Source organism: Cucurbita pepo, chromosome LG04 (assembly GCF_002806865.2).
Source record: "Cucurbita pepo subsp. pepo cultivar mu-cu-16 chromosome LG04, ASM280686v2, whole genome shotgun sequence".
In the NCBI taxonomy this organism is placed as follows: Eukaryota; Viridiplantae; Streptophyta; class Magnoliopsida; order Cucurbitales; family Cucurbitaceae; genus Cucurbita; species Cucurbita pepo.
In genome coordinates, this window is record NC_036641.1 from 5,348,326 (window position 1) to 5,414,108 (window position 65,783).

A 65,783-nucleotide genomic window follows, 5' to 3' on the forward strand; every position below is an offset into this window, starting at 1 on the left:
AGTGAGAGCTTATATTCAGGAGATAATATCATAGCCCAAAATAAAGTTATGAGAGCTTATATTCAGGGGATAATATCATAGCCCAAAGTAAAGTTATGAGAGCTTATATTCAAGGACAATGTCATAGCCCAAAGTAAAGCCATGAGAGCTTATACTCGACAATATCATACCATCCTGGTGGACAATATCATAGCCCAAAGTAAAGCCACAAGAGCTTATACTCAAAGTGGACAATATCATATCATCGTGTTTATCTAACCGTACTAACTATAACGGTAGAGATGTTTTTTTAAAAATTCAATGGTACTTTTAAAACTCTTAAAAAAAAATTTTATTGTAGAATTTTAATTGTAATTTCAACTTTTTACCAAAAAAAAAAACATCATGAAGTCGATGATACGGATAACAGTGACGTTTTAGTCCCAAATTTATTTTTAATATCATTGCGGTATTATCAAGAAATACCAAATCTATCGTGACAAAATTTAATATACGACTGAGGTCTATTAGAGAGGAATATTAATTTATTAGTGATAAACTTTAGTCGTATATTTAAATTTATCTGTGATATATTGACATTTCTTTAAGAACGGATCAAACGAACAAAAATGTTAACTTACAATCAACAATAAAATACGACTAATAATCGTTGATCGATGCCAACAATCAACGATAAAATACGACTAATAATCGTTGATCGACACCAACAATCAACGATAATCGACTAATAATTGTTGATCGACACTAAAAGTCTAAGAGTGATCGCTGATATACTCGGAAAATTAATGTATCAAATTACTACCATACGATTGTTAGATCGTAGTAGGATTCAATATAGGTATAAAAATGTATAATAATTCCATAATAATTTGGTATTAAATTGGAGATAAATTGTGACCCTCGATCAGTTTTCTCCCTGCGTGTTCGGTCATAGTTCTTTGCGATCGTGTCCCAATCTCTCTCACGTTGCCAACGTTGAGCGGGGCCCTCCTCTTACGAATCTGACAATCTATTTCACTTTCTGTGGTACCTGCTCTCATCCATCGCCCATCGCTCGTCGTTTTTGCTCTTCTATCGCTCTAGGTACGTTGTTCTTGATCCAATTCTCTCGATCTTTCACTGGTTTTTACTCAAAGCAGCCAACGGTTTTGTTTTCTATCCAGGCTTACTTGGATTTGTAAGGGCTTGGATCGCACCGATTGGATCTTCTCCGATTAGATTCAAGGATCGGCAAGATGAATGACGCTGATGTTTCCAAGCAGATCCAGCAGATGGTGAGGTTCATCCGCCAGGAAGCTGAGGAAAAGGCCAACGAGATCTCTGTCTCTGCTGAAGAAGTATGTTTGGTGCTTTGTTTTTACCATTTTCTTTGATTTCTATTCGTTTCCGCTTCTGGATGGCCGGATTTACTAAAGAATTTCTAGGTTTCGTATGTGCTATGTATGTGTTTGTCTGTCTACATAGACTATTGAACAGAATGGATGGATTTTTGTTTTTTTTTTCCTCTTGTAGGAATTCAATATTGAAAAGCTGCAGCTGGTTGAGGCAGAGAAGAAGAAAATCAGGCAAGAGTATGAGAAGAAGGAGAAGCAAGTTGAAATTCGGAAGAAGATGTAATTACTTCGACTTTTTCCTCATAATCTGCTTATTACAGTTCCATTATTCATGTTTCTCAGTGGCTTGGTTTGTTATGGTGCACAATTTTCAATTGCTGGAAAGATCTTTATCCTTATTTATTTCAATCTTCCTTTGTTATAATTTAAAGAGGATGTAGTTGCTGAATTACATCTTCGTGTAATTGATGCTTTGTTTCAGCGAGTACTCCATGCAGCTCAATGCTTCTCGGATCAAAGTTCTGCAAGCACAGGATGATGTAGTGAACTCCATGAAAGAGGCAGCGTCAAAAGAACTTCTTAATGTCAGCGGAAATGAACATGTCTACAAAAATCTGTTGAAGGAACTCATTGTTCAGGTTAGTAAATTCCAAACCTCATCCACATTAAAGAATTACTAACTTATAATTCATAAAGTTTGCTGCGTGTGTGATTATTTGCTGGTTATTGTTCTTTAGAGTTCAATGTGAGAGCTACTCAATGTTGTTTATTTACGAGATTATAAGTTCACCAAAGAGAATTCCACACAAAAGATTTGTGCTTGATCATAAGGAACTTTAAATATCCAGAATAAATCCCTGGTTTGCATTACTCTGGTTGGATAAAATTCTCTATTTGTAAGGCATCAAATTGAATTACAAATCACCCGATAGACGATGATTGAGTTTTCTTTTCTCAATCTTTTTGTTGATGGCTGCTGCTTAGAATGCATTGTGGAGGTTGATCTTCCTGTTAAGATTTTGGGTTTGTATGGTTGCTATGGGATAAATATGCTTACAGATATACTAGTTGTGTTATCCACTGCCTCAAGTCTGTTTTTTATATAGAGCTTGCTTCGACTGAAAGAGCCAGCTGTTTTGTTGCGATGCCGCAAAAGTGACCTCCATTTGGTGGAGTCTGTGCTGAGTTCAGCAGCATATGAATATGCAAATAAAGCGGAAGTTCATGAGCCAGAGATCATCGTTGACCATGTCCATCTTCCACCCGGTCCAAGCCATCACCATCATCACGGTCCCTTTTGGTAATCCTTCCTTTTCATTTTTGTAGGATTTAATTTGTTACAACGTTCCTGCTTCTGAAAACTTTGTCAGTCGTTGGTGTCTTTCTCCGTAAACGGTTATAATTTATTCCAGCATTGGAAAAATTGTGTGTTAGAGATTGCAAATTAACTTTTGCATACTTTGCGTGCCAGGCATCGTATTTTTCAAGGGTGGTAGCTAGTTACTCCTGCCCTGGGGGAGGGCACATACTTTTTTTAGAAGACAGATAACTAATTACTCCTGCATTTTGTTACAATATGCAGATTGTACCCTTCTATTTAGACAATAGTTTTAAACAGCCCATGTTTTTTATTTCCAAGTCTGTGAATTAAACCATTCTGATAAAGTTTACCGTTACTTCGATAGAGATTGTTGTTTCCTATCCAAAAAAAAACTTTGATAGAGATGGTACGCATGACGTTTTCTACTTGCCCATGTTTACTGATTCTATTAAAAACTAGCTGTCTTAATTTATAGATAGATTCAGGTTGTACATTTTGCAAACTACGGGAGTGCTTAATATAACTCAAAATACAAGAATGCAATGTAGGAAATTGAACAGGAATATAATCGACAATGTTCCCTTTGAAATTGTTTGAAGCCTTGTATTGTAAGATTTTTGCCTTTTGGTTCTGTACTCACCAATTTGCTTAGAAAAGTCAAGAAAATATCTGTAAACACTTCTAATATCAAGTTTTGATCGTTCAGTTCTGGAGGTGTAGTAATGGCATCTCGAGATGGGAAGATTGTCTGTGAGAACACCCTTGATGCTAGGTTGGATGTCGTGTTCCGTAAAAAGCTTCCTGAGGTAGTTTCTCTTCTCAACTATACCCTACTATCTATTATTTGATGCTAATTACATTACCAAATGCTTGTGGGTATCTGAAAAACTCAAGGCCATGTATCATTTTTAGAGAGGAAAAAAGATTTAAATTTATAATATATATATATGTATGTATGTATGCATGCATGTATGTATGTATTTATTTTGCTTGATGACAAGGAGTAAACCCAATGTTAACAGGTCATGCACTGTTTGTGATTCTTTACTGACTACTCAAATTTTTCCCTGGATGCATAGTGTTAACTTATGGTTAATTAAGCCTAGCTTGAGAATAAAGAGTTCGCACTGTAACCTTTTACTAACCTAATATATCTACGACACGATTCCTTTACTTCATATTAGCTTTCAAAGGAAAATTCGTTATTCGGGGATGTTAATATTAATTTTTTTAATAAAATTGTACAAATACTGTATTTTGGGCTGTTTGCATTCTATCTTTCTTTTATCACCAGTTCACCAAGTGTAAGTTCCTATATCAGGCCAACAATTCTTGTCAATGATTATTTCGTTTCTCCATTTTGTCATAACGTTCACGTTTAAGAGTACTTACAGCTGCATTTCTTATTGGCAGATCCGAAAAAGCCTTTTCAGTCAAGTTGCTGCATGATGTGGACTGCTTTCGACTCTTTCATGGTGCTTCCTGTGAAATAATTTATGAGTCCAAATTTGGTCTTTTAATGCGAATTATATGTGTCCCAAATGTTGCTTATCAATAAGTATTGCATTCTTTGATTTTCTTTATCTGATAGTTACTATTGTTCTTGGTGTTTGATTCACAGCTCTACGGGGAGTTTGGTGCCCCCTATCGACTCCATAGTATTTCTGGTATCAGTATTATTCCAGCTTCATATTTCCTTTAGTTTTTAAGTCTTTTCTTATGTGCACATCATTCAGACTACTGTCCTTATAATGTAATATGACATTTCTCTTCTAAAGGCTGTTGTTTCAAGTTATGTCTTGATCCTCGTAGGTATAGTTAAGAATAATAGTTTATCCTAATTTGATTTCCCCCATCTTGTCATGCATTTTCTTGAACGATAGTTTTTATAACTAATGAGTCGGAAAATATCCTTACCTTTAGTTTCGGATGGATTAGGTTATACCAGCTTGTTTGAAACGAAAATTATTCTTGGTTGATCTTAAAAAATATTTTTGGCAAAAGAACCAGTTTTTCCTCGATTATTTTCTTCATGGGAGGCCTGTAATTTTAGAAGTTGTTCATCCTTGATAGATAGGGACAGGACTTGATCTGTAATGACCTTGAATCTCATACATATGCATTATTATCCTTCTTGATATCTTACCTATTGTTTATAGTTTATTTTTCATGGTTGTAATTCAACCAGTCCCATAATTTATGAATTTCATTCCTGTCCAAATATAGAATATATGGTTATATAAGTTGAAAGAATCTTACTATCAAGTCTTTTGAAAATTCGAGATATCAACAAGGAGGACGCTTCATGAGGGAATTTCATTGAAGCCTAACGCCAAGGTTATAAGAATTTGTGGTATTTTCCATAAAAGCATCTTATCTTGAGCTCTGATGCTTTGCCTGACCACTTTTGTAGGCTGATCTTCATGTGTAGATGCCCTAAAAAGGTCGANTTTTTTTTTTTTTTTTTTTTTTTTTTTTTCTTCTATACCATTCATGTGACACCCGAGTAAAGGAGTGATACATGAATGAGTTGAGATCACATCCAAATAAGAGAGATCTTGAGGATAGAATGGATAGGATGATTAGGGAGCTTAAAAAAATTGGAAATCACTGCCTATACTAATAAGGTGAACTTTCCTTTTTGGTGGCTCAATCATAAGGATTCCAAAGTTAAGCGTGTTTTGTTTGAAGTAATTCTAGTTGGGTAACCTCTTGGAATTTTTTTTAAGATACATGTGAGTGAGAATAAACCATGTTGAAAGGACTTGGGTTGGTTTGTAGTATTCACTCTTAGAAGCGAGAAGTAAGTAAAGTGACCATGTTGCAGAGGATGTAGGAATGTTGGGGTACATGGGTGCCAAATCTGAATTTTGAATCTTGATATGAATCTTGGGTATGAGGCGTTACAAATGATATTAGAGCGGTACCTCTCCTAATAAGATGTGGGGGACGAATTAAGGTGGAAGTTGGTGAGCATGTAACACCCAAGTAAAAGAGGGGTACATGAATGAATCGAGACCACTTTCGAATGAGAGGGATCCTGAAAATACGATAGTTAAGAAAGATTAACAGAATTGAAAGTCACTATCTATACTAACAAGGTGCACATTCCTTTTTGGTTCGATAGCTCAATCATAGGAACTTCAAAGTTAAGTTCACTTTGCTTGGAACAATTCTATGTTTAGGTGACCTCGTGAGAATTTTCCTAGAATGCATGGGAGTGAGAACAAAACATGCTGAAAGGACTCGTGTTGGTCTATGAGAATAACCTTCACTCTTAGAAGCAATAAGTAAGTAACGTGACTATGTCACATGGAAATGTGGAATGTCGAGACACATAGGTGCCGAAGGAGAATTTTGAATCTTGATCTGAATCCTGGATACGAGTCTTACAATTCGTGTCAAGATGAACATAACAGTTTCTAAGAGAAAAACCTTTGCATCGGCGGTTGCAACAAAGAGAAAGATTATTATTATCTATACGTATATTCATTCCCTTTTGCTATGTAAACTTTCTTCCATATCTTTCACGACTAAACTAATAAAAAATATTCTTGAACAGTACACGTTCGATTTCCAGGTGGTTTCTCATAGTAACATCAAAGATTCTCTCATTATCGAAATGTTATGTTGGTGATACTTTTAGAGAAAAAGTTCAAGATTCTGTAGCCTTAATACTTTATAGAAAGAAACGATGTGGGTGTTATGGGTACAAAGTAATTGAAGAATGTTCCAAGAGAGATTGGAATCGAAGTGCCAAAAGCNATAACCTTATCCATAACACTTAGCTTGACTTGTTCGAAATTAGATGAGTTTTTAATAAAGTGGCAAGTGTGCAATATTCCTTTTCTTTAAACCAACATATAAAAACAAAAAATTTATTCCTCGGGTTAGTATTTGGTTAAGTTAAGCAGTTGAATTTTGTCGAACATCGAAGTCTTAATTTTATGAAATTATAGATGAAAATACATATTTAAAAGGTTTAATACTTATATTATTAATATAATGTTCACATTCGTGTCACTTTTTATTGCTACTTTGTTTATGCTGTAGTAATGTTTTTATAATATAGTGGAAATGTCGTTTTACTATTTAGGGTTTAGGGAAAATATTAGCTATTAAAACATTATCAAGGTGTTGGACGATGCCTAAACTTAGTCTGTCAATAGATTGGTAAATCCTCAAATATCGAACAAAGAACTCCAAAAGAAAAAGAAGCCAAGCTTCCTCGAAGGTAGTAAAAAATGACTAAGACTCCAAAGGAGTTGAGCCTCGATTAAGGGGCGGCGCACTTTGTTCGAGGGGAGGTGTTAGATGATGAAAGTCCCACATCGACTAATTTAGGGAATGATCATGGGTTTATAAGTGAGGAATAGCCTTTTGGAGAACCAAAGCAAAGCTATGAGAGCTTATGCTCAAAGTAGACAATATCATACCACTGTGTTGGTCGGAGTTAAGCCTAATAATAACATAATTGTATTTATATATTTTAATAATAATTTTATAAACAAAATTTATACCTTAGTTATTTTTTAAAATTTAGTTTTCATTGAACTTTAAGGTTAGACAACATAAATGCCAAAATTTGAATAAGTGTTCAAACGATTCGGTAATAAAAAGAAAGGTCGGAGTCTTAATAAATAAAAAAGTTATAGTTATAGTTATTTTATTTTATTTTGCTTGTCATACATTTATTTATACATATATTTACTATAAATTTATTTTATTTTATAATTAATTTGTTATTATTTATTCTCTAACTCTTTAAAAATAAATAATTTCGACTGACTAATATAATATTTTATAATCGTCAAAATAGCCCATTTTGAATTTTATTAGCCCATATAATATGGGCCATAATTGAGGCCCATATAGTAGGACAAGTACAAGCCCAGCCCAGACAGTTGAAGAAACCCGCCCCCCGCGTTTTCTTCCATTGGAGCAAAGAAAGTTTTCGCGCCTTTGTTTGTACTCCAACTTCTCAGAAGAATCTCGATCTTGTTCCATTCATCATCAATCTCTTTTTGAATCGAGTTTTTCACTTCGAAATACTCTGAAGATGGCAATAGCGAACAAGAAGATTTTACCATTAATCATTCACTCGACTTGAACGAGTCGAAGCCTCAACAACTGGGCAATGCTCTCTGTAGCAGGAAGACATCTTCAGATTGGAAGCACTTTCTCGCCGGTTTTTGCAATATTGACGTCTGGATTGCAATCTGAAGAGCATGTAACTCTATTCATCTTTGATTTTCTTCCTCAGAAGATTACCCATTAATTAGTAAAGTTCGGTTTGATTGTAGGAGATAAATATGCGTGTGTGTGTATGTGGTTTTTCAAATTTTTTGGCTAAATGGTAATTGAATTTATATGAAGCCATTAAGAACGAGTTTAGTTCAAAAATCTTGTTCTAAGAAGGTCTCAAAGCTTCAACACCATCCTTCGATGGTGATCATTTTATTGATGCCCATATTGTCAAGACTGGTTTCAATGAAAATATATGCCGCTCTAACTTCCAGGTCAGTGACTTTCTACGGAGAGGAGATCTTTTCTACGCACATCAGGTATTTGATAAAATGCCTTGCAAAAACATGATCTCCTTGATCGTGATGATTTCTGGTTACCTTAAGTTTGGCAACTTATTTTAAGCTAGAGAGTTGTTTGATGGCATGGTGGAACGTAGGGCAGTGTCATGGACAATTCTGATTTGTGGGTGTTTGCAATCTAACCAATCTAAAGAAGCATGTAGGCTTTATGCTGATATGAGAAGGGGAGGGAACGAACCAGATTATGAGATTAGTGACTTTGTTATCAGGTTGTGGTGAATTGGAAACTAAGAATTTTATTATTCAAATCCATGCCCGTGTCATTAAACTCGGACATGAGTACAACCGCTGTTGAGGATTGTTAGGAGTGAGTCCCACATTGAATAATTAAGTGGATGATCATGAGTTTATAACTAAGGAATACGGCTCCAGTCTCCATTGATACGAGACCTTTTGGGGGAAGCCCAAAGCAAATCCATGAGAGTTTATGCTTAAAGTGGACAATATCATACCATTATGGAGAGTTGTGATTCCTAACATCCTCATGGTTTGCAACTCGTTGGTTGATGCTTATTGCAAAACCTGTTGCTTTTATTTAGCTTGCCAGCTCTCCAAGCAAATGATAATTTAACACACCTATCGCGGGTTGGTATTCTTACTTTTCTGATGGATGGTTGACGTTGTTGTTAACATAAATCAGAATTGATCAATCCGTAGGGCTCCATCCACTGAGTGCCAATACCGAAGGCGTAGTGGCATTTCCTTCGGTTACTGCATTATCCTCACGCAGGGCGTGTAAACCCTCAGAAAGGCGTATTATCTGACTTAAGACAGTCATCAGTCTCGCTACATAATTGCTTCTCAAGCACTTGATAACAAACAGATGGAGCCTCGTATAATCGGAATATCTATACTGATAGTCCGGTGACACAAAGGTTCCTCTATTGCTATAAAGTGTTCTTCATTTGGACAATAATCAAACAGCAAGGGCTAGTGAGGAATAAGCTGATTTCGTCAAGCTAGAACCGTACACAAACCCCGACCTTATTACGTCCACAAACACACCATATAAACCAGCTGGATCCTCGTACAATCCGGATATAACACATCCGGGTTGAAAAAGGATTCAGTTTAGTTTTAAGGTAATGACAGATTATTCAAATGAGGGGTTGATGGAAGAAGCAATCAAATTCTGTCTCGTGTAGTGCTTTAATCTCAGCTTATGCTCAAAATATCATTTCAGCAGATGATTCAGTCACTGTGGTTTTGTTGAAGAAGCTCTTTGGCACTTCAATTCCATGACTCAAATTTATGAAGTCACTCTAAAGAGGGAACACTATGCATCGATGGTTGATGTATTGTGTCAAAATAGAGGATTTGATGAAGCTGAGAAGTTGAAGGCCCAAATGCCATTTGAGTCTGATGAGATTATGTGGTTTAACTCATGCAGAAGTCATAAGAATCATAAGTTGACTAAGTAAGCAGCGAATCAGCTTTTTAATATGTAGTTTCGAGATGCTGGTCATTATATCAACCTGTCTAATATTTATGCTGTAGCTGGTCAGTGGGACAATGTTTCAAAGGTCAAGAAGATGATGAGGGACCGAGGGATTAGTAAGGTCCCAGCCTATAGTTGGGTTGAAATCAAACATCAGACTCATGTATTCTCAGCGACTGATAAATCACATCCCCGGATGAAGAAGATTTTGAGGAAGATTGATGCATTGACGATGCAGATGGATAAGAAAGGATATAAACCAGACATAACTTGGGCCCTTCATGACATGGATAAGGATATCAACATTTAGTTTCTTTAATACCGCAGCAGATGCTTATCAATTGCATTTGCTCTACTCGACACACCAGACGGGTCACCAATAGTTTTAATGAAAAATTTGTGAGCGCGAGACTGTCATGCTGCAAATTGCAATCAAGGTGATCTCACAGATTGTTATAAGGGAAATTACTGTTAGAGATTCGAGTAGGATTGATCATTTTAAAGATGGTTATTGTTGACCATAAAGTCTCTAGATGAACAGTCTAGATTGTCGTCAAAACAATCAATTTGTGCAATCATTCTACAGACAAACTTAGAGCTGCTTATCTACGGTAAGTGTTGTTTCCTCATGCTGTGTTATTGAAAAATTCCATTTAATTGGTTGGTTGAAAAAAGTTTGTAAGATGGTACTCTTAACAATTTATCCATCAACTGATTCTTCATGTAAGCTTAAGGTATTGTTTCATTTGATTAGCAATTCTACCGTGCAGAGCAAAATTGGCTGTGTGTGACTCTTTCCTCAAAAGCTTATTCTCCTGCATGTTGTTAAATAGAATTCAGCAAGGTTCACAAGGCATTGTGCATGATATAATTTCTAAATCTAATATTTTTCTTCTTATTATCCATATGATTGTTTTTGGTTGTCACGAACTTGGAAATGATTATCAAAGCTACAATGACCTTCATGCAATGTTTTTATAGACAGGTGAACAGTTTTAGATTTGTTCTACATCTTTGATCTTTAATATGAATATACTAACACAAGGCACATGTGAAATGGAAATGCATCAAGTAAAACCTGATTCTTGTTCCATGAAATAAAAGGGGAATTTCCTTTCTCCATCCATGTCTTCTCTTGTAAGTTGGTTTGCTGTTAAGTATTAACGATCTCTTGGGATTCCATTATCCTTATATTTGTAGTATATAGTGCTTTGAAAAGTTTTATTTGTGCCGTTGAAACATATAAGACATGACAAACTGTTCTTCGCACATTGTGCCTTGAATCAATTTGTTTGATGCATAAAAATTAGCTATGGAAAATAGCTTCTATTCTTCGTAGCATTCCTGAGCGTTTGATTGAAACAACTCAATATGTTTGCAATTTGAGGTATCTCTCTGTTTTATTCTTTTGCTCCACAATTGCGAGGTCATTGATAATAGTGTTCGCAATTCACTTGGTGTAATTGCGTGATGATGCTGCATTTGACAATAGTAGCAACCCTTTCCTTTTACTACATTGCTGTTTCTCTTTTTTATTACTTCTACGTCATGGCTTCTGAACTACTTGTTTTTCTATTGTGAAAGGCCGACATGTACTGTTTTAAGAGCAGAGGGTAGAAAGAGTGCCAAATGAATTACGAAAGGGGAAGAAAGTTTGAATCCTGAAAGGAGACACTTTCGCTTTCGCAATTGGTGCATTCTATCTTCCCACTTGTTACATTTCACTATTTCAGCCTTTAAAGCCCTGTTGATGTGGCTAACATAATTGAGAAGATTGTGGGGGGAATTTCCTTTTGAAGGTCCTTCTATGGAAGGCTGGACACTTCATGTTCTCTTGGTGGGTCTTGGAATTGGTAACGAAATAGTTTCATTGGAAGCTACACCTCAACATAAAATCATTAGAAGTAATGGAGGCTATCGACTGTCATCCCCTCAGGTGGTTCGTGGCCTAATTCAGTATGGAAACTCTAAAAAGCCTGTGGATTAATATAAACTATATACAAAGAGCTGGAGGTGAGGCTGATATTTAAAAGAGGTGACTGTTCCAGGATGAGGTTTCTCTTGAGGATTGTTGGGAGGGAGTCTCAAATTGGCTAATTTAGGAAATGATCATGGGTTTATAAGAAATACATCTCCATTAGTATGAGGCCTTTTGGAGAAGCCCAAAGCAAAGCCACAGAGCTTAAACTTAAAGTGGACAATATCATACCATTGTGGAGATCCGCGATTCCTATCAGTTTTCAGAGTTCTTTGGTGGAGAGGACTCCTTTATAGTGTTTTCCCATCTATCTATGCATTTACTAGAAGTAAAAATCAAAATAATGCGGAGCTAAAGGGAATTCTTTTGGAATTTTGAGTTCAGGAGTTATTTTTGGATTTGAAAGATGAAGTGTAACAACACAAGCCCACTGTTAGCAGATATTGTCCTTTCTAGGCTTCTTCTCAAAGTTTTTAAAACGTCTCTATTTAGGGAGAGACATAAAAAATGTTTTGTTTTCCTCCCCAACCGATGTGAGATCTCACATCAAGATTGGAAAGTCTGCTTGCAAAATATGCGTATGATTTTAAGCCTATTGCTCAGTCATATATGAGATTACCGTGTTATTTATTTTAAAGTTATCTTTTGTGCATTTAGTTTTCCTTGGTTCGCTTCAGGGACTCTATTGATGCTTCAAACTAGAACAAAGTTATCCTGAAGACGTGCGGATTCGCCAAGTTTCTTGTGTCAGCTGCTCTTGCTGGTGCTCCTGCATGAGATTTCAGACGTACTCTTTATGAAAAAAAGTAACCCAAATTGAAGCAAAACTCTCTGTTTGAGAGTCGAGACAAGCTTGGGAGATTTACTGTTGATCACTTCCAAGGATTGCGTAGTGTATCAGCTGCAACATTGACAAACCAATTATTAATTGAATATTGGTTGATGGGGTTAGATCTTCTTTTCCCTATGAACCATTTACTAATTTGAATTCTCTCTTTCATCTTGTTCAAGATTATTGCCTTGAAAGTTGTGGGAAATGCCATTACTTGCTGCTTTAAATAGATATGCATTCACATGGAAAATACCAGAGCCTCGCGTACTTGCTAATGAATTCTTCTGAAATTGACATGACAGGTCCACTTCAGGAGCTTGCGCACCAGAACTTACAGGTTTTATTTCTTTACATCTTCATCTGTCTTCTTCAATGTTGTGGCGTGCAGAATTTTATCATCGTTTTAATAAGATCATCATCTCTTCAAAGATTCTAAAACCTCTGCTGCAAGAAACCAACTTTTGCTTACCCATTCAACTATTTCTCTTTAGACTTCCACTTTACTGTTCTGCTGCTTAGGGAATCTGACGTCGTTTTTGCTTGTCTTTGCCGTAAAAAACATTCAATTTCTTGAAATATTGAAGCACAACAAAATTCGAAAGGGCATAAGGAAATTTCTTTTTTATTCTTTCATTTTTTTAGTTTCTGGATATTTGTGTTTTCTCTGGTCTTCTACTAGTAGACAAAAGGAATCTCATACTCGTAGCTCACCGTGGGGATGCGTTGTGCTGCCCCAAGCTTGGTAGTTCTTCCCTCCCTCCCAATAAAAAACATTATACTTTTATTTTAAAAGAGTACTCAGCCATCTCATTAAGACAGGCGCCATTCTTTAGGAGAAAACACATCCAACCTATATCTAATAATTTAAACTACTACGGCCATTGAAGAAGACGAGGGAATCTCTCTCTTTAAACAATCAATAAAAATCTATAATAACAACAAAGTCTTGGAGATTCGAGGATTTGAGAAGACATTAAATTTAGTCATGGGGCATCGAGTTCATTTGTCAATGGATGCCATTAAGAACAGCCCCACTTGAAGGTTCCCTCTAGCCGGTTCAATTGGATTGAANGAAAAAAAAAAAAAAAAAAAAAAAAAAAAAAGAAAAAAAAAAACACTTTGCTTGCTGTAATGGATGCTAAGTTTGTTTTTGTTATTATTTTACGTTAAGAATCATGGATCTCTATAGTGATACGATATTGTCTACTTTGAGTAAAACTCTAGTGGCTTTACTTTGAGCATCTCTAAAAAACTTCGTGTATTTCTTACTTATAAACTCATGATTATTCCATAAATTAGCCAATATAAGACTTCCTCCCAACAATCCTCAATCATGAGTAAAACTCTAGTGGCTTTACTTTGAGCATTTCTAAAAAACCTGTGTATTTCTTACTTATAAATTCATGATTATTCCATAAATTAGCCAATATAAGACTCCTTCTCAACCATCCTCAATCATGTATGAACTGCAAATTGTCTCATTTTCTCTATAGTTTGGAGTTAGCTTCTAGTTTTTGATATGGAAACACCNAATCTTCAAAAGACCCAAAAAAAAAAAAAAAAAATAAAAAATAAAAAATAAAAAGTTCCCCACTTTCCTCCTCCCTTCCTTCAGCCCCATGATTACTCGGTAGGATTGGATTACAGAAGCATGGCACACAAAAAGTTGAAACTCAAATCGCATTGAAAAGGTGGAAATTAAAAAGACATCTTTCTTTCTTTTGTTTTTTCCCTCTGTGGAAGAGTAGAGTAGTGTAGTAGTAGTAGTTAAATTTGCCATTTTTTCTTCTCTTTTTGACTCAATCTCGTTGCTTAAACAGAGCCCAAAGTAACCCAAAAACGAAACAAATTCAACTTTTTTTCAGCCATTAGAGAGTGGGGAAGCTCTCACAATTCACACCCCTCTCACGTGAGCTTCATAATATGAAGAAGAAAAGCCTAAACCTAAGCCTAAGTCACTACTGCTCTCTTCCTGATCTGTACTTTCCGTACCATTTGAAGAGACTTGAGTGACTCCACTTGAACACGAAGAACAAGGCTGAGAAAATTCCCCACCATTCTCCTCCACCCTCAACAAACCCATTACACTTCCCTGCGCCACTTTCCTTCCCTCTTTCTTTTTAGGCGTTCTTCTCTTCTGAAACAAAGAATACACAGCCCAATCCTCCATTTCCAGCTGCATTTTAGGAACAAAACAAAACAAAACAAAACAAAGTATGAAATGAATCAGTTCTTTTGATGGAAAGAAGGGCAGTGTTGTAATTTGGCACGAGTACGTCCATGGTCAAACTTGTCTGTTACCTGTGTTGAGTTGGGAGTTGTTGTTGCAGAGACAGAGACAGAGCGTGGCAGTCGATATTCATGCATGACCCACCGAGTCGTTGCTGTTCTTTCAGACACTTTTGACTCATAAAAAACCAGAGATTTCCTCAGCCCAACCACCTTGTTAATCCCCTGGTTAACAATCAACTTCTCTTTCCCAGTGGACTTCCATATCCCACACCCAGTATTTCTCCTCAACAAACTCCTCTGTTTGCTAAAAAAGAATCTTTTTTCCTTAAAATCCCCTAAAACCCAACAACAAGAACATCAAGAACAACACGGAATCCAATCAATTCATAGAAATTAAGAAATTAAAACCCAGGAATGAGCTGAATTTGAATTGTTATAGTTGTGTTACCAGGAAAGGCCGATGGATCTGTGAGGAAGACATCAAAGTCAGGAATGACAGAAGCAGGGAGAGGCAAATCAAACGCCTTCCTCTTCAAGTAGTGCTCGACCAGCTCCTCATCTGTGGGGCAAAATCGATACCCAACAGGTAATCTCATCATCCCTCCATTAATGACAAAGTTTGAGGTCTTCTCCATTGCAAAAAAATTAGAGTAAGTATTGCACAACAAACCCTCTGTTCTCTGATGATGAAGATTAGATTTCAAAGAAACTCTGAAATATAAATGCAAAAGAAAGAAGAATCCATGTGGGATTGGTTTGCTCTGGTTTTTATAATAATCTGGACTGCAGGAGAGAGAATAAGAACAAGAGAGAGAATAAGAACAAGAGAGAGAAAGAGATGAAGGGTTGAGATAGAGAGAGAGGGAGTGGTGTGGTGTGAGAAAGACAAGGATCTTTCCTTGTGTTGCGTTTTATGGAACGCAAGAAATTGGAAAAATCCTAGTCCGACTAGAATTCAGAATCAGNTTTTTTTTTTTTTTTTTTTTTTTTTTTTTTTTTTTTGACTTTTTTCGAAACGGAATTCCTTTGTTGTCTATGACGGCGTTGTTGCTTTCACAACCGCGTGACCCCTAAAAGGCAAAAATGCCTCTTTCTAAATTGTTACCAACACGCTACCCTAAGCTAGGTTTTATTTTTTTATTTATTTATTTTTAATTTTATTTCTTACCCATATAATAAAAATATTTAAGAATTCTACATTTTTATCTTTAAATTTTGGAAGGTTAAATTATTAATTTTTCTTTTCAAAATTGGCAGGTTAATAAGTGAAAACAGAAAGAAGGATAAGAATGGTATAAAGTTTACGGTAATAGTACTTCATTGTCGAGATTCACAATTTGACTAATGAAGATAATATTCCTTGTTTATATACTGACTCTTCCTTTTAATTAGCCAATGTAGGACTCCAACAATCCTTGACAAGTTGTTCCTCCATATGGGTCTTCAATGGAGGGGCTTGATTAGAATCCGAGCAAGTATTGGACTATTCAACTTATTCTTCTTTTAAGTTTTGCATTCTCTATTCCTCTAGTTGACCTTGTTGAGTAGGAGGTCGAGGAGGTACAGCTTCTTGCCTTCGATGCATATCTTTTAAGAAAGTTTTTTCTTCTCTATAGACAACGTCAACTATTGTTGCTAAAATTTTGATCGACTCATACTGGACTTTTACGAGACAACGACGAATTAAGAAGAGCTTTGATTTTAGTTGAAATTTGTTGTGTTTGTCGTCTCCAATGAAAGAAGAATGTTTATAACGAAAGATGATCAAATTGGATTGAACCAGAATCATTACTAAACTTCAAATAGAGTAATGCAAAAAATATATATATATATATATCGGTAAGCAGTTGAAATTTCATGAAGTATTTTTGGATCCATAATTATAATTTAAACTACAAATATACTCTTTCGGTTTCCTAAGCATTCTTACTTTGCTCATATTTGAACTATATATTAAATGTTAATTATTGGTGTCTTATCCACTCAGCTATGCTCGAATTTAATTATTGGTGTCTTATCTACTCAGCTATGCTCGAATTGATCATGCACTGTTCGTCTATCGCTCTTCCCTACCCAAGGTTATATATGCTAAACCGTTGTTATCTCTCTCTTGCTTGCTTATATAACGTCTCTTTCGAAAATCTCTCTCTACCCTCGTTTTCTAAAACCTTCTTTTAAAACCGAGGCTAGAGGCTCGATCATACGTCGCTTGGCCGTAGGCGACGCAAGAACAAATTGGCTTAGCTCACTTGTCGTTGGAAAGTGAGTGCCGCACAATTGCTAGTTCGATGCCTTCAAAAGTGCGACAAGTGCTGATCTTCGCTATTAAACAATAAAAAATAAAAAAGACGAAAGTCAAAAGAATAATTATTTTAAAAATTTAAAGCCGAAAAATATAATTCTAAAAAAAAAAAAAGTAAAAAAAAGAACTCAATTGAGATTTTACCTTTTTCTTTTTAATAAACTCCTAAAAGTAACCATTTAACTTTGAAGCCAATCAACTAAATAAAGTTAAGTCGGTTTAAAAATGTTTAATGTGAATTCAAATATTTAACTTTATATAGTAAAATAGTAATATCTTTTGAGTGTTAAAAAAATAATAATAATAATTTTATTTAGGTGTAATTTATTTAATGAAAATGGAGAATGAGAATAATTTTCCTTTCTTTTTCATGTTTTTTTTATTATAAAAAATAAAAAATTAAGAATCTAAAATTGAACAAAATATAAGAACATTTAGTCTCATCCCATTGTTTTTCCATAGAATATATTTGTTTCTTAACCTACTCATATTAAGCAAAGGTGTCTATGATATGAAAAAATAACCTTCAAAATCGAACCAATTTCGCTATTTACAGATTCCCGTCCGCTAATTTTATTCTTATCAGGTACGACGTGTATACAAGATCGACAAGTCTCCAAAGTTATAGATTTCTTTACGGTTCATTGGATGTTGGCTATCGAGATTTGATTATCGTATATTAGATGCTGACGGATTTGATTATCGTATATTAGATGCTGACGATCGTACTTAAATCATTAGGTAAGGTATGAATTATCGTCTCAAAAATCGATAATTTGATCTCGACCCTAGGCTATCGAGATTTGATTATCGTATATTAGATGTTGACTATCGTACTCAGTTCATTAGGTGAGGTACGAATTACTGTCTCAAAGATTGATAGTTCATTCTTGACCTTACAATAGTTAAACTAAGAAGAGAAAAGAAAATAATATGTAATTTTGTTTAGAACCTAAATATTTTCAGCTAGAATAATTCGGTTGAGTTTAAAAAACGTCTCAACCGAACCTAACCCAACCTAAAAACGTCTCAACCGAACCTAACCCAGCCTACAGACACCCCTAGTTTTATCAGCTCAACATAGCATATTTCTTAACGTAGTTAACGAATACGTACTTTTCGATCGCTTAATATTGTCTAATAAACCATACTATAATATTTTTTCTCCATTTACGTCGTTACCTACTTAGAAATTAATTATTAAACAGATCCCGACAACGACAACATTTCTTCTCGGGATTCGTGGAAAAGGAATGTGAACGTAAATATTTGGGAAGCCTCGAAAAGGAAGGAAATTATAAGTAAATGGTATTAGTAATAATAATGATAAATTACTTAATGAACACTCAAATGTTGATTTGTTCATATCATTCACAAACCCTTTTTAGATTACTATCTTAAAACACATTTCTTAATCTCAAAGTTTTTTCTCTTTTAAATAAATAGTTAATTATTTATTATTTGGATTTATCAAATTATTTAGTAATTACAAAAATATTCCATTAATTTAACACTCATAATTGTTTAGTTCTATTGGTATGTATGTATGTGTGGTACGTATGTACGTATGCATGTATGTGTGTATATATATGTGTGTATGTATGTGTGGTACATACGTACGTATGTATGCATGTATGTGTGTATGTATGTGTGTGTATGTGTGGTACATACGTACGTATGTATGTACGTATGCATGCATGTGTGTGTATCTATGTGTGTATGTATGTGTGGTACATACATTCGTACGTATGCATGTATGTGTGTGTATGTATGTGTGGTACATACGCATGTATGTACGTATGCATGTATGCGTGGTACATATATATGTGTGTATGTATGCGTGTCTGTATGCATGTATGGTACGTACGTACGTATGGATGTATGTATGTATTTATGTACGAGAGTGTTCATGAGTTGGGTTAAGATATTTTTTAGATTTAAATAATTTCGAGTCCAATAAAAGTAAAATGTTAATTAATAAAATATCTATTTATTTATTTTCAAACATTTCAGTTTTTCAGGTCATCGAGTGTTTTGAACACCTGTACGTATAAGATTTGGTCTCGTTTTATATTTTATAGGTTGCAAATTACACTTATGTTCTTATACTTAAAAATAAATAAATATTTCCGTACATCAGCATTTAACAACTTTTAAATATTATTTTAATCTACAAACTTTCAAAATGTCTATTTTATTCTTGAATTAAAAAAATCCCAAGTCTTATCATTTAAAATCTCGAGCCTTAGCCGAGTCATGTGCTTCTAGTACATATCTATATCGATATGTTAAAATAAATATTTGAAATGATGTTATCCGTGTTTTGAGAAATAATAACTTTTTTTTTAGATAATAAATTCAACTCAAATAACTTTTATTAAATAATAAATTCAATTCAACCCAACTATAATTCTTCTGGATATTTATTTAAAATTTTGTTTTCTAATAAAAATAAAATAATAATTTGTAAAACATTTATTTATTTATTTTAGAATGGTTCTAATTTTTTTTAAAGATAAAACTTTAAAATAGTATTTTGATATTTAAATTTTAAACTTTATTTTATTTTAGGTTAATTTAAAATACTTTATTGGTATTTTTATTAATTTAACCAAATTTTAAATAAAAAATCATTAAAAATAAATAAATCTATGTGCTGAAGAGTCTACATGGGCCAAAACTATGGGCTTGCTCAAGAAAGAACAATGATAATTAATATGATGTATAAAATACCATTATAAGACAAACTATATTTAAAGCCATACATGAAAGAGTCTAGGTTAAACGAATCTAAAAATATTTTGTTGGAGGACTTGTATGTTGTATTAATGACGTGTGAGCCACAGTTCCGGGATAAATAGGTGATTGAGTGAAGGAGTGAAGTAGTGATTGAGCTTGACCTTTCATCTTTCGTTTCGTGTCATGTACATGTCTTCGGTCTTTCATTTTGATGTTCAGCTCTGTGGCCCCTGTATCATGTTTTATGATTGTTTGACGTGTTCTGTGTTGTGTGATGACTTACGTTATGATACAAGTTATACTAACTTGGGTAAGAAGAATTGACAACTAGTCACATCATTCTATAGTACATTTTGAGACATTTTAGCCTTCGTTGGTGTAGACATGATTTTGGTGACCGATCATACACCCCGTATTTACACAACAATAATGATAAAGACCTATATATCTTTGAGACATTGGTAAGTCATAGATGTGAATCATGAAAAATATGAAGTATTAGATATGTATGTCTTACGGGGCTCTATGTTATGAAAAGAAGGAAAGTATGAGTATCATTAGAAGAGTATGTCATGATTTAAAGCTATGAGAACCTTATGCATTTTGTATGTCACGTGCATCGAGATACTTCCTTGTTACGATTAGTACATATACATACACTATGATATTCTGTACTCTACGATACTATGTGTGCACCTTTCCTTTCATGGCTTTCAGCATCATGCGTGCACGTTGGTCGAAGGGTAAGGCTCTAGGAGTAGGTATACGCACTACTGGGTCTATGTGCGCATATTTGGGTCATGTATAAAAAAGTACTGCACGTCCAATTTCACTCCAACTAAAAAGTAGACCCACCCAGATTGTAGCCAATCTTCCTAACCGCACACAGGTTAGGCTTAGAGCGGGTGAAACTCATCACTACCTCGTAAGGGCATTGAAACCATAGCATGTTATACAAAAGCACCGCTTTCTCTGTAGTCTTGTCACACAAGAGTCCACCTAGAAGTCGCTCTGTAGTGTTGTCACATAAGATAAGCATTAGTCCGCCTCATGGCCGGACAAATATAAGACACACAGGAGAGAGAGAGAGTAAGAAAACAAAGTGTCAAAATTTAAAATTTTTGGAGGTTGACTTCAAAAATTATATACAACAGTAAGAAAAAAGCTGCTTCTTCTTGGTTGTGTAATGAAATATGTAAAGTAATGTTAGAGCTCTATGAGTTCTGGGATGAGCTTCAAAAGAAATGAAAGCTCCCTCTCCGAGAACTGAGGCTTTATGTCCCCTTCAACTTTGACCTTTCCTTCATTTCGCTCACTTCCTTCCTCCTTCCCTTCTTCTCCCGTCCCGATCGCCTTCGTCGGCGGATGCGTTATAAGATCCGCCAACGACTCTGTCATTTCTTGCACAAGATCAACTATCACTCCCTCTATTCCCATCAAATGCTGCATGTAAACTGCTTCTGCCACATTGCTGCATTTTCAACAATCAATTCATGATATGAGCACATTAACCCAAAAGGCTTGTTCAAACCAATTAATGAGCTCTAATGGCGCACATTGATCATCATCCAAAAGGGTTGTTGTTCAATCTATACAAACATTTCAGAAATTTCAACCAATTCATGAGCTCTAATGCCGCACATTGATCATCCAAAAGGGTTGATCAAACCAACAAAACATTTCAGAAATTTCAACCAATTAATGAGTTAATGGTACGTTGATCATCTAAAAGGGTTGTTCGAACTATCCAAACATTTCAGAAACTTCAACCAATTCATGAGCTCCAATGGCACATTGATCATTCAAAAGGGTTGTTCAATCTATCCAAACATTTCAAAAAACTTCAACCAACCCATGATGAACACTAATGGCACATTGATCATCCAAAAGGGTTGTTCAAAGCATAAAACATATTATAAACTACCGTATTCAAGAACACAAATGGCACATTAACTCAAAACATTTCAGAAACTTTCAACCAATTCATGAGCATTAATGGCAGAAGCTTACTTCAGTTTTCCGTAGGTTAAGAGGGAGAGTTCTGACTCTCTGATCTTCTTAACAGTCCCTGGATTTCTAAAAATTCCTCTAACTTCTGATACTATCCCCTGTAATCCACCTTCCAAGCAAAGTTTCAAAGCTTCCTCCAAAGAATTTCTCCTCACATCATGATACAGCTCGCTTCCCCCATTTGTCAAGAAGAAAACCTTCATCACATAGCAACAGATGTGTGATCAAGCTAAATATGTGGTTGATTTCAGTTTTGATTTGAACGTTTCACAATTCTCTTTACAGTTCAACTCAATCTTCTTAATTTGTTCTAAGATGTTGGGAGCAAATTGAAACCAAACCACATATGTTGGAAGCACATTGTGTGTGAATAATTTATTTTGGGTTCGAGAAGAAAATGCAAGAAATTGCTAGATCAGTTCATCCTAAAAGAACTCACAGGGTATGTCGCCTGCAACTTTCGGACGAGCAATGCTGCATCGGGCAGGAAGGTAGAGAAGATGATGGGCCTCTCCTTAGCATTCTCAAAGACCACCTGTCATAGAACAACAACAAAACCAGAGCTAAGTTTCCATGAAAACAATGGCTGAAGCAATAACAGAGAGAGACAAGAACAATCTTTTAGAGATTCCCATTCCCACCTGTAAGATTGCCTGAAGAACACCAGTAAGATAACTATGATCATAAACAATGTGGTCGTCAAATTTCAACTCAATATTAAAGCCTAAAGAAGATTCCACTTTCTGAAAAGCTTCTTCCAGAGTGCAAAGCTTATCGTCTGTTTCAACATTCCAATTTACAATCTTCCCATCATGAGTTTTTCTAAGCAAGCAATTTCCCTCCTGGGAATCATTTTGGGGACCGTAATACAGGAATTCCGGGAGGGATAACTCTGTGATTCTTTTCTCAAAAACAGTGCCCTGAAATCCCAGATCAGAATCAAACATACTGATCTAAACAAAAAAACTAAAGAACACAAGAACACCATAAGAACAAATCTGTACAGAACAAGGATAAAGATGAGCTTACGTTGTTTATAGAGAGAATAAAATCGTCGTGGAATATGACCGGGCAGTTGTCCTTTGTAACCTACAAAAATCACCACAATTTGTTTTCACTTCCCTGATTCCTTAAGCTAAATCAACCTCTCCTTACTTCTATGTCCATTGAACTTAAGAGAATGAAAAGGGGAAAAGGAGAAACAAAAAGCAGGCAGATAATCAGAATCCCTTCGTAATTTGCATATGGAAAGATGAACATGAATCGAATCCATCGATGGAAGAACATGGATGAGAAAAATCAAGGGAATGGAGAGAGAGAAGAGGAATTAGGTTAAATTAAATTGTTCTTTGTCCGTAGAGTAAGATTTTAAAATCGGTTTATGTCACGACAAATTCCCAAAAAGGAAACTAAAAATCGTCAAATCGTGGCCCCGACCCGGCGGAATCGCGCCGCGCACAGACAAGATCAAAAACCTAGCGGCAAACACGTAACGTACAGATTCATGGCAACTAACAGAAATTCTCATCGGATAGAAACTTGGCGATCAAACAACGACGACAACGTAAGAGAATCAACACAAGAATGGATAAAGAAATTCTGAGAAACATCAATAACAGAGAGAATAGATGAAAAGAAAAGATTCAAATAAAGATCGGAACCGAACCTGAACGTCAAATTCAACAAAATCGATGGGAAATTTAGAGGCGGCATTAAACGATAGGATCGAATTCTCTTTAATGGCTCTCATTCTCCTATCTGAAGACTGCAACGTATTCATACCGTTCCCTCTATGCCCTATAACCAAGAACTTCGAGGCTCTAAACGCATTCCCTCCCAATTCCACACCTACAAAACAGAGCCCCCCGAATCAAAATCCATTTAGATCAAGAACAACATTCACCAACACAATAGAAACAAGAAAAAAACAAGAAACTACCTTTGGAGACTCGATTTGGGCAAATGGCCAGTAAGGCATTGTCCGGCACCTGATCGATGTGAGGAACGTCGGAGACATGGACGGCCTTGAGAGCCATTGTATGCAAGATAGATATATAAAAGAGAGAAAGGACGGCCGCGGCGGGAGGAGAAAATGAGTGGTGAGTTTAGAGGCACAAGGCCTTGGGAAAAAGCTTAAACGGATATTGGCTATGGCGGATGGTTATGGCGAGATGAGGTATTTAAGGAGAAAGGTGAGAGAAGGAAGGTGAAACGAAACATACAAAAGGGAATCTTCTTAGCGAATATTCCTTTCCTTTTTTTTCTTTTTTTTTTAAATTTATTAATTATATTCTCTTTGGATAATCTTCTCCTCTAAAATATTTTAATCCTTTTAGATTCCTAATTAATTCTATTTTAAATCTTTTTGAAACAGGTAGATTCACCTATTAGATATGGTTCTCCTTTTGAGCTTCCTTTCAAGACTTTAAAATACTTCTACTAGGTAAGGTTTCCGCGCTATTATAAATGGTGACCTCCGTGTGAGGTCACAATTCACCCCATTTCGGGGCCCAGCGTCCTCGCTGGCACTCTTTGATTTAAAAACGATTTGTTCTCCTCCCCGATCAATGTGGGACATCACAATCTACCCCATTTCGGGGCCAATGTTCTCCTCCCCAATCAATGTGGGACATCACAATCCACCCCTTTCGGGGCCCAGTGTCCTCGTTGGCACTCTTTGCCCCCAAATCCACCCCTCTTTGGGGCTCAGCGTCCTTACTGGCACACCCCCCCCCCNCCCCCCCCCCCCCAGCCAATGTGGGACATCACAATCCACTCCTTTCGGTGCCCAGTGTCCTCGCTGGCACTCTTTCCTTCCTCCAATCAATGTGGGACTCTTTCCTTCCTCCAATCAATGTGGGACTACCCCCAAATCCGCCCCCTTTGGAGCCCAGTGTCCTTACTGGCACACCGCCTCGTGTCTACCCCCCTTCGTGGAACAGCGAGAAGGCTGACCTCCAATCAATGTGGGACATCACAATCCACCCCCTTTGGGGCCCAGTGTCCTTACTGGCACACCGCCTCGTGTCTACCCCCTTCGTGGAACAGCGAGAAGGCTGGCACATCGTCCGGTGTCTGGCTCTGATACCATTTGTAACAACCCAGATCCACCGCTAGCAAATATTGTCCTCTTTCGACTTTCCCTTTTGGGCTTCCCCCTCAGGTTTCCACACCCTTATAAATGGTAGTTTGTTCTCCTCCCAACCAATGTGGGACATGACACTTTTTAACTCATCCAAAATTTAAAATTAGTTGGATTGGGGTCCCGAGTCTCGAGCAACCAAAAAATTCACAACTCTCTAAAGATTCGAGCCATAGAATTTCTCAATTATGACACAAGGTACTTACCCATTATGGGAGTTGTCGGGTTTTTTTAATTAATTAAAAAAAAAATTACTTACTTATAACACAAGTTACATTAATAACTAAAATCTCATCAAACTTAAATATCACAAAATATCATTAAATTCAGTTATAAATATTAATATTCTTAATCTGCATAATATCTTAAAAGTACCATAAAAGGTAGGTTATAACCCTATTTTCGAGTTGGGTCGAGTTGACCTGTCTAAAAAAATGTCAACTCGTGAATCGACTTGAATTTTTCACTTTTCAAAAATTCAACTCAACCCAAACGAAAAAATATATATCAAAATCAATTTTTATAGTTTGAGTCGGGTAGTCTGGGTTCGTCGGGTTATCGAGTCATATAAACACATTTGAATTTACATATTAATTTAATTTTTAAGAAAATAAAAGTATTTCTTAACTCGCCGGCATCAACCAAAATCAAATATCGAACAAATTTCCCATAACTAAAAAAAGTCAACAAAAATGATACTTCATGTTCGTAATAATTAGTAACATTTAAAAAAATAGACATAACTTAACGGTAATTGACATATTTTTGTAGGTAAGTACAAAAGAGGGGTAGATGAGGGGTGAGGTGTTGCCACGTGGGACAAGATGCTATTCAAACTAAAACGTAAATGTGTACAGCAAGGATCCAGCTCCTAATTTTCTTTAATATTATTCTCCTTCTAGAATATATTATCTTTCCACGTCATTAATAACAAAAGCCTACGTGTCCTTACCTTTTATATATATATACAATTGTCACGGTCCTACATTTTTAAAGTGCGGCTTCATAATCTTGACACGCTCACGACCAGTCTTAAGGGGAATTAAGCTCCATATATATTTTTTGTCCTTGTTTTGTGGCTTCGTTGGAGCTTGGCAAGGTTTGTCTTCGTCAATCGAATATTGCTGGTGCGGAATCTAAGTTTGTTCGACCGCACACGCCGCTTGCGCGTGCATGTTCAACGTCTGCGACACAACCAACTTGGCTCTACACTAGGCCAAGTCATTTGGATCGACCTTGCCTCTGTTCGAGGCCAAGGTCTCTCAATGCATCATCGCGTCTCATCTTGTCATCTCGATTTCCATCGACATGGCCCATATGTATTGACGTCATCCTGAGTCTTGGGGTGTCATCGGCCATCACAACTCGTTTGGTCATGCCATCGAGAACGGGCCCGCGTGTCGCTCATCTCATCGGGACTTCTTGAACATCCATCCATCTGGGTTCTATCAAGGCATTGGTCCTCCAGTGTCCATGTCGTGTCATTTACCGATACCGTGCCGGATAGCGGGTGTATGTAGCAACCTCCAACACGCGGACTAGGGCGCAATATCAGCACTCCGTGCCGCTCGATACTGTCCTTGAAAAATCCATTTCAAAGGAAGTCACTTGAGACACTCGCCTCGACACGCTCGCCCACACTGTGACACACGTCTGTGCCACATGTTAGNAAAAAAAAAAAAAAAAAAAAAAAAAAAAATAATGGTTAAGAATATTTTTAAATTAAAAAAATAAGACCGAGTGTAAACTTTTCATTTTGTGTCCAATTAAAAATGCTTTTTAAAATGAGATATTCTATTAAAAAAAATTAAAAGTAATTTTAGAAGAGAAATTTGACTAATTTTCTTTACTTATTTAGTAAGTAATTAATATAACCTTACTTTTTAAAAGGTCAAAAGTATAAATCATCAACTTTTAAAATAATAAACATGTATTTTATCCTTTGAACTATTATTAGACGACAAAAAAAAAACATGTCTTTAGATGTACAAGGGCTGACATACTCAATAGGGTCATTCCACGTTGCAATATTGTAGGTCTAAAGGGTTGACTTTGATTGACTCGTACGAGCTCACCTATTTAAAACATCAATTAATAACTAAGGTTCGAGTACAAAATACAAGATGCTCACGTTTTAGGGAATCCCTAAAAAAGTCAAGGTCAAGACTAGACTAAGAGTAGGTGTAGTTACAACCAATCCAATCGTACTTGTTACGAATAAGTATTTCAAGTCATTCAATTAAGGGCACTAGCTACCCTTTTTTTTTGTAAGGATTTGTGACGGAGGTAGGAACCTCCGTCCATACCACAGCTTGAGACGAGACCCAATAGGCAGCGAGCATAGTTTACGGAGCGGGAGTCATAGTTGCAATAGCAGCAAAGGAATTAGAATGACTACCACAAAGGATACGGAGCATTTAGCCTAATGATACTACTAGTCAACTACACTCGCAAACGATTTATGCACTGAATGAACTTGCTTCAAAGACAAATCTCATCCATTCGCATGCTTCAGGCAAAGCCGGGGTCGAATTCTCTTTCCTTTACAATCTCACATATTCCCCCTAAAGTTGAAGAAGTTTCCTATATGGAGCGAGAATGGAAGGCAGCTAAGTAGAACTAACCATGGTTGTTGGCTTGTCAATTTAAGCATAGTTCAATAGATAAGGCACTGATGTCTATTTGCGAACTCGATGATTTGATCTCCAACAGCAATCGTGAACTCAAAAACACAAATGAATAAGAAGAGAAGCTGCTAATTTAGCACACTAATTTCACAAATGCATTACACAATGGGCTAATTGATTCCACAAATGAGGTAGAAAAATCAGAATTGGAGAAAAAAACTCACTCATACAATTAGAACACACCCAAATCAACATTTACATCTGCCAAATCCAAGTCCCCCTTTCTCACCTTCCTTGCATATTGCATTTGCACATAAACTTTAATGTGGAAGCTGAATCACAAACCCTGAAAAACCTCAACAAATCCCATTTCAAACCCATAAAATTGGACTCTAAAAGTTGGTTTCTCTCCAATCCTTTTTTTTGTTTCATATAACCTCTAAATCTGTTTACAAGTTTATCAATGATCGCGTGTTTCTCGATTGTCCACCATCAAGTTGCCACTGCTGCTGCTCCCTGCAGCATGATTTTCACTACCTCTTGCTGCCAAGGCAACAACTTCAGGCGACATGTCCCAGCTTCCGCTTTTCCTTCCCCAACTCGATCGTCTCGGATGTAATCCACCACGTTCAATAGCTTCGTCAACTGCAGTTCTAATATCTGGAGATACTTCACCAAATTTGCCTTCTTTTACGCTTGACCGCTCGCTGATCTGAGGTTGCCCATCAAATGGATCGGCACCAGAATTCATGTCTCCCCATACTGTTTTCCTGCCCATTTCAATGTCCTCTACCCCTTTGCCTACATTTGGACTCATAAAACCACTGGTTCCGAGTCGGGTTGGAGGTAAAACAGGCTCTTTAGGCACAGTTGCTCTGAAGTTGTTCTTGGAGGCAGGAATGCTGGAGCAAAAGATTTCCTTGAAGTTGTCCAACACTCCTTTGTTGTATGGGTTGGCTCTTCTATCATAACGATATCTAAAATTCTCATAGGTAGTCTGCAAATTAAGCCAGCTCAAATGGGTAAAAAATGCGAAGAATTTGATCAATACTTTTTTCTATCGTTAAGGTGGAGAACTGAACCAAGAATTCTCGTTCTTTATCATTTGATCGATCTCTAGAAAGTTTCGTTTAGAAGTTGCAGAGGATGCTTACCTGATTTGTACTGATGAGATATAAATGGAAAGCAGAAAGGCCACCAACGAACCACATTGAGATGAAAGTATAAACAATCAGCACAATGGAAGCAGGAGTCTTGATCATCGCTTTCCAGATGGATGTTTCCTCTGCTGACATAATCCGTCGGATGTATACCCAGCAGAACGAAAACACGTATATGCAAAGAAGAGTCGTTGAGAAAACGAACATGAAGAAGAATCGATAGTTTCTCTGCAATCACATCGACAAGCGGAGAGAGTTCAAAGAGAAAAAAATAGAAGACCCACAAAACTCCATGTTAGAGAAGAAGACTATAAAAAGCTTTAAAATAGAGAGCTTAACAAGAAACTGACAAGATGAACAGGAATCCAAGGTTTTAATGAAAAGAACTCTTACCAGACCAATACACTGCCCGACCCAAGGACAATGATGATCAAATCTTTCCACACAGTTATTGCAAATTGAACAGTGCGAGCAGCGAGGAGGTCGATAAAGCATGCAAGTGTCACAATACTTGATCTTAACAGTGATTCCATTGACTTCTACTTCCTTTATACGAGGCAATCGTAATGGGGGAGTTTGTCCAGATCCCGTATCAACACCACCCTCATAGGGTTCAGGTTCGGGCGGGTGTGCATTCCGTGGAATTATTCCGGGATCTCTTCCAGAGGTAAGCAGCAGGAGGACTAAAATCTAGAATAAAGCATATAATTAGAATCAAAAAACATCAAGAAACAATGCATTGAGAGCAGAGCACAACAACAATAGTATAAATAATTATGCTTGCTATTCTTTGTTGAACTGTCCAACACTCATCACGTTCATAAATCACTGAATCTCAGTAGCTAAAAAAGCATCCATCTATATCATATATGCAACGCAGTTCTAACATTCATCACATTTCAAATCTAAAGTAGCTTTAAGTTACATTTAAGTGACCAAACTTGTAGGAGAGTTATAGGTCGCTCATATAATCGAGTTTACTACCGACTCCTCACTCAGCAGATGGACATGCAAACACTAGAGCAACAGTCAACAAATAGTCATCCTGTAATAACAATGCCACAGGCAAGTTAACCAAGCTTATTAGGCATTCAATTCAAGCTTGAAAACCACCTTCAACCAATATTGTTTCTTGTCTGCAATGTTAGGATTGAAAGGATAGCTTGGAGAACTTAAAAGCATCAAAACAATTATATGCCATAACGGAGAGTAAAATCATCCATAAGATGGAGACGGACGGCATCGCAACTTATTGTTACTTAAGCTAGCAAATGTAACTTGCATACAAAACATTCCGAACCAAAACCCACATGGAAACGATACGATCCAAATTGATTGAAGAAATTTTATGGAGAAATATGGAGTTAGAAGGATAACACTCACAAAGACTGTAAATACAACAGCAACAACCAATATTGATATTCCCCAATCCCCAGAAAAGTCATCCATCAGTTTCCTGGCAACAAATGCACAGAAAATGGAAACAGGAGCAACAATAAGAAATATTGTCAGCGCCAATGACCGAACATCTGGTCCGAAAATGAACCTTCCTTGGAGGAAGAAAATCTGCAGAAGAATAAACAGAAACAGAATATTAAACAACTCGGCAGTATATAAAAACAATTCCTATTATATTTTATAACCCACACTGATCATTAAAATGTCAAAGAAGATGTGAAAGAGTATCCATAGCCATTGAGCGATCACTAAACTATCGTGGATGATACATGCTTCGTGGTGAAAACAATGAATGCAAGTTATGGAATAGGGAAAATAATACATGTAAATAGAAAATTCAGACCATGAGGCTTCATAACAGGCATACTTTGCAACTTAAATCAAACCATCCACATCTTCAAGATTGAAAAAAACGGTCGTAAAGACGCTATCTAAGCCATCCTACAACTTCACCACATATCCAAAGATCCTATAGAAACGAGCTGATACTCGGCCGACTTCTTACACACATACAACCACCAACAATATTACATTCGCAAGGACAAAAGCCTACAAGGGGAATTTATGCAACTGAGCAGCCTTTCCAGAGCTGGTATTTGTTTATGTACTGTCTTTCTTTTTGCACTAGATTTTTTATTTGTAATCCTCTTGTATTTGCAGTTAAACTTCATCTTCTTCATTGTATTAGTATTGATCATATACAAAACGAGTCGATTAGTAACTTCGTGTGGTTCTGTAAAGCTTCTAAATGTAAAAAAAGGGCGTAAGAAAGGCTCAGTGGTAGACATCCCTCAGAATTTCGCCATAGCAGGTTCTTCACAGTATATACAAGATTCATAAGAAACCAGAACTAAAAGTAATGTTAAATGTGTAAAAAAATTGGTGACGCTAGCAAGGAACCGATTAAGCTAAAACAAAGCACAAAAACGAATTGAAAACAAGAAATTAACGAGTAATCTAAACAAAAACAGATGGAAATCACGACTCACATTGCTTCCTTTCCAAGCTTGGAAAACTCGTAAATCAGTAGAACCGCCAGAGGATCCAGAAAGCGGATCAGATCGTTGTGGTGGAGGAACCACATACATCTCTGTATTAGTCTAGTTAAAATCTTATGAACTCTCTCCTCGAATCCTCAACTCTCGGAGCTTAAACGGGAGATCCTACAAACAAACTAAAACCAAATAAGCCAGACTTAACAAAACAAACCGCAAAAATCAGATCAAAGAAACAAGAAAGGAAAACAAGTACAAAAGGAGCTGGAATACTCCAGCCGAAATTTCCGGCGGCCGGAAGCGGAAGCCGGCAGTTACAGAAGCAAATCTGAAAGGAAAATGAAACTCTTACCCTTATGATTTCCCCGGGAGCTGTGAGAAGGTCAATCGGAGTACAGCGACAAGGAAATGAAGGGTTTGGACATTGAAAAATCAAGGGTTTCTATTTCTCTCTCTAGAATCTCTCTGCTATAGCCTGCTTTTTGGTGAGCGAGAAGAAGAAGAAGAGGAGAGAGAAAGAGGGAAAAAATTGTACGAGTAATTGCTTTACAGTGCGAAATCGCGACGTGTCGGATTCTTATTGGGTAGGGCAAAGTCGGGACGAACCGGGTTGGTCCGGTCGGATGGATTGAACCGGAGATTTGAGCTGAAAATTCCAGTCATGTGGTGGCTTGAATTGAACAAGTCAGTTATTTTATTTATTATTTTCTTTTTTCAAAATATTTATTTTATTTTATTATTATTTTTTTCAAATGCAAGTAATAATAAACTTCCCAGCTGCGCCTTTAGTTGCATTTAATATTTAATTTTCAAAGCACCTTTTTTACAATAATTATTCACACTTTATTTATTTATTTATTTATTTATTATTATCCTTTCAGCTTTAAAATATTTTATTTTATTTTAATTCTTTAACTTTTTAATTCTTTAATAGATATTTGAACGTCTGACCTAAATAATGATGTTTTACTAGTTGAGCTATACTCACATTGTCATAAAATATGTTATAATTTGTATCGTTGTGTTTTTATTGACGGCTCATATATAGACTGAAGGAATGGAGAAAGGGAGAAGATGAGCCGTGTAGTAAAAAAAACAAAACATATAGGTTATCATAAAGAGTTATGTCACTGGTCCACGAACTTAAAGTTACCTTTTGAGACATCATGGGAGAATTTCATCGAGCTACGACACTACTACTTGAACCAAAATGTGTTTTTAAGAGTCATGTCATTGACACAAAGTCCCAGCTGACGTACGACTTTTGTTGTTTATCCGATATATAGCCTTGTGTTTTAGGTCGTCTAAATGAGGAAATGATGACAGAAGAGCATGATGTCTAAGAAATGTTGAGATATGCAGTAGAGAATTTAGGTCGTCAATTTTGTGGTACCTAGGTTGAAGACGGATTATGAGTATTTTTTTTAGGCGAACTTATATAAATAGTCGTTTATTTGATTGTGGTATGTTTTATCGTGTTAAAGAAAAATGAAGCATGTCGGGATTTCGACGTAACTCAACAAATGTGATAATAATGACAATAACAATAATTAATGATAATTATAAAAATAAAACGTCCCATCTATGACTTGATATTAGGTTTTTATTGAATAAAATTTTATTACGTCTCATCTGAGAGTGAAAATTATTTACACAAACCAACACAGAATTGCGTAGGTAAATCACGTTTTAACCATGAAGTATCTATTATTGAGTCTCCGAGAAAGAAGGTGCACCTTGTTAGTATATGCATAACTTTCACTTCCTTAAAATCTTTCTTAGTCATCATACCCTCAAGATAGCTTTTATTCTGACGTGGTATCGGTTCATTCATGTGAGATCCCACATTGATTGAAGAGAAGAACAAGTGCCCGCAGTGGACGTTGGGCTCCAAAAGGGAGTGTATTGGAAGATTCCACATCGATTGGAGAAGGAAACGAGTGTCAGCGACAATGCTGGGCTTCAAAGGGGGGTGGACTGTGAGATCCCACATCGGTTGGTTCGGGAAACGAAACATTCTTTATAAGAGCGTGAAAACTTCTCCCTAACCGGCGCGTTTTAAAAACCTTGAGAGAAAACCCAAAAAGAAAAACCCAAAGAGGACAATCTTGGATAGCACGGGTCAACTGTCAATCTAACCCAATTCAACGTCTATTTTTAAGTTGGGTTAAGTTTGATGGTCGGGTTTTTATTTAATTTAATTATTTAAAAAAATCATTTATCCACGTTACATTAATAACTAAAATCTCATAAAATTCAAATATCAAACATTCAATCACAACACATCACTAACATCAGTTACAAACGTCAAATATTTCTTCAGGGTAGAGTTGGGTTGGGTTGTAACCTTATTTTGTGTTAACCCGACAAAAAACATGTCATCCGTGAACCGACCCAAATTTTGACTTTTCAAACATTTGACCCAACCCAAATCGAAAAAAAAAAAAAACTAACCCAACATAAAATTTATTGTATGGATTAGGTAGTTCAGGTTCGTCGAATGCTCGGTCTAAATTTTATATTTTACCGAGTAGCATTTGACAAAACAATTAAATTGAATAAAAATATAATAAGTATATGATATAGGTAAATTAAGGACTCAATTACTTAGTTAATAATATTGACAAATTCTAAAATAATATTAACATTAATTTACCAAAGTCAAGTCTTATATTAAATTATTATTAAATAACCATAATATTATTGTGTCTAAGTATATTTTAATTTTAATTATTATTAGTTGACTTTATTATTAATTGGTTAATTTTAATATTATTATATATTTCGAGTCGTCATTTTGCTGTCTCAAATAGAAAATACTTAATAATTTAATATCATATTTTATTAATTATAATTTGATAGTGTTTAATGTAATTTGTAACTATTATGTATGACAAAGACTTTAATTTGATATTATACATTTTAATTTGATTTGGGGTACAGTAACTTCCCTATTATTACAATCACCTATTTATTTATTTTCAAATTTTACCTTCCATTAAAAATTACTGTAACGGTCCAGACCCACCGCTAGCCGATGTTGTCCTTTTTAGACTTTTCTTTTCGGACTTTCCCTCAAAGTTTTTAAAACGCTTATGTTAAGGAGAGGTTTTCACACCCTTTTATAAAGGATGTTTCGTTCTCCTCCCGAACTAATTAGGGATCTCACAATCTATTCCCCTTTACGGCCCAACGTTCTCGTTGACACTTGTTCCTTTCTCCAATCGGTGTGGGACCCACGCCAAATCCTCCCACCTTCGAGGTCCAGCGTCCTTACTGGCACACCGCCTCATGTCTACCCCCTTCAGGAAACAACCTCCTCGCTGGCACATTGCCCGGTGTCTTGCTCTTATACTATTTGTAATGGCCCAGGTCCACTGCTAGCAGATATTGTCTTCATTGGGCGATTGGGTGGGGTCTCACATCGGTTGGGGAAGAAAACGAAATACCATTTATAAGGGTGTGGAAACCTCTCCCTAGCAGACCCGTTTAAAAAAACTTTGAGGAAAAACACGAAAGGGAAAGCCTAAAGAGGACAATATCTGCTAGCGGTGTGTCACGGTCCTACATTTTTTACCGTGCGGCGTCATGATCCTGACACACTCACGACCAACCTTAAGGGGAATTAAGCCCCATATATATTTTTTCGCCCCGGCTTTGTGGCTTCGTCAGACCTTAGGCTAGGTTTATCTTCACCTCTTGCGCGTGCATGTTCAATCATCTGCGACACATCCAACTTTCGAGGTTTAGGCCCAGACCCTACCCAATCCTTCAACAAGCCTATCTTTGCCCCTCATGTCTATTTGATGTCTCTATCTTGTTTATGTCTCAACTTGTCTTCAATGCCCACTTCGTGTGGTGTGTTAGATGATGCACCGTTCTTCTCGATCGCATCATGGTACTCGTCTAGGCCCTCGCGTGGTCGGATGGGTGCCACTTGAGGGTCCCCTCTTCTCTTGTTGCAACGTGAGGGTCACAACCTACTCTCTTCATAATTAGGTTGTGACACGGTGGGCCTGAGCCGTTACAATTACTTTTAAGAATATAATCTCAGTCTCCAACCCTATTTAGCTAATTAGAAAAAACTTCTTCCCACTCACTTCCTTATTAACCGTTTAAACGAAGATTCTCCATCCTATTTGAGGCGGGAGCCCCACAGGTTAAATAAACGTCTCTAATGGAACGTGTTTTAAATAGTGATACCCTATCCCGGGATATAGAGAATTTACTTTTGATTGTAGTTCACGAAAGCAAATTTCTTTTTCAAAGTACTCCATATAATACAAGTCAAATCACTCGGTTTGCTTTTGGACTCTAATTTTACACCGTACGTTGTTCATTTGTAGAATTTGGTCAAATATTTCGCCTCACAATCACTTCCATTCGATTTTCACTCATAAATTTAGTCGATAAAATGCGAACATTAGCTTTCGTCATGCTTAAAAAATCGAGGGAGATAGACGTTCAGACGTTTTGTTCGATTCCAACAATTTTTAGCGTTGCAAATTTGGACGCACCAGATTCGTTCGATGTCAGTGAGTTTTCTTTTTCGAGCATGTTTTGGTCCATGTTCTACCCGGTGCGTGACCGTCACTTTTGTTATAAATTTTTAACTAAAATATGCTTTAACTCACCTGACATAAAAAGTTCTCGAGATTATGCAAGCAAATGGTTAAAAAAATACATAGAATTAATATTATTCTAGATTTGACAAAGATTCTTTAAGAGCCGGACACTTGAGTTGAGCTATATGTACATCGGAAGAATTCTCTAGATACCTCTCGAATCGAGCTGGAGCAAGAAAGATAAAAAACTCGTGATAACTTTCTCAATAATTATTTAATATAAGATTATTAACCTTTAGTTTTGTTTAATTCTAAAGTCGATTCCAATTCTTCTACAGCATGAACGAAACGTTCATTCTTCAACATACTGATCAACATATTGATAAAGTATCGATAACGATAAATATTTTTAAACGTTACAATATTACTATTCACCATTCGTAAACGTTTTAATTTACTTTTAGAGTAAAAATCCCGATAGAATATTGAAACAAAAATTAACTCGACGTTAACCTAAAACGACGTGACGATTCCGATAATAACTTTGATCTTTAATACGAACGACGTTCGAAAAGTGTTTGGAATAGCAAATAATACGTCATTTTCTTTCCTTTCTAATCATATCATTAATATTCACATGCAATATACTCATAAATAATGGAAATAACATAGAATTTTTGGGCCCATTTGTTATTAAGGAATAAAGTATTTTGCTTTCGTACAATAATTAATTCATACCGAAAACTTCTCCTTAATAGGCACGTTTTAAATTCGTGAGGCTGACGACGATATATAATAGGCCGTCAAATTCAGTTATAACTCATACGTAATATAATGGGCTTGAGGTGTTACACAATACGTAAACGGGACGAGGTGCAAACCCATGTGCACATTTTTAGAATTGGGTTCAAAAAAATATTTTATGGGTCTTATATGACTATATAAGTACTCGAACTAGTTCACGAACTTCTCAAACTAATTTAACGAGAGTTTGGTATAAGAAAACTTGTAACTATGAATACGGAAACTCGGTTAACATTGAAGGCAAAATGGTAGTCAAAGAAAACAAATTAGCCGAAGGTCGAAAAGAGCGAGAAAGGGGGAAGTCTAGATTGTTCGCTTTGAGCTGATGTTTGCTCTTGTGTGGCACTCGACCGACTATACTTTGATATCTCTTTGGTTCTGCACGAACCCAAGTCAATACATACGATAGGCAAAGTAAAGACCCCCATTTCATAGCGCCTGGAGAATGCAAGTTTGATCGAGGATTGGAGAAAAGATGTAACGACGTAGACCCACCACTAGCCGATATTGTCCTCTTTGGGCTTTCCCTTTCGGGCTTCCCCTCAAGGTTTGGAAACCTCTCCCTGGTAGACGCGTTTTAAAACCGTGAGGCTGACGATGTTACGTAACAGGGCAAAGTGGATTGGACTTGAGTTGTGTTATAAATGATATTAGAGTCAGACACTGGATTGTGTGTCGGTGAGGATGTTGGGCTCCCAAGAGAGGTGGATTGTGAGATCCCACATTGGTGAGAGAGGAGAACGAAACATTCCTTATAGGGGTGTGGAAACCTCTCCCTAGTAGACATGTTTTAAAATCGTGAGGCTGACGACGTTATGTAGTGGGCCAAAGTGGACAATATCTACTAGCGGTTGACTTGAGTTGTTATAAATGGTATCAGAGTCAGACACGAGCGGTGTGTCTGTGAGGATGTTGGGCTCCCAAGAGAGGTGGATTGTGAGATCCCACATCGATTAGAGAGGAGAACGAAACATTCCTTATAAGGATGTGGAAACCTCTCCCTAGTAGACGCGTTTTCGTAAGGCTAACGGTGATACGTAACAGGTTAAAGCGGACAATATCCGTTAGTGGTGGGTTTGGGCTGTTAAAAATGGTATCAGAGCCCGACACTAGGCAGTATGCCAGCAAGGACGCTGGGACCCTAAGAGGGTGGATTGTGAGATCTCACATCGATTAGAGAGGAAAACGATACATTCCTTGGTATGAAAACCTCTCCCTAGTAGACGCGTTTTAAAACCATAAGGCCGACAACGATACGTAACGGGCCAAAGTGGACAATATCTATTAGTGGTGAGCTTGAGTTATTACCCTCGATCCATCAAAACAATTTGCGTCGTGTCCTTTCACATCTGTCAAGTCCTAAGATCGAAGGTGGTTTTTCACTTTAAACTATTAATAGTTTCACGAGAATCAAAAAGCGATTCTTTTTCTTGTTTGTTTTTACAGTAGCATTCGACTCGACCATTTTACGTGATACCCATTATATCTTATGTTCTCAAATCCAACGTGATTTCACTATCGTGCAACTTAGGTCAGCTTAGGAGCTAAGAACCATGTATCGGTTCAAATCATGCATAGTGTCCCATCGAAGCTTCAAAAAACGATTCTTTTTTTTTTTTTACAGTAGCATTCGACTCGACCATTTTACGTGATACCCATTATATCTTATGTTCTCAAATCCAACGTGATTTCACTATCGTGCAACTTAGGTCAGCTTAGGAGCTAAGAACCATGTATCGGTTCAAATCATGCATAGTGTCCCATCGAAACTCGATTGATTGAATTTTTCGAATCGTCACCAAATTTCTTGAATTGAACATCTCCAATCCCTATTAATTGTATATCCTACTTGACTTATTTCCCTATTTTGTTTAGTATATTTGATGATTTCATTAGGGTTCAAATGTATGGTAAGGAAAAAGGGGATGTCTTGTCAATTGGGACACGAAGTATTCACACAACCGAGTCCAAATACAAAGTATCACGTAGCTTAGGACATGTAACAACCCAAACTCACACCCAGCAGATATTGTCCGCTTTTGCCCGAAACGTATTGTCGTCAGCCTCACGGTTTTAAAACGCGTTTACTTTTAGAAGTTTCCACATCCTTATAAGAAATGTTTCGTTCCCCTCTCCAACTGATATAAGATCTTACAATCCACCCCCTTGAGACCAGCATACTCGTTAGCACACCGTACGATGTTTAGCTCTGATACCATTTGTAACAGCTCAAGCTCATCACTAGCAAATATTGTCCGTTTTAGCCCGTTACGTATCATCGTTAGTCTCACAATTTTAAAACGCGTCTATTAGGGAGAGGTTTCCACACCCTTATAAGGAATATTTCTTTCCCCTTTACAACCGATGTAGGATCTCACATAGACCGATCAGGTTATCGAAAACGACAAAAAAAAAAATGTTAAACCTTGCCTGAGTAGGGTTTGTGCAAGAACTTTCTCGGGTGCGAAAGTCTAGACTAGAACTGAAGACTCGTGAATAGATAAACAACCGACTCATTCACTTATTACATTGAGCTTTTACTCTCGCTCGATTAAAATGACCTATTTTTTTCGTTTAACATAATGTTATTATTCCCTAATATTAATTATATTAAGAAGTTGACTTAAAAAAAATTTAAAAATAAACAAAAAAAAAAAGTTTTGTGTAGTGAAATCATGAATAAAATTATATTCGAGAAAATAAAATAAAATTTAAAGAGTAAAATAAAACGCTCCGTTTTATTCTGTGTCCAGGTCACGACTAGACGTAGTGGGGCCCACTTTTTTATTCCAATATTTTCCCTTAATAATTAATTTTAAACAAATTATAAATATCCTCCCTATATATAATTTTTTAAAAAATTATAAATTAATATTTATTATTTTTAAAATTTTAAAATAATTCTTATAATTGGATACTATTTTTAAAATATATATATTTTTTTGTTAAATAATTACGTAATTATTGTTTTTATTTCGTCAGCTATTATTTTTTTTTTGTACAAGAGCGTTTGTCTGGTGGGGCAGCTCCTCCGTTGTAGGTAAGAGAGACCCGAGTCTACATATTACAGTTCGTCTGTCTGGTGAGGACGGTTCCTCTGTTGTGAGTAAAGGGAGACTCGAGTCTAGGAAGGACGTTAATTTACGCTCATATTATAATTTTTTTTTAAGTAATTATGATGAAAAGAAAATTAAAATATTAAATTTAGGAATATCTATAAATACAATTCCCTCCGATCCTTTTCTCCTCACTTGCTTTTCTTTGCCTTCTTCTTCTTCTTCTCTCATTCAAAATGCAGCACCAAGCAAAGCAATCGTACTCGGGGAACGACCCGTTGTGGCGGATAGAGCGGATGGCGGCGGAGAACGCGGTGGTCATGTTTAGTATGAGCTCGTGTTGCATGTGTCACGCTGTGAAGCGGCTGTTTTGTGGAATGGGAGTTAACCCTACAGTTTACGAGCTCGATGAGGACCCGAGAGGGAAGGAGATCGAGAAGGCGTTGATGCGGTTAATGGGAAGCTCCTCCCCTGCCGTTCCCGCCGTCTTCATCGGCGGGAAACTTGTTGGCTCCATGGATAGAGTCATGGCCTCTCATATCAATGGCTCCCTTGTCCCTCTCCTCAAAGATGCTGGCGCTCTTTGGCTCTGAAGAATTTTAGATTGTGTTATGTTTATTGTGAATTGGGTGTTTGTAATAATGAGTTGTGTTCGTTTCTCGAGTTTTTCGAGTATGAAATTTTCATTTCTGTTTGTGTATCGAGCAAATTATTCTTCAACCCGTCAAAATTGATAATGATTTAGATTCGAAACTCACAACTTATTTGTTTGACACCAAAGGATTCCGTTGACATCTGAAATCAAGAGAGTTTTACCACGGCTATCCGAACTAAATTCTTTCACGTTTGACGCTCACAACTTTTTTATATTAGGATTAAGTGTATTTGTGTAACGACATTCGGGTTAGAATAAAACTGAAGTACTTTCTATATTTGAGTTAATTTTATCATTACGTCAGCTCGTTGGTCGAACTAAGCAATACGAGCTCAAAACCCAACTTGACTTAAGTCGAGAAAACTTAAAACATTATTTGGGTTTGAATTGGGTCAACTGAACTTCCAATAGCCATAACCGCAGTCTAACTTTAAGCTTGGTTTATTAGATCAAAATTTGAATCATGTTTGTCGGTTTATTGGATATGAATTGTTTTTTAAAAATATATTTTCTATTTAATTTAAATTTTAAAATTTTGGTGTTTTTTATTATTTTACTTGTTAGAGACTCCGAGGTGCAGAAGTGAAAGGAGAGGAAGTAGCTAAAAATTTCAGGTTGGTCTAAAAAATTGTTCGAACTCAATCCGTGTACTCCTATGCTTATATTGACACTATGATGTGATGTCCCATATTGGTTAGGGAGAAGAACAAACCATCATTTATAAGAGTGTAGAAACTTTTCCCTACCAAAAGCATTTTAAAGCTTGAGGGGAAACCCGAAAGGAAAAGCCGAGGACAATATCTGCTAGCGATGAATCTGGGCTNTGTGTCAGTGAGGAGGTTATTCCCGGAAGCGGGGTAGACACGAGGCGATGTGCCAATAAGGATGCTAGGCCCCAAAGGGGGTGGATTTGGGGCGATCCCACATCGGTTGAGGAGGAGAACAAACCACAATTTATAAAGGTGTGGAAACCTTCCCCTAGCGCATTTTAAAGCTTGAGGGAAAACCCAAAAGGGAAAGCCCAAAGAGGAAAATATCTGCTAGCGATGAATCTTGGCTGTTACAAATGGTATCAAAGCTAGACACCGAACGATGTGTCGGCCTTCTCGTTGTTCCCCAAAGGAGGTAGACACGAGGCGGTATGCCAATAAGTATGCTGGCCCCAAAGGGGATGGATTTGGGGCGGTCCCACATTGATTGGAGGAAGGAAAGAGTGTCAGCGAGGACGCTGGGACCCGAAGGGGGTGGATTGTGATGTCCCACGTTGGTTGAGGAGGAGAACAAACCACCATTTATAAAGGTATGGAAACCTTCCCCTAGCAGACGCGTTTTAAAGCATGAGGGGAAACCCGAAAGGAAAAGCCCATCGAAGACCGTTTTAAAGCCTGAGGGGAAATCCGAAAGGAAAAGCCCATCGAAGACAATATCTACTAGCACTATTTATAAATGTGTGGAAACCTTCAGATGCGTTTTAAAGCTGGAAAGCCCATTGAGGACAATATCTACTCACTGTCATCTAGGCCTTTGCAAAAGAAACGAAAGAATTTGAATTTATGAAATTGTTGAATTAAAAAATTAATCAATCAATTTTTTTAGATTTATTGTTATCATCCAAACGAAAATGGAATAGATAACGGAAGTTGGGAGCCAATGAAAATCAAAACTCAGCGCAGAAAAACCAAATCATCAGAAGAATCAGAATCAGAATCAGAAGAAGAAGATGGACAAAATAGTTTACGATCGGAGCAAATTCTAGGGTTCTTTCTTATTTCAAGATCTCTTCCTGCGATTCTTTAACGTTTCTCTCAACAATCTCTCCACCAAAACGATAAACCTTCTGGTTCCTTACATCTCCCTCTCCACATCTCCGTTTCTCAGGTATTCCCTTCATCTCGTTCCTTTCCGACGCATTATGTTTACGAAATTGAAACGGATTGAATCGATAACTCTTTATTTCGGTTCATCTTGATCGATCGGTTTCGTTTCTGTGGAATCCGAACTCGTTTTTTTTGGTTCTTGATGTTTGTTGTATAGTTTTGTTTAGTGATTTGGCTGAGTTTATTACTGTTCGAGCTTGTTTTTGTTTGCTCTTTCTTCGGGACGGCCGGTTTGAGTATTCGCTGTTTTTTTTTTTGTTCTTGGTTTAGGTATTTGATAGCGCTTGCTTGTTTCCTCTTTTTTCGGAGATGAAGGTGGTGATTTATTGGTAGAGATCAAATGCCGGACGAGGATTTGATCGAGTTGAAGTTCCGACTGTATGATGGATCGGATATTGGTCCATATCGTTATTCCCCAACTTCAACTATAGCCATAGTTAAGGAGAAGATTGTTGCAGATTGGCCTAAAGGTATGGGAGTTCGACCATGTTATTGTTGGATGATGAAATCCGTCCCCTAATTTAGGGAATATTCTCTCCATTGGCACGAGGCCTTTTGGGAAAGTACAAAGTAAAGCCACGAGAGTGTATGCTCAAAGTGGACAATATCATACTATTGTGGAGTGTCGTGTTCATCTAACATGGTATCAGAGTCATGCCTTAAACTTAGTATCATACTATTGTAGAGAGTCGTGTTCATCTAACATGGTATGAGAGCCCTGTCCTACACTTAGTATCATACTATTGTGGAGAGTCGTGTTCATCTAACATGGTATCAGAGCCATGTCCTACACTTAGTATCATACTATTGTGGAGAGTTGTGTTCATCTAACATGGTATCAGAGTCATGTCCTACACTTAGTATCATACTATTGTGGAGAGTCGTGTTCATCTAACGGTTATTACTTATTAGCCTTGCTTTTTTCTTGTGGTTTTTCTGGTTTGTGGATTGTTGTATGAAACTGTTAAATGGTTGGCACATTTGACTTGTTATCACTCTTACTGTGTTAACAATTTATTGACTTGGGAGGCCTGAAGCAGCTCAACTCAGAACTTAGTTAGAGTACGCTTATACGCTTTATGCGTATTGGCAGGCGTGGTTTTTGAGAAGAATTAACTGATCGTGTCTCCCTTATGTTGCTTTCAACTCTAAGTTGTGGAAGAGAACACATGTAAGAGTGAAAGTGTGAGATCCGACGTCGATTGAGAGAGGAACGAATGCCAGCGAAGATGTTGGGCTCTAAAGCGGTGGATTGGGGGGTCCTACATCGATTGGAGAGAACGAGTGCCAGCGAGAACGTTGGGCTCCAAAGGGTGGGGGTGGATTGTGAGATCCCACATCGATTGGAGAGAGGAACGAGTTCTAGCGAGGACGTTGGGCCCCGAAGGGGGTGGATTGTGAGATCCCATATCGGTTGGAAGAGGGGAACGAAACATGCTTTATACGGTGTGGAAACCTCTCCCCAGCAGATAATGTTTAAAAACATTGAGGGGAAGCTCGAAAGGGAAAGTCCAAAGAGGATAATATCTACTAGCGGAACGTTTTCTCGAAGGCCTAATTAGTTACGAAAGAGTGAGAATTCATCTAGCTTTATCTTTACTTTTTCCTTCTGTAGCTGAATGAGTTGAAATGCTATTAGAATCAGTCCACTTTTAAGTTATTATGTCTCGTGCTTTAAATTTCTGAGTAGCGGGAGATATTGTCCTTTTTGAGCTTTTCCTTTTGGGATTCCCATCAAGGTTTTTAAAACACCTCTGTTAGGGAGAGGTTTCCACACCGTTATAAAGAATGTTTCGTTCTCCTCTCTAACCGATGTGGGATCTCACAATCCACCCCCTTTCGAGTCTCAGCGTCCTTGCTGGCACTCGTTCCCTTCTCCAATCGACATGGGACTCCCCAATCCACCTCCTTTCGGGGCCCAGCATCCTTGCTGGCACACTGTCTCATGTCCAACCCCCTTTGGGGCTCAACCTTCTCGCTGGCACATCGCTCGATGTCTAGCTCTGATACCATTTGAAATAGCCCCAAGCCCTCGCTAGCAGATATTGTCCTCTTTAGCTTTCCGTTTTGGCTCTCATAGGGAGAGGTTTCCACACCCTTCTAAAAAATGTTTCGTTCTCCCCAACCAATGTGGGATCTCACAAGAAAGGTGGAGATTAACTTGTTTCAAGATGATACTACACGGTGTCCGGTTTAGAGAGGAGTATTTTACAAAAATGGGATAAGAATTTCCTTCCTCTAGATTGTTTTTTTGCCTTTCTTTGAGTTACTTCAATTTTTTGTTCAACTGCATGCACCTAACTACTCTAAATGTTTGTATTGTGTAGATAAGAAAGTTGTACCCAAGGCAGCAAATGACATAAAACTCATAAATGCTGGTAAGGTTTTAGAAAACAACAAGACTGTTGGTCAATGTCGAGTGCCTTTCGGGGATCTGCCTAGAGGAGTTATCACTATGCATGTTGTGGTGCAGCCAACTATAGCAAAAGCAAAAACAGGTACCTAATAGCTAGATTTTCTATTGAGAAATAGCCAACATCTTATAGTATTCGGATTTGGTCGTTAAGAACACAGAGATATTTCATATTTGAGATTTGGATGGTGAGATGCTCCTGATTTCATATTTGTAAATGCTACACCTTCCTTATAAGGGTGTGGAAACCTCTCCCTATTAGATGCGTTTTAAAATCTCGAGGAAAACTGGAAGGAAAAGCCTAAATTTTATAGCATTGGATGTAATGAATATTTGTTTGCTCCCTATGCAACGACTGTGACGTAATTTGTTATCCTCTACAGAAAAGAAGATTGACGAGACCCCAAGAAAAAACGTATGTTCGTGTTCCATATTGTAGGAAGGTCGGTATCAATCGCCAGGAAGCTTGAAGCGAGGATAACGCCAGCCAGCCAGCCAACCTAGTGGGGTAACAGAAATGTGTAGTAGCAAAATAGAATAATATCACTATAGAACAAAGTCCCCATCCCTGAGAATTACATAGTTCTCTTCAGGTCGATCCTGCGTGACTCGAATATATATCGTGTGAATCTATAGAATCAGTAATAGTCCGAAGTATGTAATGTAGGCAGTTTTGATTGTTTCAAAATTATTTTTACAGAAAGAAATGGGGGGATCAACTTGATCCTGAGATTTGTATGTCAACTGTCGGAACTCAGCTCGAACTCAACCTACTGCTATAGTTTTTTTTGCTATTAGTGTATGGAGTCTTGAGCATGGTCTGAAGGTGTCGTCTTTTGAATCTGATTCAAGTTCTTGTCTGTTGTTTGCTGTAGAAAAAGAAAAACAACAGCCAACAGGTTCTGAGTTGTGTAATGGAGTTCCATTTATAGAATGAATTCTGAGTATGGTTTCTTTTTAATAAAAAAAGAACTTAACATTATGAAAGTAGGATTGAGTATTGAAACCCACTTGTAGATAAGGGTGGATCTTGAAAACATGTTTTGGGAAGCCTCTTGTCTAGGAACTAGGAACGCTCGTCCTCATTGTGATACACACGTGTCATGGTAGCTCGCTTAGGTGGTCACAAGGCTTAGAGGTAGTGGAGTGTTGACATCATGTCTCACTCTATAGTACCGGCATTTCTAAACTAGTGGATATATACATGATTTTGGTGAACAGACATATGGTGTCGTGGAGTTATTTTAAGTAAAACAATTTTCTAAAGTCTACATTATTTGTAGCATTTTACTGACATGGCGAGTCACCGAGCATCGAGATAAGCGATTGCTATTGCTACCTAACAGCGACTGACCTTTTTCAAATTTCAAAGGGTTGAAAAAACTTGACAAGGGTTCTCCATAAGCATTATAGGGACCCTATTTTGCCCAAGAAGGCTCGACCAACCAGCATTCTCAACCGCTCAGTTTGCTCCAATTCACCCTTTAACATCACGTTTATTGCAGAGGGTACAGGGTCCAGAATCTGGAGTGCGATCCCTTGCCCCACACCACATCACGAGCTGCATAGTCCTTTTTTAGTGGCTCGTTCAATCAGCTGTCATTCTCCATTACCACTCCATATTCTTTTCCCATTGGCCATGTTTTTGGGCTCTTTGGTTTTGGAGATTGCTGCAATTGCCAAGCAGCAATTGCCAAATAACAACTAATACTGTTTCATTCCACCTCAATTGGTGTGTTGGTTGTTGATTGATGGTGTCACAATCGCACTTTTTTTTACAGCAGATTTTGCGATTGTGCGGTATTCACTTCTCAACAGTAAGTGAGTCAAGCAAGTTTGTATTCGCGTTGCCTACAGCTGGGCAACGTATACTTAAACCTCTATCCCCGATTTGAGAAAAAGATTTTAGAAAATGGGGGCAGACAGATTTTGAAAGAGAGTTTGAAAGGAAGAATGAGAGAGATTGAAAGCAATATTGTGGCATACAAGCAAAAGGCAACACAACTTAAGTAGCATATAAGTTTTTCGGGTAGGGAGAATTGACAATTAGTCGCATCCCCCTATAGTACATTTTGAGGCGATTCAGGTCTGGCAGGCCTAGATGTGATTTTGCCGAACGATCATACAAAATCAGGTGAGGAGTTGACAACTAGCCACACCCCTCTATAGTACATTTTGAGGCGATTCAAGTCTGGTAGGCTTAGATGTGATTTCCAAGAACGGTCATACAAAATCATGCGAGGAGTTGACAACTAGTCACACCCCCTATAGTACATTTTGGGGCGATTTAGGTCTAGCAGGCCTAGACATGATTTCGCCGAACAGTTATACAAACAGAAAATATAATAGTAAGATAATACAACATGGAACAAAATAAAGGGTTCGGCATGGCATGAACAAGCGGCCATGTACAACATGCTCTGGACGAGCATGACCGTGTCACTTGGCTCCATAGACATTGGCTAAGATTACAACCTTGTAACTGTCGCCGACTGAAGTTTGAAAACTCGAAGCAATTAGATGTCTTAACCTTCATCTCATTGCCTAGTTATGATTGCTTGGCTCGATCGACATTGGCTAAGACTACAGCCCTGTAAGTGTCGCCGACCAAAGCTTGAAAACTTAAAGCAATTAGATGTCTGAATGTTTGAGGGTTGAGATGTAGAGCAGGCATTCTTTTTTCACAAGAGACTTGGAATTGACACACCTAAAAACAGGAGATGGGTATAAATCTTCTCAAGACAATTTAATGGAATTCAGTCCATATGTGTTGGTTGGCTCTTTAGTTTGAAATGGGTAGCTCTATTAAGAGAGTTTAGCTGGGTTAGGCCCTCGAATCAAGAAGCAATATCAGCAATAATTCTGCCAAAAGAATCTACTTTCTTCTCTTTCCTACGCTTCAAGTTCACATGGAAACTGACAAAATATCTTCACATGTCTTTGTTTCTTGTGAAAATGTTAAATGGCCTTTACTTTTTGCCTTTACTTCAGTTATATCCCTACCCACCAACTGCTGAAGCAGTGAAGCTCGTTGCTTACATTACTACCACTACTACTCCCACCCTTCATTACATATCCTGATATGCATTGAACATCAGAGGGGACTTCTTTCAAAGAGGAAAGAAACAGAAGCTTCTCTCTTGTTCCAACAGTTAGCCATGAATCTCTTTCTACTCTTTATCTTAGCTTTCTTGGTTCCAAGTTCCCTTCTATTGGGAATTCAGGCTTCTCATTCCCACCGAACAAGAACATTTTCTCAGATTACTGTCATGGGCCTTGTTTATTGTGACACTTGCTCCAACAACTCCTTCTCCAAACACAGTTACTTCTTATCAGGTAAGGCTCAATTTCATTTGAAGTCATGATTTCAACAACTTGAACATGAACTAGAATTCAAATGATGAAACTAGTATCTTCTTTTCAAGAGCAATGGTTTTTGTAGTTATGTTGTACGTTTGTTTGGACTTTAATCTTCTTCAGTATTTTGATACTGATTTTGAATTTGATTTTCAACTTCTTTTTCCTTTTCAAGAGCAATGGTTTTTGTAGTTATGTTGTCCGTTTGTTTAGACTTTAATCTTCTTCAGCATTTTCATACTGATTTTGAATTTGATTTTCAACTTCGTTGATACAATTTTCTAACCTAATTTCAATAAGAGCATTTGATTCAGCAATTCATTCAAAAGCAAGACTGATAAAATCGATACTCGTCGGTGCACTGCGTGTGTGTTTATGTATGAAAAAAATCAGGTGTAGAAGTTCGAATCAGCTGCAAATTCAAAGCAGAAACGCCGCGTACGGCGGAGCAGATAGCATTCTCAGTGAACAGAACAACAAACAAATACGGAGTTTACAGATTGGAAATACCTTCGGTGGACGGAATCCGATGCGCAGAGGATTCAGAGATAGCGTCGTTCTGCCAAGCCAGTTTGATCGGAAGTCCATCGTCGTCTTGCAACGTCCCTGGATACAGAACCACATCGGAAGAAATTTCGATCAAATCGAGAGAGGCAAACATTTGCATTTACAGCTTAAATCCGCTCAATTACAGGCCATCAGCTAGAGATGATACCTTGTGTGGAAATTAGTCGAACGATGAAGATGATTACCTTTTGATGAAGCTTCCTTTTGCCTCGCCCAAATTTGTCGCCATGGATTGAACAAAATTGTACAGTTTTGGAAGGAATCAAAGCTCTCGTCTCTCTCAATCTCTTTGCAATTTAGACCTTGAAAAATATTTGCATGATTTATATATCCTCCACTAAAATGTCAAAAGTTGAACTAACATTCATATTTGCAGTTTAGTCCTTCCCCAATGTGAAAATTTTCACTATCGTCCTCGTCTCACCCTCCATGTCTTTGCAATTTAGTCCTTCGAAAGTTAATATTTACATGATTTATATCTTCTCGATTAAAATGTCCAAAATTTGGTTATCGTATAATTGAACTAATATTTATATTTGCAATTTAGTCCTTCCATAATGTTAAAATTTTCACTATTGTCTCCGTCTCACCCTCCATGTCTTTGCAATTTAGTCCTTTAAAAGTTAATGTTTACATGATTTATATATTCTCGACTAAAATGTCAAAATTTTCGCTATCGTATAATTGAACTAACATTCATATTTGCAATTTAGTCCTTCCATAATGTTAAAATTTTCACTATCGTCTCCATCTCACCCTCCATGTCTTTGCAATTTAGTCCTTTAAAAGTTAATATTTACATGATTTATATATTCTCGACTAAAATGTCAAAATTTTCGCTATCGTATAATTGAACTAACATTCATATTTGCAATTTAGTCCTTCCATAATGTTAAAATTTTCACTATCGTCTCCATCTCACCCTCCATGTCTTTGCAATTTAGTCCTTTAAAAGTTAATATTTACATAATTTATATATTCTCGACTAAAATGTCAAAATTTTCGCTTTCGTATAATTGAACTAACATTCATATTTGCAATTTAGTCCTTCCAAAATGTCAAAATTTTCACTATCATCTCCGTCTCAGAGCTTCAGTATTCAACAATAATAATTCTATGAGTATGAATACGTTCGATGAAATGAATTTGAGTAATTTAATAATGTGAATTGATATTTTATCTGACCCCATCGAAGAACTTCAATGTTATGGCATGACGAAAGTTAATGATATTAAATATAGACTTCTATAAAAAATTGTCTACGATAGCTTTTGAATCAACGTTTACGAGTGAGAGAATTCATAATTCCTTAATTTTTTTTTTTAACCTCGTGAACAGTGGAATGTTTGATATGCACACAAAATTGGATCGGTAGAAAATTAGTATCATTAGTTCTTCCTCAACTCAACCGCTTGAAGATTTGTTCTAAAATTGAGTCATGTAATTTTAATTATTTTATTATCTATTTGTTACAATCTATTATGNGCAATAATTCTGCCAAAAGAATCTACTTTCTTCTCTTTCCTACGCTTCAAGTTCACATGGAAACTGACAAAATATCTTCACATGTCTTTGTTTCTTGTGAAAATGTTAAATGGCCTTTACTTTTTGCCTTTACTTCAGTTATATCCCTACCCACCAACTGCTGAAGCAGTGAAGCTCGTTGCTTACATTACTACCACTACTACTCCCACCCTTCATTACATATCCTGATATGCATTGAACATCAGAGGGGACTTCTTTCAAAGAGGAAAGAAACAGAAGCTTCTCTCTTGTTCCAACAGTTAGCCATGAATCTCTTTCTACTCTTTATCTTAGCTTTCTTGGTTCCAAGTTCCCTTCTATTGGGAATTCAGGCTTCTCATTCCCACCGAACAAGAACATTTTCTCAGATTACTGTCATGGGCCTTGTTTATTGTGACACTTGCTCCAACAACTCCTTCTCCAAACACAGTTACTTCTTATCAGGTAAGGCTCAATTTCATTTGAAGTCATGATTTCAACAACTTGAACATGAACTAGAATTCAAATGATGAAACTAGTATCTTCTTTTCAAGAGCAATGGTTTTTGTAGTTATGTTGTACGTTTGTTTGGACTTTAATCTTCTTCAGTATTTTGATACTGATTTTGAATTTGATTTTCAACTTCTTTTTCCTTTTCAAGAGCAATGGTTTTTGTAGTTATGTTGTCCGTTTGTTTAGACTTTAATCTTCTTCAGCATTTTCATACTGATTTTGAATTTGATTTTCAACTTCGTTGATACAATTTTCTAACCTAATTTCAATAAGAGCATTTGATTCAGCAATTCATTCAAAAGCAAGACTGATAAAATCGATACTCGTCGGTGCACTGCGTGTGTGTTTATGTATGAAAAAAATCAGGTGTAGAAGTTCGAATCAGCTGCAAATTCAAAGCAGAAACGCCGCGTACGGCGGAGCAGATAGCATTCTCAGTGAACAGAACAACAAACAAATACGGAGTTTACAGATTGGAAATACCTTCGGTGGACGGAATCCGATGCGCAGAGGATTCAGAGATAGCGTCGTTCTGCCAAGCCAGTTTGATCGGAAGTCCATCGTCGTCTTGCAACGTCCCTGGATACAGAACCACATCGGAAGAAATTTCGATCAAATCGAGAGAGGCAAACATTTGCATTTACAGCTTAAATCCGCTCAATTACAGGCCATCAGCTAGAGATGATACCTTGTGTGGAAATTAGTCGAACGATGAAGATGATTACCTTTTGATGAAGCTTCCTTTTGCCTCGCCCAAATTTGTCGCCATGGATTGAACAAAATTGTACAGTTTTGGAAGGAATCAAAGCTCTCGTCTCTCTCAATCTCTTTGCAATTTAGACCTTGAAAAATATTTGCATGATTTATATATCCTCCACTAAAATGTCAAAAGTTGAACTAACATTCATATTTGCAGTTTAGTCCTTCCCCAATGTGAAAATTTTCACTATCGTCCTCGTCTCACCCTCCATGTCTTTGCAATTTAGTCCTTCGAAAGTTAATATTTACATGATTTATATCTTCTCGATTAAAATGTCCAAAATTTGGTTATCGTATAATTGAACTAATATTTATATTTGCAATTTAGTCCTTCCATAATGTTAAAATTTTCACTATTGTCTCCGTCTCACCCTCCATGTCTTTGCAATTTAGTCCTTTAAAAGTTAATATTTACATGATTTATATATTCTCGACTAAAATGTCAAAATTTTCGCTATCGTATAATTGAACTAACATTCATATTTGCAATTTAGTCCTTCCACAATGTTAAAAGTTTCACTATCATCTCCGTCTCACCCTCCATGTCTTTGCAATTTAGTCCTTCGAAAGTTAATGTTTACATGATTTATATATTCTCGACTAAAATGTCAAAATTTTCGCTATCGTATAATTGAACTAACATTCATATTTGCAATTTAGTCCTTCCATAATGTTAAAATTTTCACTATCGTCTCCGTCTCACCCTCCATGTCTTTGCAATTTAGTCCTTTAAAAGTTAATGTTTACATGATTTATATATTCTCGACTAAAATGTCAAAATTTTCGCTATCGTATAATTGAACTAACATTCATATTTGCAATTTAGTCCTTCCATAATGTTAAAATTTTCACTATCGTCTCCATCTCACCCTCCATGTCTTTGCAATTTAGTCCTTTAAAAGTTAATATTTACATAATTTATATATTCTCGACTAAAATGTCAAAATTTTCGCTTTCGTATAATTGAACTAACATTCATATTTGCAATTTAGTCCTTCCAAAATGTCAAAATTTTCACTATCATCTCCGTCTCAGAGCTTCAGTATTCAACAATAATAATTCTATGAGTATGAATACGTTCGATGAAATGAATTTGAGTAATTTAATAATGTGAATTGATATTTTATCTGACCCCATCGAAGAACTTCAATGTTATGGCATGACGAAAGTTAATGATATTAAATATAGACTTCTATAAAAAATTGTCTACGATAGCTTTTGAATCAACGTTTACGAGTGAGAGAATTCATAATTCCTTAATTTTTTTTTTTAACCTCGTGAACAGTGGAATGTTTGATATGCACACAAAATTGGATCGGTAGAAAATTAGTATCATTAGTTCTTCCTCAACTCAACCGCTTGAAGATTTGTTCTAAAATTGAGTCATGTAATTTTAATTATTTTATTATCTATTTGTTACAATCTATTATGCACGATATATATATATATATATATATATATATATATATATATATATTTCGATATCATGTATAAATATGTTTCATCGTTGTACCAGCCATCCACAGTCCTCACACGAGAGATTCCCAGTTAAAAGGCAACATTGCAACATTCCATGCTCAACAAGACTCATGTCGCACGCCCAAAGACACTTGATTCCAACCAGCCGAACATGTTGTGACACCACTTAGCCTTCAAAACATAGGGCTGGCCCAAGGTTGGCAGGCATCACCACAACGTCACACACTCAACGAGGTTCATGCCACACACTCGAACGCACCCAACTCCACCCCATAAGTAAAATATGTTTGTTGCAATCTAATATGAGCGGTATATATATTTATAATTTTTAAGATAATTTAAGGTATTCCAGCTCCATTGATATCATGTATAAATATGTTTCATCATCGTACCAGTCATCCATAGTCCTCACACCAGAGATTCCTAGTTAGAAGGCAACATTGCAACATTGCATGCTCAACAAGACTCATGTCGCACAACCAAAGGCACCTGATTCCAACCAATTGAGCGTGTTGTGGCACCACTTAGTCTTCAAAACATAGGGTNTGGTTTTTGTAGTTATGTTGTACGTTTGTTTGGACTTTAATCTTCTTCAGTATTTTGATACTGATTTTGAATTTGATTTTCAACTTCTTTTTCCTTTTCAAGAGCAATGGTTTTTGTAGTTATGTTGTCCGTTTGTTTAGACTTTAATCTTCTTCAGCATTTTCATACTGATTTTGAATTTGATTTTCAACTTCGTTGATACAATTTTCTAACCTAATTTCAATAAGAGCATTTGATTCAGCAATTCATTCAAAAGCAAGACTGATAAAATCGATACTCGTCGGTGCACTGCGTGTGTGTTTATGTATGAAAAAAATCAGGTGTAGAAGTTCGAATCAGCTGCAAATTCAAAGCAGAAACGCCGCGTACGGCGGAGCAGATAGCATTCTCAGTGAACAGAACAACAAACAAATACGGAGTTTACAGATTGGAAATACCTTCGGTGGACGGAATCCGATGCGCAGAGGATTCAGAGATAGCGTCGTTCTGCCAAGCCAGTTTGATCGGAAGTCCATCGTCGTCTTGCAACGTCCCTGGATACAGAACCACATCGGAAGAAATTTCGATCAAATCGAGAGAGGCAAACATTTGCATTTACAGCTTAAATCCGCTCAATTACAGGCCATCAGCTAGAGATGATACCTTGTGTGGAAATTAGTCGAACGATGAAGATGATTACCTTTTGATGAAGCTTCCTTTTGCCTCGCCCAAATTTGTCGCCATGGATTGAACAAAATTGTACAGTTTTGGAAGGAATCAAAGCTCTCGTCTCTCTCAATCTCTTTGCAATTTAGACCTTGAAAAATATTTGCATGATTTATATATCCTCCACTAAAATGTCAAAAGTTGAACTAACATTCATATTTGCAGTTTAGTCCTTCCCCAATGTGAAAATTTTCACTATCGTCCTCGTCTCACCCTCCATGTCTTTGCAATTTAGTCCTTCGAAAGTTAATATTTACATGATTTATATCTTCTCGATTAAAATGTCCAAAATTTGGTTATCGTATAATTGAACTAATATTTATATTTGCAATTTAGTCCTTCCATAATGTTAAAATTTTCACTATTGTCTCCGTCTCACCCTCCATGTCTTTGCAATTTAGTCCTTTAAAAGTTAATATTTACATGATTTATATATTCTCGACTAAAATGTCAAAATTTTCGCTATCGTATAATTGAACTAACATTCATATTTGCAATTTAGTCCTTCCACAATGTTAAAAGTTTCACTATCATCTCCGTCTCACCCTCCATGTCTTTGCAATTTAGTCCTTCGAAAGTTAATGTTTACATGATTTATATATTCTCGACTAAAATGTCAAAATTTTCGCTATCGTATAATTGAACTAACATTCATATTTGCAATTTAGTCCTTCCATAATGTTAAAATTTTCACTATCGTCTCCGTCTCACCCTCCATGTCTTTGCAATTTAGTCCTTTAAAAGTTAATGTTTACATGATTTATATATTCTCGACTAAAATGTCAAAATTTTCGCTATCGTATAATTGAACTAACATTCATATTTGCAATTTAGTCCTTCCATAATGTTAAAATTTTCACTATCGTCTCCATCTCACCCTCCATGTCTTTGCAATTTAGTCCTTTAAAAGTTAATATTTACATAATTTATATATTCTCGACTAAAATGTCAAAATTTTCGCTTTCGTATAATTGAACTAACATTCATATTTGCAATTTAGTCCTTCCAAAATGTCAAAATTTTCACTATCATCTCCGTCTCAGAGCTTCAGTATTCAACAATAATAATTCTATGAGTATGAATACGTTCGATGAAATGAATTTGAGTAATTTAATAATGTGAATTGATATTTTATCTGACCCCATCGAAGAACTTCAATGTTATGGCATGACGAAAGTTAATGATATTAAATATAGACTTCTATAAAAAATTGTCTACGATAGCTTTTGAATCAACGTTTACGAGTGAGAGAATTCATAATTCCTTAATTTTTTTTTTTAACCTCGTGAACAGTGGAATGTTTGATATGCACACAAAATTGGATCGGTAGAAAATTAGTATCATTAGTTCTTCCTCAACTCAACCGCTTGAAGATTTGTTCTAAAATTGAGTCATGTAATTTTAATTATTTTATTATCTATTTGTTACAATCTATTATGCACGATATATATATATATATATATATATATATATATATATATATATTTCGATATCATGTATAAATATGTTTCATCGTTGTACCAGCCATCCACAGTCCTCACACGAGAGATTCCCAGTTAAAAGGCAACATTGCAACATTCCATGCTCAACAAGACTCATGTCGCACGCCCAAAGACACTTGATTCCAACCAGCCGAACATGTTGTGACACCACTTAGCCTTCAAAACATAGGGCTGGCCCAAGGTTGGCAGGCATCACCACAACGTCACACACTCAACGAGGTTCATGCCACACACTCGAACGCACCCAACTCCACCCCATAAGTAAAATATGTTTGTTGCAATCTAATATGAGCGGTATATATATTTATAATTTTTAAGATAATTTAAGGTATTCCAGCTCCATTGATATCATGTATAAATATGTTTCATCATCGTACCAGTCATCCATAGTCCTCACACCAGAGATTCCTAGTTAGAAGGCAACATTGCAACATTGCATGCTCAACAAGACTCATGTCGCACAACCAAAGGCACCTGATTCCAACCAATTGAGCGTGTTGTGGCACCACTTAGTCTTCAAAACATAGGGTTGGCCCAAGGCTGGCAGGCATCACCACAACGTCACACATTCAACGAGGCTCATGCTGCACGCCCGAGGGCACCCGGCTCCACCCCACTTAATGTAAGTAAAATATTTTGTTTTAAGCTTTTACAAATAATTGATATATTTTTTTAATAGGTTAATTGAGTTGTTTTCACGTCATTAAATTTTTTTTGAAGTCTTTTTAATATTTTTAAATATAGAGAATATTTGACGATATAAGAGGTATATATTTTGTATATTGTGAAAAATAATTGCTAAAATCATAAAAAAAATGTACAATAAAATGAATAAATTAAATATGTGATGTCCCCNTACGGCGGAGCAGATAGCATTCTCAGTGAACAGAACAACAAACAAATACGGAGTTTACAGATTGGAAATACCTTCGGTGGACGGAATCCGATGCGCAGAGGATTCAGAGATAGCGTCGTTCTGCCAAGCCAGTTTGATCGGAAGTCCATCGTCGTCTTGCAACGTCCCTGGATACAGAACCACATCGGAAGAAATTTCGATCAAATCGAGAGAGGCAAACATTTGCATTTACAGCTTAAATCCGCTCAATTACAGGCCATCAGCTAGAGATGATACCTTGTGTGGAAATTAGTCGAACGATGAAGATGATTACCTTTTGATGAAGCTTCCTTTTGCCTCGCCCAAATTTGTCGCCATGGATTGAACAAAATTGTACAGTTTTGGAAGGAATCAAAGCTCTCGTCTCTCTCAATCTCTTTGCAATTTAGACCTTGAAAAATATTTGCATGATTTATATATCCTCCACTAAAATGTCAAAAGTTGAACTAACATTCATATTTGCAGTTTAGTCCTTCCCCAATGTGAAAATTTTCACTATCGTCCTCGTCTCACCCTCCATGTCTTTGCAATTTAGTCCTTCGAAAGTTAATATTTACATGATTTATATCTTCTCGATTAAAATGTCCAAAATTTGGTTATCGTATAATTGAACTAATATTTATATTTGCAATTTAGTCCTTCCATAATGTTAAAATTTTCACTATTGTCTCCGTCTCACCCTCCATGTCTTTGCAATTTAGTCCTTTAAAAGTTAATATTTACATGATTTATATATTCTCGACTAAAATGTCAAAATTTTCGCTATCGTATAATTGAACTAACATTCATATTTGCAATTTAGTCCTTCCACAATGTTAAAAGTTTCACTATCATCTCCGTCTCACCCTCCATGTCTTTGCAATTTAGTCCTTCGAAAGTTAATGTTTACATGATTTATATATTCTCGACTAAAATGTCAAAATTTTCGCTATCGTATAATTGAACTAACATTCATATTTGCAATTTAGTCCTTCCATAATGTTAAAATTTTCACTATCGTCTCCGTCTCACCCTCCATGTCTTTGCAATTTAGTCCTTTAAAAGTTAATGTTTACATGATTTATATATTCTCGACTAAAATGTCAAAATTTTCGCTATCGTATAATTGAACTAACATTCATATTTGCAATTTAGTCCTTCCATAATGTTAAAATTTTCACTATCGTCTCCATCTCACCCTCCATGTCTTTGCAATTTAGTCCTTTAAAAGTTAATATTTACATAATTTATATATTCTCGACTAAAATGTCAAAATTTTCGCTTTCGTATAATTGAACTAACATTCATATTTGCAATTTAGTCCTTCCAAAATGTCAAAATTTTCACTATCATCTCCGTCTCAGAGCTTCAGTATTCAACAATAATAATTCTATGAGTATGAATACGTTCGATGAAATGAATTTGAGTAATTTAATAATGTGAATTGATATTTTATCTGACCCCATCGAAGAACTTCAATGTTATGGCATGACGAAAGTTAATGATATTAAATATAGACTTCTATAAAAAATTGTCTACGATAGCTTTTGAATCAACGTTTACGAGTGAGAGAATTCATAATTCCTTAATTTTTTTTTTTAACCTCGTGAACAGTGGAATGTTTGATATGCACACAAAATTGGATCGGTAGAAAATTAGTATCATTAGTTCTTCCTCAACTCAACCGCTTGAAGATTTGTTCTAAAATTGAGTCATGTAATTTTAATTATTTTATTATCTATTTGTTACAATCTATTATGCACGATATATATATATATATATATATATATATATATATATATATATTTCGATATCATGTATAAATATGTTTCATCGTTGTACCAGCCATCCACAGTCCTCACACGAGAGATTCCCAGTTAAAAGGCAACATTGCAACATTCCATGCTCAACAAGACTCATGTCGCACGCCCAAAGACACTTGATTCCAACCAGCCGAACATGTTGTGACACCACTTAGCCTTCAAAACATAGGGCTGGCCCAAGGTTGGCAGGCATCACCACAACGTCACACACTCAACGAGGTTCATGCCACACACTCGAACGCACCCAACTCCACCCCATAAGTAAAATATGTTTGTTGCAATCTAATATGAGCGGTATATATATTTATAATTTTTAAGATAATTTAAGGTATTCCAGCTCCATTGATATCATGTATAAATATGTTTCATCATCGTACCAGTCATCCATAGTCCTCACACCAGAGATTCCTAGTTAGAAGGCAACATTGCAACATTGCATGCTCAACAAGACTCATGTCGCACAACCAAAGGCACCTGATTCCAACCAATTGAGCGTGTTGTGGCACCACTTAGTCTTCAAAACATAGGGTTGGCCCAAGGCTGGCAGGCATCACCACAACGTCACACATTCAACGAGGCTCATGCTGCACGCCCGAGGGCACCCGGCTCCACCCCACTTAATGTAAGTAAAATATTTTGTTTTAAGCTTTTACAAATAATTGATATATTTTTTTAATAGGTTAATTGAGTTGTTTTCACGTCATTAAATTTTTTTTGAAGTCTTTTTAATATTTTTAAATATAGAGAATATTTGACGATATAAGAGGTATATATTTTGTATATTGTGAAAAATAATTGCTAAAATCATAAAAAAAATGTACAATAAAATGAATAAATTAAATATGTGATGTCCCCGTTGGGAGGAGAACAGACCACCATTTATAAGGGTGTGGAAACCTTTCCCTGGTAGAGGCATTTTAAACCTTTGAGGCGAAGCCCGAAAAGAAAGCCTAAAGAGGACAATATCTGCCAACAGGGATTTGAGTCGTTATAAATGGTATCAGAACCAAACATCGAACGATGTGCCAGCGAGGACGCTGGACCTCGAAGGGGGTGGATTGTGATGTCCCACATTGTTGGGAGGAGAACAAACCACCTGCCAGTGAGGACACTGAGCCCTGAAGGGAGGTGGATTGTGATGTCCCACATTGGTTGGAGAGGAGAACAAACCACCAGCCAGCGAGGACGCTGGGTCTAGAAGGGGGTAGATTGTGATGTCCCACATTGTTGGGNAATGTCAAAAGTTGAACTAACATTCATATTTGCAGTTTAGTCCTTCCCCAATGTGAAAATTTTCACTATCGTCCTCGTCTCACCCTCCATGTCTTTGCAATTTAGTCCTTCGAAAGTTAATATTTACATGATTTATATCTTCTCGATTAAAATGTCCAAAATTTGGTTATCGTATAATTGAACTAATATTTATATTTGCAATTTAGTCCTTCCATAATGTTAAAATTTTCACTATCGTCTCCATCTCACCCTCCATGTCTTTGCAATTTAGTCCTTTAAAAGTTAATATTTACATAATTTATATATTCTCGACTAAAATGTCAAAATTTTCGCTTTCGTATAATTGAACTAACATTCATATTTGCAATTTAGTCCTTCCAAAATGTCAAAATTTTCACTATCATCTCCGTCTCAGAGCTTCAGTATTCAACAATAATAATTCTATGAGTATGAATACGTTCGATGAAATGAATTTGAGTAATTTAATAATGTGAATTGATATTTTATCTGACCCCATCGAAGAACTTCAATGTTATGGCATGACGAAAGTTAATGATATTAAATATAGACTTCTATAAAAAATTGTCTACGATAGCTTTTGAATCAACGTTTACGAGTGAGAGAATTCATAATTCCTTAATTTTTTTTTTTAACCTCGTGAACAGTGGAATGTTTGATATGCACACAAAATTGGATCGGTAGAAAATTAGTATCATTAGTTCTTCCTCAACTCAACCGCTTGAAGATTTGTTCTAAAATTGAGTCATGTAATTTTAATTATTTTATTATCTATTTGTTACAATCTATTATGCACGATATATATATATATATATATATATATATATATATATATATATTTCGATATCATGTATAAATATGTTTCATCGTTGTACCAGCCATCCACAGTCCTCACACGAGAGATTCCCAGTTAAAAGGCAACATTGCAACATTCCATGCTCAACAAGACTCATGTCGCACGCCCAAAGACACTTGATTCCAACCAGCCGAACATGTTGTGACACCACTTAGCCTTCAAAACATAGGGCTGGCCCAAGGTTGGCAGGCATCACCACAACGTCACACACTCAACGAGGTTCATGCCACACACTCGAACGCACCCAACTCCACCCCATAAGTAAAATATGTTTGTTGCAATCTAATATGAGCGGTATATATATTTATAATTTTTAAGATAATTTAAGGTATTCCAGCTCCATTGATATCATGTATAAATATGTTTCATCATCGTACCAGTCATCCATAGTCCTCACACCAGAGATTCCTAGTTAGAAGGCAACATTGCAACATTGCATGCTCAACAAGACTCATGTCGCACAACCAAAGGCACCTGATTCCAACCAATTGAGCGTGTTGTGGCACCACTTAGTCTTCAAAACATAGGGTTGGCCCAAGGCTGGCAGGCATCACCACAACGTCACACATTCAACGAGGCTCATGCTGCACGCCCGAGGGCACCCGGCTCCACCCCACTTAATGTAAGTAAAATATTTTGTTTTAAGCTTTTACAAATAATTGATATATTTTTTTAATAGGTTAATTGAGTTGTTTTCACGTCATTAAATTTTTTTTGAAGTCTTTTTAATATTTTTAAATATAGAGAATATTTGACGATATAAGAGGTATATATTTTGTATATTGTGAAAAATAATTGCTAAAATCATAAAAAAAATGTACAATAAAATGAATAAATTAAATATGTGATGTCCCCGTTGGGAGGAGAACAGACCACCATTTATAAGGGTGTGGAAACCTTTCCCTGGTAGAGGCATTTTAAACCTTTGAGGCGAAGCCCGAAAAGAAAGCCTAAAGAGGACAATATCTGCCAACAGGGATTTGAGTCGTTATAAATGGTATCAGAACCAAACATCGAACGATGTGCCAGCGAGGACGCTGGACCTCGAAGGGGGTGGATTGTGATGTCCCACATTGTTGGGAGGAGAACAAACCACCTGCCAGTGAGGACACTGAGCCCTGAAGGGAGGTGGATTGTGATGTCCCACATTGGTTGGAGAGGAGAACAAACCACCAGCCAGCGAGGACGCTGGGTCTAGAAGGGGGTAGATTGTGATGTCCCACATTGTTGGGGAGGAGAACAAACCACCAGCCAGCGAGGACGCTGGGTTTAGAAGGGGGGTGGATTGTGATGTCCCACATTGGTTGGAGAGGAGAACAAACCACCAGCCAGCGAGGACGCTGGGTCCAAGAGGGGGTGGATTGTGATGTCCCACGTTGGTTGGAGAGGAGAACAAACTAACATGGGAAAGTCGAAAGAGGACAGTAGTGTAATTTGTTATNATTTATATATTCTCGACTAAAATGTCAAAATTTTCGCTATCGTATAATTGAACTAACATTCATATTTGCAATTTAGTCCTTCCACAATGTTAAAAGTTTCACTATCATCTCCGTCTCACCCTCCATGTCTTTGCAATTTAGTCCTTCGAAAGTTAATGTTTACATGATTTATATATTCTCGACTAAAATGTCAAAATTTTCGCTATCGTATAATTGAACTAACATTCATATTTGCAATTTAGTCCTTCCATAATGTTAAAATTTTCACTATTGTCTCCGTCTCACCCTCCATGTCTTTGCAATTTAGTCCTTTAAAAGTTAATGTTTACATGATTTATATATTCTCGACTAAAATGTCAAAATTTTCGCTATCGTATAATTGAACTAACATTCATATTTGCAATTTAGTCCTTCCATAATGTTAAAATTTTCACTATCGTCTCCATCTCACCCTCCATGTCTTTGCAATTTAGTCCTTTAAAAGTTAATGTTTACATGATTTATATATTCTCGACTAAAATGTCAAAATTTTCGCTATCGTATAATTGAACTAACATTCATATTTGCAATTTAGTCCTTCCATAATGTTAAAATTTTCACTATCGTCTCCATCTCACCCTCCATGTCTTTGCAATTTAGTCCTTTAAAAGTTAATATTTACATGATTTATATATTCTCGACTAAAATGTCAAAATTTTCGCTTTCGTATAATTGAACTAACATTCATATTTGCAATTTAGTCCTTCCAAAATGTCAAAATTTTCACTATCATCTCCGTCTCAGAGCTTCAGTATTCAACAATAATAATTCTATGAGTATGAATACGTTCGATGAAATGAATTTGAGTAATTTAATAATGTGAATTGATATTTTATCTGACCCCATCGAAGAACTTCAATGTTATGGCATGACGAAAGTTAATGATATTAAATATAGACTTCTATAAAAAATTGTCTACGATAGCTTTTGAATCAACGTTTACGAGTGAGAGAATTCATAATTCCTTAATTTTTTTTTTTAACCTCGTGAACAGTGGAATGTTTGATATGCACACAAAATTGGATCGGTAGAAAATTAGTATCATTAGTTCTTCCTCAACTCAACCGCTTGAAGATTTGTTCTAAAATTGAGTCATGTAATTTTAATTATTTTATTATCTATTTGTTACAATCTATTATGCACGATATATATATATATATATATATATATATATATATATATATATTTCGATATCATGTATAAATATGTTTCATCGTTGTACCAGCCATCCACAGTCCTCACACGAGAGATTCCCAGTTAAAAGGCAACATTGCAACATTCCATGCTCAACAAGACTCATGTCGCACGCCCAAAGACACTTGATTCCAACCAGCCGAACATGTTGTGACACCACTTAGCCTTCAAAACATAGGGCTGGCCCAAGGTTGGCAGGCATCACCACAACGTCACACACTCAACGAGGTTCATGCCACACACTCGAACGCACCCAACTCCACCCCATAAGTAAAATATGTTTGTTGCAATCTAATATGAGCGGTATATATATTTATAATTTTTAAGATAATTTAAGGTATTCCAGCTCCATTGATATCATGTATAAATATGTTTCATCATCGTACCAGTCATCCATAGTCCTCACACCAGAGATTCCTAGTTAGAAGGCAACATTGCAACATTGCATGCTCAACAAGACTCATGTCGCACAACCAAAGGCACCTGATTCCAACCAATTGAGCGTGTTGTGGCACCACTTAGTCTTCAAAACATAGGGTTGGCCCAAGGCTGGCAGGCATCACCACAACGTCACACATTCAACGAGGCTCATGCTGCACGCCCGAGGGCACCCGGCTCCACCCCACTTAATGTAAGTAAAATATTTTGTTTTAAGCTTTTACAAATAATTGATATATTTTTTTAATAGGTTAATTGAGTTGTTTTCACGTCATTAAATTTTTTTTGAAGTCTTTTTAATATTTTTAAATATAGAGAATATTTGACGATATAAGAGGTATATATTTTGTATATTGTGAAAAATAATTGCTAAAATCATAAAAAAAATGTACAATAAAATGAATAAATTAAATATGTGATGTCCCCGTTGGGAGGAGAACAGACCACCATTTATAAGGGTGTGGAAACCTTTCCCTGGTAGAGGCATTTTAAACCTTTGAGGCGAAGCCCGAAAAGAAAGCCTAAAGAGGACAATATCTGCCAACAGGGATTTGAGTCGTTATAAATGGTATCAGAACCAAACATCGAACGATGTGCCAGCGAGGACGCTGGACCTCGAAGGGGGTGGATTGTGATGTCCCACATTGTTGGGAGGAGAACAAACCACCTGCCAGTGAGGACACTGAGCCCTGAAGGGAGGTGGATTGTGATGTCCCACATTGGTTGGAGAGGAGAACAAACCACCAGCCAGCGAGGACGCTGGGTCTAGAAGGGGGTAGATTGTGATGTCCCACATTGTTGGGGAGGAGAACAAACCACCAGCCAGCGAGGACGCTGGGTTTAGAAGGGGGGTGGATTGTGATGTCCCACATTGGTTGGAGAGGAGAACAAACCACCAGCCAGCGAGGACGCTGGGTCCAAGAGGGGGTGGATTGTGATGTCCCACGTTGGTTGGAGAGGAGAACAAACTAACATGGGAAAGTCGAAAGAGGACAGTAGTGTAATTTGTTATAAATGATTAAAATATATTATTATACACGTGGATAATTGGTATAATGGTTTGAAAATACAATAAAAATAATAAAAATAATAATTATTTTATATTAGATATAATTTTATTATTTTTAAATAATATATTTTTCAGCCCGTCTTATTAGAGAAAGCCCAAAAGAACACAAGCCCATCTTGTTCTTATTTTGCCCTAGCCGTCTGCTCTCCCTCTCTGCTTCAGTTTGCCGCCGCTTATTTATATTCCATCCTTCTTCTCAATCGCCCTTTCACCAGGCTCGGGTAAAATGGTATGAATCTCCCCACTCTCTTCTCTCTTTTGATTCTGTTTATCAGTTTAGTTTGCGTTTTCTGGAGCTTTCAGATTCAATCTTTTGTTTTCAGATGCTATAATAGAATCAGTCCATGAATGTGTTTTTGCTTGGATGACTGAGCCCGAAAACTATGTATCATGATTGCATTGCTGTTATGTTTTCTGCGATTTTAAGTTTTGAAATTTCTAGATGCATTTTTTTATCGGGTTTTGAGAGAAGTTTTCCTCTCGATCGTCTGGAAAATGGTGTTTCATTTCTTGCTTTTTAAATCACGAGGTTTTGATCACTGGATCTGTTTGGCTTATATTGATATGAAGCAGTTTCTGTCGGAGGTTGATTTTGATATGTTTTTGGCTTCTTTTGAAAAATGCTTGCTAGGTAGATTGACTGAGTTGAGACTTAAGAGACATTCACTTTTTGGATTTAGCCACTTAGTGTTCTTTCATGGCCGCTCTTGGTTTTCAGGCCTTTACTACTTATTAGCATATTGATCATCATTTTATTATCAAATACAATTCATGGCAGCTACACTTGTAACATTAGCACTAATAGGCTTGAATGTAGTCCAGTTGGTAAAAGCGTCAGTTGCCTTACCTCAAGGTTATTGATTGAATTCACATCCCTTGTTTGAATTGTAGTATACTGAAAAAACACTTATGTAATCAAATTATGATAGTTGTACCTTGCAACAAAATATGAAGAAAATGGTTTTGTACAAAATTGAAGTGTTTTTATGATTTCTTTTAATCCTTTCAAGACTCTAGGAGAGATAGAAGTCTACACGTATTAAGATGTAAGATTAAATTCCTTCCTCTTCAACTTTTTGTCATTATACTTGAATCCCTCTTTGTGTATTATAGTTGATTTGTTCTCTTTATGATTTCTTAGATGTTTACATCTTTGCCTGGAATGAAATTTGCTAACATCATTTTATTGTATTTTTAAAGGCGCCAAAGAAAGCTGTTGGAAAAGCCTTGGCGAAAAAGAAGGCTGTAAGTGATTCTTTTCCTTGATGAATGTTTTCTTTTTTATTATGGTTCTGGTTTTTTTTGGCTGTTTTTTTTTTTTT

General features: G+C 36.6%; 9 protein-coding genes, 2 long non-coding RNA genes and 1 pseudogene across 17 annotated transcripts in view; 7 read left to right on the plus strand and 5 right to left on the minus strand.

Moving 5' to 3' along the window:
• The first annotated feature begins 927 nt into the window (after positions 1–927).
• On the plus strand, positions 928–4,450 carry LOC111792165 (V-type proton ATPase subunit E-like). Of its 2 annotated transcripts, XM_023673501.1 has the most exons (8): positions 928–1,083; positions 1,164–1,337; positions 1,513–1,613; positions 1,816–1,972; positions 2,441–2,634; positions 3,362–3,461; positions 4,069–4,130; positions 4,277–4,450. In XM_023673501.1, the coding sequence occupies exons 2-7, from the start codon at positions 1,236–1,238 to the stop codon at positions 4,102–4,104; spliced, it is 690 nt and encodes a 229-aa protein (XP_023529269.1). In that variant the 5' UTR covers positions 928–1,083; positions 1,164–1,235; the 3' UTR covers positions 4,105–4,130; positions 4,277–4,450. The 2 variants fall into 2 exon arrangements, with proteins under 2 accessions (XP_023529269.1, XP_023529268.1); XM_023673500.1 differs by having other exon boundaries at positions 4,069–4,450.
• A 3,066-nt stretch (positions 4,451–7,516) lies between these two features.
• On the plus strand, positions 7,517–8,558 carry LOC111792168 (annotated as a pseudogene).
• Positions 8,559–14,175: 5,617 nt separating this feature from the next.
• Positions 14,176–15,588, minus strand: LOC111793486 (NAC domain-containing protein 83-like). The gene is made up of 3 exons (XM_023675390.1): positions 15,190–15,588; positions 14,811–15,076; positions 14,176–14,685 (listed from the first exon to the last, which is right to left on the minus strand). The coding sequence occupies exons 1-3, from the start codon at positions 15,374–15,376 to the stop codon at positions 14,404–14,406; spliced, it is 735 nt and encodes a 244-aa protein (XP_023531158.1). The 5' UTR covers positions 15,377–15,588; the 3' UTR covers positions 14,176–14,403.
• Positions 15,589–20,872: 5,284 nt separating this feature from the next.
• Positions 20,873–23,945, minus strand: LOC111793316 (glycerophosphodiester phosphodiesterase GDPD1, chloroplastic-like). Its single transcript, XM_023675153.1, has 7 exons — positions 23,732–23,945; positions 23,459–23,640; positions 22,822–22,881; positions 22,434–22,712; positions 22,232–22,327; positions 21,793–21,989; positions 20,873–21,253 (listed from the first exon to the last, which is right to left on the minus strand). The coding sequence occupies exons 1-7, from the start codon at positions 23,826–23,828 to the stop codon at positions 20,989–20,991; spliced, it is 1,176 nt and encodes a 391-aa protein (XP_023530921.1). The 5' UTR covers positions 23,829–23,945; the 3' UTR covers positions 20,873–20,988.
• A 3,748-nt stretch (positions 23,946–27,693) lies between these two features.
• LOC111793315 (probable protein S-acyltransferase 7) lies at positions 27,694–31,663 on the minus strand. Of its 2 annotated transcripts, none has more exons than XM_023675151.1 (6): positions 31,527–31,663; positions 31,169–31,342; positions 30,105–30,287; positions 29,115–29,411; positions 28,716–28,949; positions 27,694–28,558 (listed from the first exon to the last, which is right to left on the minus strand). In XM_023675151.1, exons 2-6 carry the CDS (start codon positions 31,265–31,267, stop codon positions 28,022–28,024), a joined length of 1,350 nt encoding a protein of 449 aa, XP_023530919.1. In that variant the 5' UTR covers positions 31,268–31,342; positions 31,527–31,663; the 3' UTR covers positions 27,694–28,021. The 2 variants fall into 2 exon arrangements, with proteins under 2 accessions (XP_023530919.1, XP_023530920.1); XM_023675152.1 differs by having other exon boundaries at positions 31,169–31,353.
• Positions 31,664–39,817: 8,154 nt separating this feature from the next.
• LOC111793321 (glutaredoxin-C1-like) lies at positions 39,818–40,437 on the plus strand. The gene has a single exon (XM_023675160.1). It carries the CDS (start codon positions 39,836–39,838, stop codon positions 40,190–40,192), a length of 357 nt encoding a protein of 118 aa, XP_023530928.1. The 5' UTR covers positions 39,818–39,835; the 3' UTR covers positions 40,193–40,437.
• A 1,433-nt stretch (positions 40,438–41,870) lies between these two features.
• LOC111793320 (membrane-anchored ubiquitin-fold protein 4-like) lies at positions 41,871–45,288 on the plus strand. Of its 2 annotated transcripts, none has more exons than XM_023675158.1 (4): positions 41,871–42,132; positions 42,402–42,601; positions 44,459–44,629; positions 44,928–45,288. In XM_023675158.1, the coding sequence occupies exons 2-4, from the start codon at positions 42,472–42,474 to the stop codon at positions 44,981–44,983; spliced, it is 357 nt and encodes a 118-aa protein (XP_023530926.1). In that variant the 5' UTR covers positions 41,871–42,132; positions 42,402–42,471; the 3' UTR covers positions 44,984–45,288. The 2 variants fall into 2 exon arrangements, with proteins under 2 accessions (XP_023530926.1, XP_023530927.1); XM_023675159.1 differs by having other exon boundaries at positions 41,899–42,132; positions 42,447–42,601.
• A 43-nt stretch (positions 45,289–45,331) lies between these two features.
• LOC111793322 lies at positions 45,332–48,746 on the minus strand. 2 transcript variants are annotated; one of them, XR_002814918.1, is made up of 3 exons: positions 48,654–48,746; positions 48,412–48,507; positions 45,332–45,413 (listed from the first exon to the last, which is right to left on the minus strand). It is a non-coding gene; the product is annotated as an uncharacterized LOC111793322 (long non-coding RNA). The 2 variants fall into 2 exon arrangements; XR_002814919.1 differs by lacking the exon at positions 45,332–45,413 and adding an exon at positions 46,528–47,251.
• Positions 47,280–56,869, plus strand: LOC111793318 (pollen-specific protein-like At4g18596). Of its 2 annotated transcripts, XM_023675155.1 has the most exons (3): positions 47,280–47,880; positions 48,295–48,353; positions 56,345–56,869. In XM_023675155.1, exons 1-3 carry the CDS (start codon positions 47,703–47,705, stop codon positions 56,621–56,623), a joined length of 516 nt encoding a protein of 171 aa, XP_023530923.1. In that variant the 5' UTR covers positions 47,280–47,702; the 3' UTR covers positions 56,624–56,869. The 2 variants fall into 2 exon arrangements, with proteins under 2 accessions (XP_023530923.1, XP_023530922.1); XM_023675154.1 differs by lacking the exon at positions 56,345–56,869 and having other exon boundaries at positions 47,290–47,880; positions 48,295–48,878.
• LOC111793319 (pollen-specific protein-like At4g18596) lies at positions 50,004–51,434 on the plus strand. Its single transcript, XM_023675156.1, has 2 exons — positions 50,004–50,436; positions 50,851–51,434. Exons 1-2 carry the CDS (start codon positions 50,259–50,261, stop codon positions 51,186–51,188), a joined length of 516 nt encoding a protein of 171 aa, XP_023530924.1. The 5' UTR covers positions 50,004–50,258; the 3' UTR covers positions 51,189–51,434.
• On the minus strand, positions 53,350–54,275 carry LOC111793323. Its single transcript, XR_002814920.1, has 2 exons — positions 53,948–54,275; positions 53,350–53,801 (listed from the first exon to the last, which is right to left on the minus strand). It is a non-coding gene; the product is annotated as an uncharacterized LOC111793323 (long non-coding RNA).
• Positions 56,870–64,598: 7,729 nt separating the features above from the next.
• Positions 64,599–65,783, plus strand: part of LOC111793791 (60S ribosomal protein L7a-1) — a 2,965-nt gene continuing 1,780 nt past the window's right edge. Inside the window, exons 1-2 of one of the 2 annotated variants that reach the window (XM_023675834.1) lie at positions 64,599–64,690; positions 65,662–65,706. In XM_023675834.1, coding sequence (XP_023531602.1) covers positions 64,688–64,690; positions 65,662–65,706 — 48 coding nt within the window. In that variant the 5' untranslated portion in view covers positions 64,599–64,687. Of the gene's footprint in view, positions 64,691–64,954; positions 64,960–65,661; positions 65,707–65,783 lie in introns of those variants that run through there. The other variant, XM_023675833.1, reaches the window with a different exon arrangement.

Bases quoted from the DNA above. Each gene is read 5' to 3' on its own strand.
- LOC111793318 (XM_023675155.1), top strand. From the start codon at position 47,703: ATGAATCTCTTTCTACTCTTTATCTTAGCTTTCTTGGTTCCAAGTTCC. The intron at 47,881-48,294 runs GTAAGGCTCAAT...GAAAAAAATCAG, and splicing joins ACACAGTTACTTCTTATCAG to GTGTAGAAGTTCGAATCAGC. The intron at 48,354-56,344 runs ATAGCATTCTCA...ACGGCGGAGCAG, and splicing joins CGCCGCGTACGGCGGAGCAG to ATAGCATTCTCAGTGAACAG.
- LOC111792165 (XM_023673500.1), top strand. From the start codon at position 1,236: ATGAATGACGCTGATGTTTCCAAGCAGATCCAGCAGATGGTGAGGTTC. The intron at 1,973-2,440 runs GTTAGTAAATTC...TTTTTTATATAG, and splicing joins TGAAGGAACTCATTGTTCAG to AGCTTGCTTCGACTGAAAGA. The intron at 2,635-3,361 runs GTAATCCTTCCT...TTGATCGTTCAG, and splicing joins CATCATCACGGTCCCTTTTG to TTCTGGAGGTGTAGTAATGG.
- LOC111793315 (XM_023675151.1), bottom strand. From the start codon at position 31,267: ATGTATGTGGTTCCTCCACCACAACGATCTGATCCGCTTTCTGGATCC. The intron at 29,412-30,104 runs GTGAGTGTTATC...GCTTTATTCTAG, and splicing joins CTGTTGTATTTACAGTCTTT to ATTTTAGTCCTCCTGCTGCT. The intron at 28,950-29,114 runs GTAAGAGTTCTT...ATGTGATTGCAG, and splicing joins TCGGGCAGTGTATTGGTCTG to AGAAACTATCGATTCTTCTT.
- LOC111793320 (XM_023675158.1), top strand. From the start codon at position 42,472: ATGCCGGACGAGGATTTGATCGAGTTGAAGTTCCGACTGTATGATGGA. The intron at 42,602-44,458 runs GTATGGGAGTTC...TGTATTGTGTAG, and splicing joins TGTTGCAGATTGGCCTAAAG to ATAAGAAAGTTGTACCCAAG. The intron at 44,630-44,927 runs GTACCTAATAGC...TATCCTCTACAG, and splicing joins TATAGCAAAAGCAAAAACAG to AAAAGAAGATTGACGAGACC.
- LOC111793316 (XM_023675153.1), bottom strand. From the start codon at position 23,828: ATGGCTCTCAAGGCCGTCCATGTCTCCGACGTTCCTCACATCGATCAG. The intron at 22,882-23,458 runs GTTCGGTTCCGA...TGATTTTTGTAG, and splicing joins TTGTTGAATTTGACGTTCAG to GTTACAAAGGACAACTGCCC. The intron at 22,328-22,433 runs GTGGGAATGGGA...GTTCTATGACAG, and splicing joins TTCTTCAGGCAATCTTACAG to GTGGTCTTTGAGAATGCTAA.
- LOC111793486 (XM_023675390.1), bottom strand. From the start codon at position 15,376: ATGGAGAAGACCTCAAACTTTGTCATTAATGGAGGGATGATGAGATTA. The intron at 15,077-15,189 runs GTAACACAACTA...GTTGGGTTTTAG, and splicing joins AGATCCATCGGCCTTTCCTG to GGGATTTTAAGGAAAAAAGA. The intron at 14,686-14,810 runs GTAACAGACAAG...CCTAAAATGCAG, and splicing joins CAACTCCCAACTCAACACAG to CTGGAAATGGAGGATTGGGC.
- LOC111793321 (XM_023675160.1), top strand. From the start codon at position 39,836: ATGCAGCACCAAGCAAAGCAATCGTACTCGGGGAACGACCCGTTGTGG.
- LOC111793319 (XM_023675156.1), top strand. From the start codon at position 50,259: ATGAATCTCTTTCTACTCTTTATCTTAGCTTTCTTGGTTCCAAGTTCC. The intron at 50,437-50,850 runs GTAAGGCTCAAT...GAAAAAAATCAG, and splicing joins ACACAGTTACTTCTTATCAG to GTGTAGAAGTTCGAATCAGC.